We start from the raw sequence: 71,438 nt of genomic DNA on the forward strand, positions 1-71,438 counted from the left end.
AAGAGAGTGTGTGAGTGACTGTGTGACACATAGAGAGTGAATGTGGTACAGTGTGAGACATAGAGTGTGTGAGAGACAGTGTGTTAGAGTGAGAGAGAGAAAGACATTTTGAGAGAGTGTGTGAGAGACAGACTGTGTGTGTGTGACAGAGATACCTCCCCCCCCTCCCTCTCTGTGGTGTCAGGCCCCCCTCTCTCTCTGGTGTCTGAGCATTACTGTGCAGGACGCTGAACTCTGACTGTGCTTCAAGGAACTGACCAATCCTATTTAATAGAATGCACCTCCAACATTCTGAAGCCGAGAAACCTCGTGTGGTTGGTCACTTCTGCTTGTGACGAACCCGGAAGTACGTGATGTCAATTCAGGAGATGGATACAGAGAGCTGGAGTGCCTCAGCCATGCAGTCAGCTTCAGAATGTTGGAGGTGCCTTTTATTATACAGGATATGTAACTCACCCACTTCTTATTTTACATGTGAAAAAGCATATATGTAGAATATTTTTGGAGGACACTAAGGTCCTTTATTTTAGAAGTTTTTCCATGTGTAAATAGCAGCTTTTTCACATGTAAAAGCCATGATGCTCGTGTTTACATTGCCAGGAGACATAGTAAGGATGAGGAGAGGGATTGGTTAGGGTGGGCCTAAAATATCAATGGTAATTCTCCACCTTACAAGCAGAATTGACATACATGAAAGAAAATCTAGTTGTCAGCATGTAAATTCCTGCTTTAGGGGGCAGGTGTTGATGCCAACATCCAGCCCCCCTCCCAATCAACCTCCCAAGCAGAGATGCCCCACCCATGATCATCCCTGCCTTCTCTGAACCTCTCCAGTAGCAACAAATCTAAAACATCCAGTTCCCCCAGATACCACCAGAAAGAAGTTCGCTGGCCACAACTAACTACTCCCCCCAAGGCTTCCCAGCAGACTCCCACCCCTGATCCTCATCCCCAGCTTTACCTAGGGTTCCTGGTATCTAGCGGGTTACATTTTTTCAATCCAAGATTGATCCTGATCTTGCTCCTGCTAGACACCAGAGACCCTGCTAATGGCAATTGGGGGAGGGGGGTTCAATGCTGTGACATTGTTTTGGGCAGTTTTACAAGCTTTGTTGTTAACAAAATTGGACTACTGCAATGCAGTGATATATTGGTTTGCCTACGTGTTCTATTCGTGCTATGCAGCTACTCCAAAATTCTGCAGCTTAATTGCAGGCTGCGTTTATCATGAGCATGTTACCCTTCACCATTGGAGCCGACTCTGTGGGTGCTGTGGGTGCTTGAGCACCCCAAATATTGAGAAAATTCTTTGTATGTGTCCAGGGAGGGGTTATTTTCATTGGGCTTAGCACCCCCAATAATTTTGAAAAGTTGGCTCCTATGCCCTTCACGTAGGAAAAATTGCATTGGCTGCCCATTTTTAGCTGGATTAAGTTTAAGATATTAGTTCTTATGCTGGGTTTTTTAGGCTTTACTATCTTTATTATTAGAAAATGTATTATGTGCTTACATTACAGAAGATGCTCTGAGCAAATCAGAAGAAAATCTACTTTATAATCAGGTACCACTGAATTATAGTACTGGGGGGAAAAAAACAACCTCCTGAAGGGTGAATTGTATCCTACAATTTGTACTCAAAACATGATTAGATACTAATCCGAACCATTATAACCCTAGAAAATAAATAACTCAGAAATAAAGGCTATATCGATTAACAAAGATTTTTTAGCATCTAGGCTCAATTTCCGCCAGTTGGACAGGCAGTAACTCAAAAGAAGGCATGGCAGTATCTAATCCCCTGAGGAAGCCGAACGGTGAAACTGGTCCATGTTTGGATGGTGATTCTACTGACCCACGCTGCCATACAATGCTAAGTTCAACTTCTAGTCTTATGTATTTGTCACAATGTTTTTCATAGCTGAAGATTTTTTGCACCAATAATTACTTTCCATAAAAAATTGGTTTGGTTGGGGTTTTTTTATGACCAATGATAGAAGCTGTGAATTGTGATTGATGTTGGAATTTGATATTACAACAGCATTTTGAGGTTATCACAGGCATCGGAGGGCTTTTCCCCCACCATTCCTTTATGGTGCTAGTCTACAGAGTCTACAGAAAATTCATTTCTCACTCTAGCCTTTGAACTGAGTTTTAACAAAGATTCAACAATAAGTATCCTTGACTGAAAAAAATATGTGAACCCTTCACTCAATAAATGCTGGCACCGCCTTGAGCACCAATAACTTTATGTTTGAAATATCTTTGTTAATCGCTGATGATGACAATAGTTTTAAGTCATTACAAATGCCAATCTAGAAAAATAGCAAACTACTGGCAAGTCATAAAACAATGACGTGAACAACTTTAACACTGAACATTTGGAATAGCTTGATCAGAAAGTTTATTTGGAGATGAAAGCGAGCCTGTACTTCTCTCTGTCAGTTGCAGTTTGCCCACCGGGAGGGAGGACTGGGCCTTCCTGATTTCAAGACTTATAAAGTTGCCTGCCAGAGGGTGGTGGTAAATGGAATCCGCTCAGAGGAAAGGAAGGTGAGCAGTGGAGTTCCTCAGAGGTCGGTGCTGGGGCCTATTCTGTTTAATATCTTTGTGGGAGATATTGCTGAAGGGTTGGAAGGAAAGGTGTGCCTTTTTGCGGATGACACGAAAATAGCCAATAGAGTGGATACTGTTAATATGTGTTCTAGCTTGAGACCTATCCACTGGAATGGTGGTAGGCCAAGCTACACAGCTTGGAACAGCTGAAAAGTACTAACTAGGACCAATAACCTACTGATGGCCTTATAGCAGAGAGCTTGCAAAAGCAGAGCTGCTTGGTGAGTCTTAATGAAACCTGGTACAACTTTCAAATTAAGTGTAACACTTAAGATGAGGAAATTAGAGATAAAAATGGTAAAAGTTTGGTTCTTAAGATGGAGAATGTGTTTGAGAAAATGGCTTCTGGTATCATAAGATATAAAAACACATGATCTCTGTCATAAGATCAGAAAAGAGGAAGTGAAAGTGTAAAAGTTGAAATTATTAAGCAATCTTTGGGAGGAGGGGCAGGTGGGCACCTGACCGGAGGTCATGACTCACAGATTAAGTAATATTAGAGAAAAAAAAATCCCTCTCCATAGACTTGTATTGGGACCAAAGACTATAAAAGAGATGAGAATTAGACAGATCTTTGGAACTTTCCCCAACGCTTCTCGGACGGCAGAGCTCTGTGCAGTTGAACCTGAAATTTGTCTGATGATTGTACCGAATTGAAGATTTGATTTTGGTAAGAATAAAAAAACCTTATTTCTGTGAACTATCTCTGTCTTTATTTCTATTTATTCTATACCTGTCATTTGTTCTACAAAATAATCCAAACACAAGTAAGGCGCACTCACTGAACCAAATTGGGTTGATTTTTAATAGTATATATGTGGGAACATAAATGGCCCAAGATACACTTAGATCCTAATAGTCAGAAAGCTGTGGTCATGGGAATTAGATTTGAACTGCGCCTTCTGATGCCTCCCCAACAGCGATACCCATGGGGAAAGGTGTCACTGGAATTCAGGGAGGCGGTCCGCAAGATCGTAGTAGAACAAACCCTCTGTACACCTCCGTGTGGAAGGATCCCACGGGGGTCTATAGAGGGGTAATTAAAACAATACCCTGGAGGGAGTAGAAACGATGAGAAGGGATCTCCAAACGTTAGAAGAATGGTCGAGGGTCTGGCAGTTAAAATTTAATAGTAAACACTTCCAGGGTATAAATAATCCTTCGGGTTTTCTTCTCAACTTAGTGTACACTAACAAAAACCCCTATAACATAACATAAAAAATATATATCACAGTGCAGTGTGTTTTTTTTCACACACTGCACTGTGATATATATTTTTATGTTATGTTATAGGGGTTTTTGTTAGTGTACACTAAGTTAAAATTTAATGCCAAGAAGTGTAGAGTGAAGCACTTGGGGTGCGGAAACCCAAAAGAGAGATACCGGAGAGGGGAGAGATTAGTAAGCTCGACTCAGGAGAGAGACCTTGGGGTGCTGGTGTCGGAGGATCTGTAGGTGAAGAAACAATGCAGCAAGGCGACGGACGTGGCCAGAAGGATGCTAGGTTGCGTAGAGAGGGGCTTAACTAGCAGAAGAAAGGAGGTGTTGATGCCCCTCTACAAGTTGTTGGTGAGGCCCCACTTGGAGTATTGTGTTCAATTTTGGAGGCCGTATCTTGCTAAAGATGTAAAAAGACTGGAAGTGGTGCAAAGAAAAGCTACGAAAATGGTATGGGATTTGCGTTGCAAACCGTACGAGGAGAGACTTGCTGACCTGAACATGTATACCTTGGCGGAAAGGAGAAACAGGGGTGATATGATACAGACGTTCAAATATTTGAAAGGCATTAATCCGCAAATGAACCTTTTCCGGAGACGGGAAGGCGGTAGAACTAGAGGACATGAATTGAGGTTGAAGGGGGGCAGACTCAGGACTAATGTCAGGAAGTATTTTTTCATGGAGAGGGTGGTGGATATGTGGAATGCCCTCCCGCGGGAGGTGGTAGAGATGAAAACGGTAATGGAATTCAAACATGCGTGGGATAAACACAAAGGAATCCTGTTTAGAAGGAATGGTTCCGTGGAATCTTAGCGGAGATTGGGTGGCAACGCCGGTAATTAGAAACAAAACGGGAGCTGGGCAGACTTCTACGGTCTAAGCCCTGATCATGACTGAATAGATAGGGATGGGCTGCAGTGTAAATTTTAAGGGGCTTCGATGTTAGCTGCAGAACTTAGTACAAGAACAGTACTGGGCAGACTTCTATGGTCTGTGCCCTGAGAAAGGCAAGGACAAATCAAACTCAGGTATACATATAAAGTATCACATACCATGTAAAATGAGTTTATCTTGTTGGGCAGACTGGATGGACCGTACAGGTCTTTATCTGTCGTCATTTACTATGTTACAAACATGGTTTAATGGGACAGAGTCAGCATGGGTTCAGCCAAGGGAAGTCTTGCCTCACCAATTTGCTTCATTTCTTTGAAGGTGTAAATAAACATGTGGATAAAGGTGATTTTCAGAAAGCTTTTGACAAAGTTCCTTATAAGAGACTCCTTAGAAAATTAAAAAGTCATGGGATAGGAGGCAATGTCCTTCTGTGGATTAGGAATTGGTTATTAGACAGAAAACAGAGAATTGGGTTAAATGGCCATTTTGCTCAATGGAGGAAGGTGAATAGTGGAGTGCTGCAGGGATCTGTACTGGGACTGGTGGTATTTAACATGTTTATAAATGATCTGGAATACGGAATGAGGAGCGAGGTGATTAAATCTGAAGAAGACACAAAACTATTCAAGGTTGTCAAAACACAGGAAGACCTTAGAAAACTGGAAGGCTGGGTATCCAAATGGCAGATGAAATTTAATGTGGACAAATGCAAAGTGATGCACATTGGGAAGAATAATCTGGATCATAGTTACCTGATGCTAGAGTCCACCTTAGGAGTCAGCACTCAAAAAAAGATATAGGTGTCATTGTAGAGAAAAACCTGAAATCTTCTGTCCAGTGTGCAGCAGTTGCCAAAAAAGCAAACAGGATGCTAGGAATTATTAGGAAAGGGATGCAAAATAAGACCAAAAATATTTATAATGCCTCTGTTTTGCTTCATGATGCGATCTCACTTTGATTATTGCATTCAATTCTGATCCCCATTTCTCAAAAAAGATATAGAGGAATTAGAAAAGGTTCAAAGAAAAGAGACCAAAATGATAAAGGGAGTGGAACTCCTCTGGTATGAGGAAAGGCTAAAGAGATTAGGGCTCTTCAGCTTGGAAAAGAGATACCTGAGGTCTATAAAATCCTGAGTGGTGTAGAACAGGTAGAAGTGAATCGATTTTTCACTGTTTCAAAAAGTACAAAGACCAGGGGACACTCAATTAAATTACATGGAAATACTTTTAAAACAAGTAGGAGAAAATAGGTTAAAAAAAAAAAAAGGTTTGGACACGTTCAGGGAGGAAAAGTCCAGAGTCTGTTGTTGAGATGGACATAGGGGAAGTTACTGCTTGCCCCAGGATTGGTAGTATGAAATGTTGCTACTAATTGGGTTTCTGCCAAGTACTGGTGGCCTGGATTGGCCACTGTTGGAAGCAGGATACTGGGCTAGATGGACCATTGGTTTGACCCAGTATGGCTCTTCTTATGTTCTTATGACTATATTCTAATCCCACTTTCATTAACTCATAATCTATTAAGGACTGATATCAACCCCTCGATCTTCACAGTCCACTCGATGGTGGACATCCATTTATGTTGGGGAAACTCCATGCTGGATAGATGGTGGTGTATGAATCTGGCTCTCTATCACGACATGGATTTTCAAACTTTTGTTCGGAATGCTTGGGCTGACTACAAATTCCATAATAATACTGCGGATGTCAATGCAGGCACCTTCTGGGAAGCGATCAAGACACTTCTTAGGGGGTAGATTATGGCATGCACTATTTTCACTAGGTAAAAAAGACATGCGGAATACTTTGGTTGAATAAAGAGCTGCAACAGCAGCGTAAAAAACGTATCTCCCATATGTCACCATCAGAGTATACTAAATTGCTAGAGATCAAATAGTCGCAAAACACTTTACTTACCAAGTCAGCAATGACAAATACAGGTAATTATAAATTTCAGCTCCATAAGTGAGGGAACAAAATGAGAAGTTGCTTGCCCATCTGTTGAAACCAAGACACTCTAACTCATATATTTCTAGCATCAAAGACCAAAAGGACCAACGACTTTTATGCTCCAGGTCCATACTGTGTATAGAGCAGGGAAGTTTTTTTCTGCCCTTTGAATTTACCACAGATCACACCAGATCAATTAGATTACCTTAACCAGGATGTTGGAGGGGACAAAATATTTGCAGTTATTAAAAATCTCAAACTGGCGAAGGCCCCAGGACCAGATGATCTGGGAGCAGAATAAAATTTTACAAGATCAAGTAAGCAGCCATCTGGATTGTATGGGGATGGCAGCAGTCCATCATTGAAGTTTTGGGCAGAATTAAAATCATGCTTATGTTGTAGTCCTCCCCAAGCCTGGAAGAGATATGGAGGCCCTGGGCTCCTACAGGCCCATTTCCTTAGTGAATCAAGATCAGAAAATATTAATCACAGTCCTGGTAAATTGACTAAACCATATTATTCCAGATCTTATCCATGAGGATCAGGTGGAATTTGTGCTGGGTAGATACTCAACAAATCTGCTTAAGGTACTAGCTACTCTACAGGCAAGACATTCTGATCCTTAAAACACTGTCCTAACTAATATAGATGCCGAAAGGGCTTTTGAGAAGATAACTTGGAACTATTACCTCAATATGGGATTAGGGGGACCTTTGTAGAGTGAGTTAGGACCATATATAGTCCACCGGTGGTGCAAATTCTACTGAATTGACAGAGGTCCTCTTCCTTTGTGCTGAACCAGGACATCAGGCAGGGCACCCCTTGTCCACGCTTCTATTTATACTATCTTTAGAGCCTTTAGCCATAAAAATCAGATCTGCATCAAATATCTGAAGGGTCCTGGTGGAAGGACAGGAATTTTGTGGGTGGAGAATAGCCCTCCTAGCTATCAGGAGTGCCAACATCAAATGTTTGAGCTGGGAATATATGAATTTAGGGATGCATGGGAGAGAGCTTGATGCATGGTTCTCCATAGATATCACTAGTCCCTTTGCTATGTGGCACCCATAGTACTTTAGAAGAGTTCTGGTTTCTGATGCAATGCTATGTGTGAAAATTAGTATGCAAGAGTGACTGTGTGGGAGCATTTTGAGTAAATGGAGTATATTTGGAATGATGTCTGAATGAGTGAAGGGTGGGTACTTCAAACTTAAAACAGCAGGATGTGGTGGATTCACAGAGGGCATGACTTACTGGCCATGTGTAATGCCCTGTCTTGTTTTGTCTATGTTGGTGTAGGACGATGATATTGTTAATGGGCATGTTTAGCTAATCTCTGATAAAGACTTTATTAGCATGGTTTACTACCTACTCTTATACGAATATGTTAACTATGGTTTATGCAATATGTTACATTTGTCAATCTGTGCTATATTCCTACTTCAATAAAGATATATAAAAAAAGATAGAGACAAATACAAAAAATGAGCAAAATCAAAATGACCTCTCGATGTTTGCAATTCATACTAATACCAACACTAAGATCATATACATCTTTAAACCATTAAACCAGTGATACATGATGCTTGTCACCCAGTGACCATTTCAACTGAACCACATGCTAATAGAAAATAGCTCACCTCAGTCACACAGGCAAAACACAGAATATGTGGCCACAAGTTACAAAGAAAAATATGTAAGTAAAAATTAATTGTTCTTTGTTCTGCTGTCCATTCCAGCCTCAGCCCTGTCCTCTTCCCTCCAGACAGCAGGGGAGGGGCTGGATTACATAGTAACATAACATAGTAAGTGACGGCAGAAAAAGACCTGTACGGTCCATCTAGTCTGCCCAACAAGATAAACTCATATGTGCTATTTGTATACCTGACCTTGATTTGTATCTGCCATTTTCAAGAGAAATAATACATGATTTTGGATTATTTGAGCAAGTGCCCCTGGCTTCTGGGAAAGAATCTTTTATCAAAAGATTATATAGTTTCAAGTGAAAGAATTTGCCATTGATGTGAGAATAAAGCTTTGTGGTTTTTTTTCTCTTGCTTCACACAAATATTGCTTGACTGCCTTCTACATCTGTGATTCTGGGCTTAAAATGACATCTTTCAGATATTTGTAAAAATGTATGTAAAAATTAGAAGAGATGGATCTGTTCTATAAACCATCAAGGTATGGGAATGAAGACGCAAGAGGATTGAGGATTAGGAAGCAGCCTGGTGATTCTCTGCTTTGTCTTCTCTGTGCTCACCTCCTCTTCCTGGCAGCAGAAGGGGGGGGGGGGGGGAGAACTGTTTTCTGCTGCCTGAAATTGGGGAATTGGCTAGTTGAAAGGCAGAGCCCCATACTATACATTGATAAAAGCAGCCCTGCTGATAATGGCTCCCCCCACCCCCTCAGTTGAGCATTGGTAGAATGGTGGTATTCAAAATATTGTGTGTAGATAAAAATTAAATGCATCAAATTTTATAGAGCAAATGGCATAGAAAAATTATAAATTCAGATCAAAATGTGCGTACATAAGCAGAATGTTAAATCCTTCATTCTTAACCTTAATTTTGTCCTACTCTTTATGTGAGTGTCAAAGTAGGAGAATCCATTTCTCATGCTTGGGCATGCAGGCTATAAAAACGTCATTATATTTGTCAAAATCTAAGGTTTCTGATGAGACTGTTTTCAGGAATTTGGAGCCTATAGATATCAGAGCTATTATAGGAAAAAGAAACACACCTCCCGAACTCTAGGCTGCGATTGGCTGCACATCAGATCTACCTCTTCAATTAAACCTTGTGCTTCTGAGAAAGGCATACCATCCCTTGGCATTCTCCTTCCTAGGGTGTTGCTGTTTTCCACTTGGATTTTAATGTTCACAAAAAAACCTGAAGGCGATTAGCTTCTTGCGTCTTCATTCCCATACCTTGATGATTTATAGAACAGATCCATCTCTTCTAATTTTGACATAAATTTTTACAAATCCAATAATGAATCCAAGAAAATATCAGATATGAACCAAACTATCAAAAAGTTTAAAATACAGCAAAAAAAAAAGGAGGGGAGAATGGGACTTGATATACCGCCTTTCTGTGTTTCTTGCAACTACCTTCAAAGCAGTTTACATAGTATATACAAGTACTTATTTGTAGCTGGGGAAATAGAAGGCCAGATGCACTAAACTTAACGCAAGCCCTTAACGAGCCATTAACGAGCAAGTAGTAAACCCTGGCTTGCACTAAATACTTTTTTCCGACGACGGTAGCAGCTAACGAAAACGGAATGCAGATGAGCAAATTGTGTAGAAACCCCTATTGTGATGAGATGCACTAACCTTTTCCGATTGCCTTAATGCTGGAAAACGGTGGAAAATCTAACGAGAGGTCTGTACCTCTCGTTGGGGCTGCGCGGGATTGGAAAACTTCATAAAATGTTTTTTTTTAAATCGGGGGGGGGGGGGGGGGGCAAAAAGGGCCAAGTGCTCATCATGGACGGCCATTAGGGGAGTGCTCCACCCGAAAAACAGCCCAAGTGCTGAAATCAAACTGCTCCGATGCTGCAGGCTCTTTTTTGGACCCCGGAATAATAATAAATGGACATTTTTTTAAAGCGCTTTATTAAAAAATATCAAACAGGCAATGATGCTGCAGGCTCTTTTTTGGACATCATTCAACCCTAGAATAATAAAAACGTCCTTTTTGGCTGTGCTTCACTCAGCTGAGAGACCTGGAAGTAAGGGAGGGACATCCAAGTACATAGAGAGTTGTGGCTGAGTGGTTAGAGCACCAGTCTTGTAATCCAGAGGTGGTGGGTTCAAATCCCACTAATAATTTTGTTAAAAAAATAAAGGATGAGCACTTGGATTTTTTTTCCACTTTTTTAAGTTGTATGAAGTCTTTATTGAACATTTATCAAAACAGCATAACAAAATACAGCACTCCAGAACAAGTAAGTAATAGCATAACTGATCAGCTCCAGGTCTCTCTCAGCCAATCCCAGCACGTTTAGCTGTTATCAGTATCAGCTAAACGCGCTGGGATTGGCTGACAGAGACCTGGAGGGAGGGACGTCCAAAAAGTTTTGATTTGTGTCCTCTCACGTCCCGATTTTCTGGGCTGGAAAGCCCCTCCATATCGTCAGGTTAGTTTTTATTCTCTTGCCTCTGAACTGTACATTAGCTTGTAGCCTGTAAAAAGAACGTCTTTTTAGAGGGAGTTTTTTTATAGTGAAGGGCGTCCATAAAGGACGTCCATGGCATGCGCAGAGCAGCCAGCATAACGCTTGGCTGCTCTGTGCATGCTCAACCGGCCGATTGGCCGACTGTTTAACGATGGAATAGAGAATGCAAGTGAGCTACAACGAGCAGCTCATTTGCATTCCTATTCCTTGATGCATGCCCGTTCCTTACCGATTCGCTAAGGGAATCGGGAAGGGAAGGGCTCTAATGATTGATTAGTGCATCTATTAGACTAACTTAATACATTTTTGATTAGCTTTCAAAGGTAGCCCTTCTTCATCATATCAGAAATAAGCAAATGTTGAGAAATAACAATATATATAAGTGAAACATCAAAGCATTCCAATGATAGTCTCAAAGGAAGAGGGTGGGGTAGGTAAGGTGAGAAACATGGGAGCTGCGTGGATGAGAGACAGGGAAATATGGACAGTGATAAGAGGGTGATAAAGCAATTGAATGTTATGGTTTATAATGAGCTAGAAAACCCAGATCTTTGTTAAGTCCTGTCTGGTGGGTGTCAAAATATTTATTCATTCGACAGAGATTAAAGAAAACTAAAATCCGGCAAAAGAAAAATAAATAAATAAATAAAGGATGGGTTTGTAAGGCCCAAGAAAAAGAGCCACAAGAGAAGCAGAAAAAAATACCAAAACTCGCTAGCAGCTCTCAAAAAGACCAGGCGAGTGAGGAGAGTACAAAAAAAATACACTTTCTCACTCGGAAAAAAGAGAACTGAGGAATCCGCGTTTCCACAATGGGTGGGAAGGCACTCATGCATGCGAGGTGGAGCGCGGCTCGAGCTCTACAAACCTCTCTATTTTGTACTATGGCAAAAGCCGGACCAGGTGACACGGATCGGCATCACCCACTTCAGAGAATATAGAAGCCTGTTTGTCCTCGGAGAATAGCAGATAAATGCAGACGGACAGATGTGGTTTTGAGGTCAGAGTCTGAGAGGTAGAGGAGGTAGATGAGAAGGTGTTGAACAGGGCACGAAATGGGGTTCTAGTTTTGGGGAATGTGTCCAATGGGAGAACTATGTCCTGTTAGACTGGTATGATCTTCTGGTGGAGGGCCATTTGACAGCCAGGAGAACTGATCTTACTAGATGAGAAACTGGGATGTGGTCAAGGATGCTCTGTTCAATCTCTATGCAGTTGGGGAGAGGCTGGGCAGGTTGGGGTGGAGGATCCCGTCCATGCTGCTGTGTGAGAAGGGATGGATGGTTCCCTAGAGGAATCAGTGGCGTGATCAGCAGGTGCAGAAGGAGGGGAAACTAGACCTGCTGGGGCCAGCATGAAGCAATCAGGATAATTTGGGCGGAGTCCCGGGTGACCTTCTGAAGGACCCTGGAAATGAGTGGGAATGGTGGAAAGGCATAGAAAAGCTGATCCATCCAAGGATGCGATGGCATGGTTCCTTGGCCATAGGAAGTAGAAGTGGAATCATTTGGCATTGTCTTGTGAGTTACAGCGGTTGACGTGGGGGTTGCCTCAGGTACAAAACAGCTGATTGACCACTGTCCAGCTGAGGGACCACTCATGAGGATCCAGTTTGTGACTGAGGGAGTCCGCTGTCAGGTTGGATTGTCCTGGTATGTAGATGGCTTGAAAGTTGGCATGATGTGCTAGGGCAGAGATGGAGGGATCCGGATCTGCCCTGCTTGTTGATGTAGAATATGATGACCTGGTTGTCCATCTGAATGAGAATCTATTTCTGATACAGCCAGGTCTGAAGGTCCATAAGGAATAAAAGACAGCTCGCAACTCCAGATGAGTGATGTGGAATTGGGTCTTTCTTGGGGACCAGAGGCCTTGATTCTGTAGGTGGCCAAGATGGGCTCCCCAGCCTTTGGTGGAAACATCGATAGTGATTGTGAGGTAAGGCTGTGGGGCTTTGGACAGTTTTCCTGAATGATGGATGAGTGGCACCACTATAAAAGAGACGTCTTGATGGAGAGCAGAAGTGAAATGAGGCTGGATAGTGGCTGAGTGCGCTGGTTCCATTGTAGCTTGAGGTGCCACTGCAACGGTCACATGTGCAGCCAATCATGCAGAACTAAGAAGACAGTGGTGGCCATGTGACCAGTAGCCAGATAATCTGGTGTGTGGACATGTGTGGTGATAAGCAGAAGCAGTCACACAGTGCCCCTATGGCATGTCACCTGCCAGAAGAAAGTAGGCGCATGCCATGGATGTGTCTAGAAGAGCTTGAAGGTGAGAGATCGAGTTGGCAGTAGGGATGACGTCATAATTTATGATGGTTGGGATGGATGGGGATATGGGTGGAAGCATCCTTGAGGTCAAGAGCAGGCAGCCAGTTACCATGGTTGAGAAACAGCAGGATGGTGGCAAGCAAAATCATCCTCAACTTCTCCCACTTGAGGCAGGTGTTGAGCAGGTGAAGGTCGAGAATGGGTCGAAGCCCTTTGGTCTTCTTGGGAATGAGGAAGAAGTTGGAGTAGAATCTCGTCCCACATTGTGGTTCTGAAACTTCTTCCACAGCATTGTTCTGAAAGAGGAGGTTTGGCTCTGCAGCCAGGACCAGAATGCAATGATGAGGAGTTTTTGAGGGATGAGGTGGATAGAAGACCAGAGGGCTAGGAGTGGAGACGATACGCCACTTCATGTTGCTTCTCTGCCATTTCTGTTACACTAGGAGAGACCATGACAGTATTGACACTATACACTACTACTTATCATTTCTAAAGTGCTACTAGACGTATGCATAACTGTATAGAGTGAACTAGAAGTCCAGTGGGGTAGGAAAAAAATTGCACAGCCAAAGAGAAAAATATCACCCATACTGATACCTAGTCGGATCATACAATGGATGTGAAGCAATATGTGTGTGAGGTAGTTTTTTTTTTCTGACACTGTTCTGCATACAGCAACCCCAGGGGCACATTCCTCTTTACAGTTGGGAGACTTAGTACAGTTTATCAATGCTGGGTTACAATTCCTAAGAGTTTCACTTTAAATAAAATATTGAGGTTGGCATGTTAATCTACTTCAATGCGTGGAAATAAGAATTGAGAAAAAACATATTAAATGCTACCTTTCTATTGGACTATCAATGCAGACTAGCTCTCCGGAGTGGTACACTGTATGTGCCTGGAATTAAATGCCATGACCCTTCATCACCCCCCTGGAATCTCAGTCACTGCAAGGCTCTACAGCAGGTGGCTTTAATTTTGATGTTTTCTCCAGAGCAGGTGGAGCATTGACTGGCCCTCATGCGATAACCCTTCTCTACTGCAATTCAATACTGCCAGGCAGGACGTGGTTCAGACGAGCCCCCAGCTCTGACTGATTGAGAAACACTGAGGGGTGGGTGAAAAAGGGAACACTGTGTGTAGGTAAAAATCTGGATTGTCCACTGTTGGGAACAGGATACTGGGCTTGATGGACCTTCGGTCTATCCCAGTATGACAACATTCTGTGCCAACTTCCAGGAATGCAGCACATGTGCAGAATCCTCAGTCTAGATTTCCACAGGCTTTTCTCCAGCAGGACACGCAGTTCTTACTGTAGGGGAAATGACGTGAAGGTACAGAATCGTAGGGAAACCTTGATTCTCATGATTTGGAAACCAGTGGTATAACATGAAGGTATCTTTTAACTAATTGCATGTCAGGGAGGTGGTGTGACAGCTGCTGCAAAGGAAGTCACGTCACCACATTACCCTCCTTCAACAAAGGAGCAACCTCATCAGTCTCTGCATGTTCCCTTGTTACAAGCATATTTCTGAGGCCTCTTGAATAAAGTGCTGTGGTTGCCATGTTAATCCATTGAATGTACAGAAATAAGGGCCCCTTTTACAAAGGCACTCTAGCGTTTTTAGCATGCGCTGAACACTAGAGACACCCATATATTCCTATGGGCATCTCTAGCGTTTAGCACACGCTAATTTATTTATTTATTTGTAGCATTTGTATCCCACATTTTCCCACCTATTTGCAGGCTCAATGTGGCTTACATTTTCCATAATGGTGATCACCAATTCTGGAAGAGAAATACATATTTAAGGTGAAAGAGACAGAGAGGATTAGGTATACAGTTATAGAAAGTGCATTTTCATAATCAGAAAGTAAAAGGTGTTGGATTAACTTCCATCGTGATAAATTTGGACAATCAGGAATGTTAAACTTCAATCTTGTTGATTAATATAGTCAATCGGGAAGTACAGAATTATGTTTAGTGAAGGTTGGGTATAAAATTTTGACTAACTGGTATTTAGGGATGGATTATTGCAGTATGCTTTGTTGAATAGGTTAGTTTTCAATAGAAATCAAACAAAATAAAACATGGAAAAGAAAATAAGATGATACCTTTTTTATTGGACATAACTTAATACATTTCTTGATTAACTCTCGAAGGTTGCCCTTCTTCATCAGATTTATGTCGTGTGTTGTTTTTATTGATTTATCGTTTATTTTCTATACCGTTTCTTAATTGCATACACAAACCAGAATGGTTTACATTTCTTTAAAAATACACAAGGTAGTTTGTTCCATATTTGCGTACTTATATAGGAGAAACTGGATACATATGTTAATTTTTTTTTTTTTTACATTTGTACCCCACGCTTTCCCACTCATGGCAGGCTCAATGCGGTTTACATGGGGCAATGGAGGGTTAAGTGACTTGCCCAGAGTCACAAGGAGCTGCCTGTGCCTGAAGTGGGAATTGAACTCTGTTCCTCAGTTCCCCAGGACCAAAGTCCACCACCCTAACCACTAGGCCACTAATTTATATTTCACTCCTTTGCAGTTGGGGTAGTGAAGGTTCAGGAACGTGGGTGATGATTTAGTAATGATTAGCCCGCGCTAAAAACACTAGCACGCCTTTGTGAAAGACCTCCTAAAAGTTAAAAAAAAAAGAAGAATATTATACTAATACATTTCTTGATTAGCTTTCAGCATCAATACTGTCCTCCTTTCAGGTCAAGACAATCAGTCACACTATGTACAGCAGGAATGGGGTGGGGAAGGACTGTGGTCAAACAGCTGCCTCACTATAAAGAGTCCATTAACTGCTGCAGGAGAAAGAGGATGAGTCCTGGCATGGAGCTGCTGAATTCTGAGGGCAATGAGGAACAGGGAAGGTAGGAATTGTGAGCAGAATAAAGTGAGATGGTGGAGTGGCAAGAAGGGAACACAGTAGTGCAAGAGAAGAAAGAGAGAGAGAGAGAAAACATATTTTATGGTTTACTAACTACTAATAACAGTCAGAAATACCCAGAATACCTGAATGTAACTCACCTTCAGCTACTACTGAAGCAAAATCCAAATAAATAAATAATCAATAATTAACATGGCATAAAAACACTACTTTGTGATGTATTGGGCCAGATTTTATATATGGCGCCTAAAAAAAAATCCACACGGAACTAACTGTATTCTATATACAATTTAGACACAGTATATAAACGCTTAGTCAATAACGTAGCGCCTAAATCTATGCACGTTCATTTACGACAATAAAAACATGATGTAAATCCATGTATGTAGATTTAGGCGCACTGACCCGTATTCTGTAATTATGTGCATAAATTTTGGAACACCCATGAAACACCCATAAACACGCCCCTTTTAAGCTACATGCGTTTATTTTGAACTGCGCGCTTTGCAATTTAGACGCAGTTCTTTATAGAATATGGCTAGCAATTTCCGCGCATAGATTGTAATTATTGCCAATTAATGCTCGGCTGCTTTTCAGGTGCTGTGGAGGACTTGCAGCTCATCTGCATATCCTTACAGCCTTCTCCGGGATGACTCCCAGGTCCACTCCGATCCATTCAGGGCCTCCGCTCTAGGTGCCGCGCACCGGGGCATTTTCTCTTTACATTTATTTTTCTCCCACTTACTACTTATGGCTCCAGTACACTTTTTCTTCTTGGTACTGTCCCTTCCTAATCTGTTTCTCCATCTGAAACCACTGTACACTGCAGGAACACATTGCCCACCCTCTGTATTCATCTCACCATCTCTTTTTTTCCTCTTCCTTTTTCTCAGCTCTCAACCTTCAACGTTTCCTTCCTTCCATTCATCCATTTCCTTTCTGAGTACATCCTGCCTTTGTCGCTGTTATATCTCTCCTACTCTTCTCTGTACTCTCTTGCTCCTTCTCCTGCTCTCCTGTAACAAACTTTCCTACATCCATGACCTCTTTATCTCTCGTACTCTCCATCTGCTTGCCCTAACTGAAACTTGGCTTTATCCTGAAGACTCTGCTTCAGTCGCAGCCCTATGCCATGGAGGTTATCTTTTCTCACATGCTCCTCGCCCGGTTGGCCGCGGAGGTGGTGTCAGGATACTACTTTCACCCTCTTGTAGATTTCAACCTCTTCTTCCACCTCAGTCTCACTGTTTTTCTTCCTTCGAAGTCCACTCCATCCGTCTATTTGCTCCTCTGCCTCTCCGAGTAGCACTCATTTATCGACCCCCTGATAAGTCCCTTTCTTCCTTTCTCACTGACTTTGATGCCTGGCTTTCCTTCTTTCTTGAACCTTCATCTCCTTCCCTCATTCTTGAGGATTTTAACATTCATGCTAATGATCCCTCTGACTCTTATGCTTCTCAGTTTCTTGCTTTAACATCCTCTTTCAATCTTCAACTGTGCTCCACTGCCCCCACTCACCAGAATGGCCACTGTCTTGATCTTATCCTCTTTTCAAACTGCTCACTCTCCAGTTTCTGTGCCTCAACTCTTCCCCTCTCTGACCATCATCTGATAACTTTCACACTTAAACATCCTCCTCCCCAGTCCTGTCCAATCTTAACCAACACATTTAGGAATCTTCAGGCTATTGACCCTTCTACTCTGTCCTCCAGTGCTTCAAATCTTTTCTCTACCACTATGTTATCCAAGTCTGTCAATGAGGCTGTCTCTTCCTATAATACTATTCTCTCCTCTGCTCTGGATACTTTCGCTCCTCCCATTCCCCGGTCTGTAAAACGTACCAAACCCCAGCCTTGGCTGACCTCTGGAATCCGCTACCTAAGTTCCTGTGCCTGCTCTGCCGAACGCCTTTGGCTGAAATCCCGTGCCCATGCTGACTTCATACATTTCAAATTCTTGCTGACCTCCTTACAGTCTGCTCTTTTACTTGCCAAACAGGACTATTACATCCAGTTGACAAATTCTCTTGGCTCAAACCCTCAACGTCTCTTTGCCACACTGAACTCTCTCCTCAAAGTGCCTTCACCTCCAATTCCCCCTTCACTTTCTCCCCAGACTCTGGCTGAATACTTTCATGATAAGGTTCACAAGATTAAACTTGAATTCTCAACCAGGTCACCTCCACCTCGCCTTCCCTTAGTCCATTCTCTCAACCCTCCAACCCCTGCCTCCTTTTCTTCCTTTTCTGAAATCACTGAAGAGGAAACTACACATCTTATTTCCTCCTCGAAACTAACTACCTGTTCCTCTGATCCTATTCCCACCCATCTACTTAACACTATCTCTCCTACTGTCATCCCTTTTACCTGTCATATCCTCAATCTTTCACTTTCCACTGCAACTGTTCCTGATGCCTTCAAACATGCTGTAGTCACACCACTCCTTAAAAAACCTTCACTGGACCCTACCTGTCCCTCCAACTTTCGCCCCATCTCCCTCCTCCCTTTCCTATCCAAGATACTTGAACATGCTGTTCACTGCCGTTGCCTTGACTTTCTTTCATCTCAAGCTATTCTTGATCCACTTCAATGTGGCTTTCGCCCCCTTCATTCAACTGAAACAGCGCTTGCTAAAGTCTCCAATGATCTGTTCCTGGCCAGATCCAAAGGTCTCTTTTCTATCCTCATCCTTCTCGATCTGCTGCTTTTGACACTGTTGATCACAGCCTACTTCTTGATACGCTGTCCTCACTTGGATTTCAGGGCTCTGTTCTTTCCTGGTTTTCTTCTTATCTCTCCCAGCGTACCTTTAGTGTATACTCTAGTGGATCCTCCTCTACTTCTATCCCACTGTCAGTTGGTGTACCTCAGGGATCTGTCCTGGGACCTCTTTTTTTTTTTTTTTGTTACATTTGTACCCCGCGCTTTCCCACTCATGGCAGGCTCAATGCGGCAGGCAATGGAGGGTTAAGTGACTTGCCCAGAGTCACAAGGAGCTGCCTGTGCTGGGAATCGAACTCAGTTCCTCAGTTCCCCAGGACCAAAGTCCACCACCCTAACCACTAGGCCACTTTTCTCCATCTATACTTCTTCCCTTGGTACTCTGATCTCACCCCATGGTTTTCAGTATCATCTTTACGCTGATGACTCCCAGATCTACCTCTCCACACCAGAAATCTCAGCCGAAATCCAGGCCAAAGTATCAGCCTGCCTGTCTGACATTGCTGCCTGGATGTCTCAGCGCCATCTGAAACTAAACATGACCAAGACTGAGCTTCTTATCTTTCCCCCTAAACCAACCTCTCCTCTTCCCCCATTCTCTATTTCTGTGGATAACACTCTCTTCCTTCCTGTCTCATCAGCTCGTAACCTTGGGGTCATCTTCGACTTCTCCCTCTCCTTCTCTGCACATATTCAGCAGACTGATAAAACCTGTAATTTCTCTCTCTATAATATCACCAAAATTCGCCCTTTCCTTTCTGAGCACACTACCAGAACCCTCATCCACACTCATCACCTCTTGCTTAGACTATTGCAACTTGCTTCTCACAGGTCTCCCCCACTTAGCCATCTCTCTCCTCTTCAATCTGTTCAAAATTCTGCTGCACGACTAATATTCCGCCAGTGTCGTTATGCTCATATTAGCCCTCTCCTCAAGTCACTTCACTGGCTTCCTATCCGTTTCCGCATACAGTTCGAACTCCTCTTATTGACTTATACGTGCATTCACTCTGCAGCTCCTCAGTACCTCTCCACTCTCATCTCTCCCTACATTCCTCACCAGGAACTCTGTTCACTGGGTAAATCTCTCTTATCTGTACCCTTCTCCTCCACCGCTAACTCCAGACTCCGTTCCTTTTATCTTGCTGCACCATATGCCTGGAATAGATTTCCTGAGCCGGTACGTCAAGCTCCATCTCTGGCCGCCTTCAAATCTAAGCTAAAAGCCCACCTTTTTGATGCTGCTTTTAACTCCTAACCCTTATTCACTTCTTCAGAACCCTTATTTTATCATCCTCACTTTAATATTCCCTTATCTCTTGTTTGTCCTGTTTGTCTGTCCTAATTAGATTGTAAGCTCTGTCAAGCAGGGACTGTCTCTTCATGTTCAAGTGTACAGCGCTGCGTACATCTAGTAGCGCTATAGAAATGATAAGTAGTAGTAGTATGATAAAGGAAAAGAAACAGGAGCATTAAAATCAAACAAGGAAAAACAATGCACAGTAACTAAATGTGTCTGCTGTGTTCCAAAATATGATATATAAACTGCTCCCATAGTAGTTCTGGCTGTGTGATTTGCATTTGGGTTGTTTTTTTAAATGTTATATGGGTATAGGATAGGTCATGCATTTGATATTCTGCCTTTCTATGGTACAACTAAAGCAGTTTACATGTCATATACAGGTACTTCTGTGTCCCTAGTGGGCTCACAATCTTTAAGTTTTTTTGAACATGGGACAATGGAGGGTTCAGGGCCGATGAGAGAAAAAGCCGGGCCTGGGGCAAAAAATATTAAGGGGCTTGCCCAGTGGTGTGCTGGAGCGGGCTCTCACAGGCTCGCGAGAGCCGTTTGTTAAATTTTTAAGAATTTTGGGAGCCGGTTGTTAAAGTAGGCCTCCCCATGGCTACTTTAACAACTGACTCCCAAAATGTGGGCTTGGGCCCCCTCCTGAATTCTCTTTTACTTTGCTGGCAGTGATGCTGGCCCCACCAGTTAAGTAAATAGACTGCTGCTGCTCCCTGCTCCTTGTTTCTGACTCTGAGCATCAGGCTGGGACTTTTCATGCAAGCACAAGAAGGTTCCATCATGCTGCTCAGAGCCAGAAACAAGCAGCAGAGAATGGTGGCAGTCCATTTATTGGCTGGTGGGGCTCGGCAAAGTTATGCCTAGCGTGCCCGCACAAGGGAGGGGAGAGAGAGGCATGTATTCCCCCCTGCCCCCAAATTTTAGGGCCGGCTATGCCCGGAGAGAGAGCCCGTTGTTAAAAATTTACCAGCACACCCCTGGGCTTGCCCCTTCACCTCTGCCCTGCTCATCTCCCTTCCCTTCAGCACCCCCCCCCCCTCCGGGACCTGGCAGAGGGAAGGTCCTGGAGCAGGCTCCATTGTCAGCGGCTCCATAAGTTAGAGACCACAGCGGGAGGAGGGGAGGAAGAGACAAAGATGCCAGACCCACTGGAGCATTGCATTTTTTTTAACCACAGGAGCAAGGCAGTAAAAAGTTTTACTCCCACACCCACAGTAAATGCGCCAAAGTTTTGTGTGTTACTGTGGGTCCTGGTGCCGGGCCCCCCTTGGAGACTGGGCCGAAGGGAATCTTTCACCCCGCCGCCCCTCTCGGTGGCCCTGAGAGAGTTAAGTGACTTGCCCAGGGTCACAAGGAGCCACAATGGAAAATGAACCCCTGTTCCCCTGGTTCTCAGCCCACTGCACTACATATAATGGCAGGCTTACAGATTTCTTGGATAAGTTTTTGCAAAGTCTTAAGATTTCCTTTTAGGTGACAGGTTGAAGACAAACTACTTTTAAAGCGTCCTCTCTTCAAATTGCCGTCATCAATCACTTTTCCCTCAGTCTAATTCAGCATAATATTAGGGTGTTGATTCTGGTTAACTCAGTTTGTGAAATTGTTTCTCAGTACTCAATTACAGCTTAGCTCGTAAACAACAGGGTCTCCCTGTCCCGGAGAGCATACACTGGCATATGGAGAAATCCAACAGAGCCTATTTCCTAGGTTTCAAATGATTCTTCTATGGCATTAGTTCATCTGCATCAGCTACATCAGATCCTGCCTTTTTCTGCTCCTCAGTCTCAATTTCCTTCCAGTTTATAAAGGTTAAAACAACTGTAGGAATAAATTGAAACTAATCAATCTGTGAATCACTGGAATTTTCAGTAGACGGTCAAGATGAGTTACATTCAGGTATTTTCCTGAACTTGATGTACCGTGTTTCCCCGAAAATAAGACACTGTCTTATATTTATTTTTTCTACCCAAAACGTGCTAGGTCTTATTTTCGGGGAGATGTCTTATTTTCTGGGAAACATCGGTCGCCCCCCCCCCACCCGAGGTCGCCTGGCCCCCCCCCTCCTTCGCTCCCGGAACTAACCTGAAGCTCCTTTCACCCCTCGCAAGTTCAGATTCGGAGCATCAAGCAACAGTAGGGCAGACCTCTCCTTCCTTCCGTGCCCCGCCCTCGCCTGACATTATGTTACGTCAGGCGAGGGCGGGACATGGAAGGAAGGAGAGGTCTGCCATGCTGTTGCTCCAATCCGAACTTGCGAAGGTGAAAGGAGCTTCAGGTTAGTTCCGGGAGCGATGGAGGGGGGGCCCGGCGACCTCGGGTGGGGGGGCGCGACCTCGGGTGGCTCTCGGCGGCCCTGCTTAAAAAAAAAGTTTGGTAGGTCTTACTTTTGGGGGGGATGTCTTATATTTTAAATTTGCAGGAAAACCTCAGTAGGTCTTATTTTCGGGGTAGGTCCCATTTTTGGGGAAACACGGTAGAAGCAGACTGACAGTGGTCTGGACCCCTAACCACATATCAAAAGTGATTAAACTAAATGGAGGCTAGGGGAAAGGGGGCCCTGTAAGCCTGTCATTACATGTAGTACTGTGGGCTGAGAACTAGGGAAACCGGGTTCAATTCCCATTGTGGTTCCTTGTGACCCTGGGCAACTCACTTAACCAACCGTCCATTGGAGTGGAGGAGTAGCCCAGTGGTTAGTGCAGAGGACTTTGATCCTGAGAAAGTGGGTTTGAGTCCCACTGCAGCTCCTTGTGACTCTGGGCAAGTCACTTAACCCTCCAGTACAAATAAGTAACTGTATATACTATCCAGCTTATTTTCGAAAGAGATCGCCAGCCATCTTCCAACACAAACTGGGAGATAGCAGGCGATCTCCTGATCCTGGCCAAATCGGTATAATCGAAAGCCAATTTTTGCCGGTGCCAACTGCTTTTCGTGGCAGAGCCGGCCAAAGTTAAAGGGGGTGTGTCGGTAGGTTAGCGAAAGCGGAACAGGGGCGGGGAGAGGCGTGGTTATGAGATGGCCAGCTTCACCCCATAATGGAAAAAAGATGGCTGGCTCAGACGAGCATTTCACCGGCTGCACTTGGTCCATTGATTTTTAGGTCCAAGTCACAAAAAAGTGCCCCAATTGACCAGATGACCACTGGAGGGAATCGGGGATCACCTCCCTTGACTCCCCCAGTGGTCACTAACCCCCTCCCACCCTCAAAAAAACAATTCTAAAATCTTTTTTTGCCAGCCTCAAATGTCATACTCAGGTACATCGCAGCAGTATACAGGTCCCTGGAGCAGTTTAAGTGGGTGCAGTGCAGGCGGACCCAGGCCCATCCCCCCCACCATGGTGGTAAATGGGAGCCCTCCAACCCCCCCCCCAAAAAAAAAACCCACTGTACCCACATGTAGGTGCCCCCTTCACCCATAAGGGCTATGGTAAAGGTGTAGAGTTGTGGGGAGTGGGTTTTGTGGGGGCTCAGCACCCAAGGTAAGGGAGCTATGCACTTGGGAGCTATTTTAATTTTTTTTTTTTTTTAGAAGTGCCCCCTAGGGTGCCCGGTTTGTGTCCTGGCATGTCAGGGGGACCAGGGCACTACAAATGCTGGCTCCTCCCATGACCGAATACCTTGCATTTGGCCGGGTTTGAGATCGCCAGCACTAGTTTCCATTATCGGCAGAAATCAATGCCGCCCATCTCTATAGCCGGCCCCGACCGTATTATCGAAACGAAAGATGGCCGGCCATCTCGTTTCGAAAATACGGTTGGCTCCTCCCCTTCATGGCGCTGTCCTTGGAGATGGTTGGCCATGGAGATGGCTGTTCAATTATGCCCCTCCATGTAAACCACTTTGACCATAGTTGCAAAAACCATAGGAAGGCAGTACAAGTCCCATTTTCCTTTCCCTATTTGAGATTCTCCATGGAATGTTGCTACTCTCTGAGATTCTTTTGAGATTCTACTATTTGAGATTCTACACAGGATGTTGCTAGTGGAGGAATAGCCTAGTGGTTAGTGCAGTGGTCTTTGATCCTGGGGAACTTCATTCCATTCCCACTGCAGCTCCTTATGACTCTGGACAAGTTACTTAAGGGAAAAGGAAATGGGACTTGATATACCGCCTTTCTGAGGTTTTTGCAACTACATTCAAAGTGATTTACATATATTCAGGTACTTATTTTTTGTACCAGGGGCAATGGCGGGTTAAGTGACTTGCCCAGAGTCACAAGGAGCTGCAGTGGGAATCGAAGAAATTTAACAGGAGAATAAGGGATTAAGAGGTTGTACATGTAAGTGGACAGAGGAACAGCACTTAGGCACATAAGGGCACTACACGCTATGGTATAAGGTAGTGCTTAACTGCAAGGAGTTTACGTGTAGGTGGAAGCATGTACATGCCTCCAATTCACACGCATGACTTAATAGAATACAGTGGAACACAGGCACACCCATTCACACCAGCCACTGACATGGTAAAAATGACAGGGGTGTAGCCAGTCCTCCACTTTTGGGGGGGCCTAGGGGTGAACTGAGGGACAACATATTTCCTCCTCCCCCCCCCCCCCCCACGCATTAAAAATATTACCTTTGCTGGTAGGGATGCAGAAACCCCACCAGCCAAAGAATTTCACTGCTTGAACCACTCCCCTCCTTGTGCTGCTGCAGTAAAGAGAAAGTCGGCTGCCTGCCTCCAGCTGCCGATGCCAGGTAGACGTGAATCACTTGTTTACTCTTTCCAATAATACTAGGACTAGGGGGCACGCAACGAAGCTACAAAGTAGTAAATTTAAAATAAATCTGAGAAAATATTTCTTTATTCAATGTGTAATTAAGCTCTGGAATTCATTGCCAGAGAATGTGATAAAAGCAGTTATCTTAGCAGGGTTTTAAAAAAAGGTTTGTATATGTTCCTTAAAGAAAATTCCATAATCCATTATTAAGATGGACTTGGGAAAATCCACGGTTTATTTCTAGGATAAGCAGCATAAAATGTATTGTACTGTTTTGGGATTTTTGCCAGGTACTTGTGACCTGGATTGGCCACTGCTGGAAACAGGATACTATTTATTTATTTATTGCATTTGTATCCCACATTTTCCCACCTATTTGCGGGCTCAGTGTGGCTTACAATACTTTGTGAAGGATGGAAATACAGTGTTACAGTACGATTATGGGTTACATTGTGAGGAGTTATAGGAAGACATAGTCAAGTCAAAATTCGTTAGGGCATGGAAACCATGTGAGGTTATAGTGGGGAAAAGATAAGGCGATAGATCAGATTCAAAAGAACATAGGATATAACATTTTATCTGTGGGTGGAGTATGACGTGTGGTGACAATACGGGTAAGAGAAGTTCAGAAGGGAGTGTATTGATGCATTTCTATTAGTATGTATGGACTTCATGTGTTTTGATCCTTGCAATAAATTTTCTCGAAGAGATGAGTCTTCAATTGTTTGCGGAAGTCGGTTAATTCGTAGGTCATTTTCCGGTTGCGTGGTAGTGTATTCCAGAACTGTGTGCTCATATAGGAGAAGGTTGATGCATGCAGTACTTTGTATTTTATGCCTTTGCAATTAGGGAAGTGGAGATTGAGGAAAGTTCTGGATGATCTTTTAGCGTTTCTGGGTGGCAGGTCTATTAAGTCAGACATATATACAGGAGCTTCACCGTGGATGATTTTGTGAACCTTAAAGGTGATACGTTCCTTGAGTGGGAGCCAGTGTAGTTTCTCACGCAAGGGTTTTGCGCTTTCGTATTTTGGTTTTCCGAAAATGAGTCTGGCTGCTGTATTCTGGGCTGTTTGAAGTTTCCTCAGTATTTGTTCTTTGCAGCCTGCATATAGTGAGTTGCAATAGTCTAGGTGGCTGAGTACGAGTGATTGCACTAGGCTGCGGAATACGGACCTTGGGAAGAATGGTTTTATTCTTTTCAGACCTTTGGTCTGTCCCAGTATGGCAATTCTTATGTTGTTATGTTAAGTATTTCCTGACATTGCTCCTAAGTCTCCCACTCTGCAACTTCAACTCATGACCTCTAGTTCTACTGCTTCCCCACCTCTGAAAAAGATTATTGTATATTAATACCTGTCAAGTATTTAAATGTCTGTATCATATCTCCTCTATCCCTCCTTTCCTCTAGGGTATACATATTAAGGCCTTCCAGTCTCTTCTTATACATCTTTTGGCACAATCCCCATATCATTTTTGTTGCCTTCCTCTGAACTGTCTCAAGTTTTTTTTGTTTGTTTTTTTTTATGTTTGAAAATATTTATTGAAGCTCAGATATACAAATTAGCGGCATCATTTCCGCGAACATCGATAGCATTACAACAAGAGCATAATAATATTCAAATGACAATAAAGCAACACCTGTCTCCCCTAATCCCCAACCCACCACCCTCCCATCAAATCATCCCCCCCTTACAGATCCTTACAGAATAGGCAGAGAAGAATCAGGGCAAGCAGTCCACTTCACATAAGGGTCCCAGATGCGAAAATAAGCCAACAATTGTCCACTACGCAAAGCTGTTAGTTTGGACATTAAATGAATGTGGCCCAATTTCCGCAGAATCACAGTACGTCCCAGCAAAGTAGGTTGCTTCCAGGCCGCAGCGAGCACCAGCTTACTCGCTACAAACACATAGGTAAAACTGCCTCAAGTTTTTTGATGTCTGTAGCGAGATACTGCTTCCAAAATTGAACACAATACTCCGAAATGGGACCTCACCAGGGACTTGTACAGAGCCATTAACACCTCCTTTCTTCTGCTGGTTATGCCTTTCTCTATGTAGGCTAGCATTCTGCTGGCTACAGCCACCATCTTGTCACATTGTTTCGCTGCCTTAAGATCCTCCGACACTATCATCCTAAGGTGTATAGAATTCTTCTGTATGGGAGTGAAATCTGAATTCTATACACCTATACACTATGCGTTATAGTGACAGTTCTACTGGGCATTATGTCCTGCGTCGTCGTCCCCCCCCAAGGTACAGTGCCCCCCCCTGGTGCATCACCTCAAAACACCCCCCCCCCAGGTGCATTTGTCTTACCTTCTGGGGTGCTGGGATCAGTCGCTTGGCTGTTGGCTCCGCCGGTTGCCTGCTCCCTCTGCCCTGGAACAGGAAGTAACATCAGAGGGAGCAGGGAACCGACAGAGTCAACAGCCACACGGCTGCTCCCTGCACCCCCCCTCCCCACAGCATGCACACAGGGTAAACCGCCCCCACCGCCCCATCCTCAGTAAGCCGCGGCTGCATTGTCTTTTATAGCTACTTTAAATGGGGGTGTGGGCTATCAAGATATGTTAGTTTGTCTTGTCCCCCTGCCCCTCCTCCATTGCTTCCGTTCCCAGATGCAACTGGCCAACTGGCCTCCCAATCCCCACCCTGAATTACAGAGCATCTGGCCCCAGGAGGTATCAGTGCTACTGCTCCAGAATTGTACACAATATTCTAAATAAGGTCTCACCAGAGTCTTATACAGGGGCATCATCACCTCCTTTTTCCTACTGGCCATTCCTGTCCCTATGCACCCATACATCCCTCTAGCTTTCGCCATCGCCTTTTCTACCTTAAGGTGGCCAAATAGGTAGAAAAGGGGATGGTGACAGCTAGAAGGATACCACACCTTCAAAAAGATAAACAGAATGGAGTCGGTCCAGAGGGCAGCTACTAAAACGGTCAGTGGTCTTCGTCATAAAGCATGTGGGGACAGACTTAAAGATCTCAATACGTATACTTTGAAAGAAAGGCGGGAGAGGAAATATGATAGAGACATTTAAATACCTATGTGGCATAAATGCACAGGAGGTGAGTCTCTTTCAATTGAAAGGAAGCTCTGGAATGAGGGGGCATAGGATGAAGGTGAAAGGGGACAGACTCAGAAGTAACCTGAGTAAATTCTTCTTCATGGAAAGGGTGGTGAATTCGTGGAACGGCCTCCCAGTGGAAGTGGTGAAGACGAAAACAGTATCTGAATTCAAGAGAGCTTGAGACATGTAATAGGATCTGATAGGGAGAGAAAATGGCATGGATGGGCAGACGGGTTAGACCATATGGTCTTTATCTGCCTACATTTTTCTTGTTTCTATGTTTAACCCCCTGCCCTCAAATTAAAAAACAAAAAGCAAGCATAGAAGGGAGCAGAAAAGGCGGGAATGGGTTCCATTCCTATCTGTCAGCACTTGATGTGCCTGACACAGAAATATGCAAGAAGAAATCCTCTTTATTAATGAAAGTCGAAGTGGGCCTTTATAGATGAATTTGTTAGCAGAGAAGAAACATAATATGTAAGGATGTAATTCATGTCAGTGTTGTCATTGAATCCAGTCTTGGCTAAATGTGTCTGGAGTGGATGGTACATGTGGGACAGAGGGCATCCCAGGGCTTCCAGCTGTGATTAATTGCACTGGTGACGGCCTCATTACTCAGTGACTGACCTTTCACACACCTTCCATATCAGTTGTCAAAACATTCTGTGCCACTTCAAGGAACACATCAACAGATAAATGCATTTAAAATATCTGTTCAAGTATGTTGAAGTCTGTTTCCTCTCATGTAAGCAACCCATGACTACTTTCAGGTAGGGCTGCAACTGCCAGTTCTCCCCCCCCCTTTTTTTTTTGGGGGGGGGGGGTTACATTTGTACCCTGCGCTTTCCCACTCATGGCAGGCTCAATGCGGCTTAGGAGGAATGCTCCATAGTTTGCAATTATTTTTCAGTCATCTTTTTAATATCTCCCTTCTTGGGGTGCACATCATGGGGAGTTTCAAGTCTCTCTCTCTCTTTCTGTCTCCCACTCCCACCCTTTCTCCTTCTCTCCTTCATCTCTTTCTGTTTCTTTCTCCCTTTCTCTGTCTCTTCCACACCCCACCCCATCCCTTCTCTCTCTTTCTCCCTCCTCTCCCACTCCCCCGTCTATCTGACTCTCAGCCATGTGTAGGGTGTAGGGTGCAGGGAGGCCGGTACCCCTCACGTCAGCACTTAGGGGTCAGATGACCCTTCTGTCTTCCAGCTTAGTGGATCATTGCCTGACCGGTACATTGTTCTGGGGAGAACCCTGTGGGTCACAGGGACTGCTCCTGACTGCTGCACGGATTAAGTTCCACTCTGACAAGGGTATAAATAAAGTTTGGCAAGGCACTCTGTCAGCAGCCAAGAGGGAGAAGCGTTTGGAGCAGTCTAGTGTCTGAGGTGACGCACCTTCTACAATAACATTGCAGAGGATTGAAAGTGAGGAAGGATAGCACTGGCCATTCTGTATCTGCAGGTAATGGTAAAAGATGCATAGGGACTGCTATAGATCCTTCAAAAGGCCAACAGATGTTCTCAGTCCTGGACATGAAGTGCTTCTGCAGAGAGCATTGCTTTCTATATCTGAGATTGCTTGTGCTTTGTTCAGTTAGCCATGTTTTGAGAACTAAGCATAATATCTGAATATTAAACTAATGATATATCTAAGTGATTTACTGCCAGTGCTTGCTTAGAGTGGAGGAGTAGCCTAATGGTTAGAGCAGAGGACTAAGAACTAGGGGTGGCAGGGTTCAATACCCAATGTGGATCCTTGTGACCCTGGGCAAGTCACTTAACTCTTAGATTGTGAGCCTACTAGGGAGAGAGAAAGTACCGATACATAAACTGCTTTGGTTATACCACAGAAAGTTGGTATGTCAGGAGCTAATAAACATAGATGTGTCTAGAACTGTTAATTATCGAATGTAAAATTTGGAAAACTTTCCTGTGCTGTTTTGGCATGCTTTCTCTTTCATCTCTTTGGCACTTCCTGCTGCTCAAGTTTCTGCTGAATTTGTATTTCAATGTCAGAGTCTGTGATCACAGGAGCTTGTTCGTAGCCTAGTCTGCATTTCAGGATATCCACAAAAAACACTTGTATCTCAAGGTTTTTCATTGTGAATATCCTGAAAAGTCAACTGGCTATGGGGAATCTTAAAATGGGGAGTCTGTTGTCTACTAGATTGTAAGCTCTTTGAGCAGGGACTGTCTTTCTTCTATGTTTGTGCAGCGCTGCGTACGCTTTGTAGCGCTATAGAAATGCTAAATAGTAGTAGTAGTAGTAGTTTGTAGTGCTATAGAAATGCTAAATAGTAGTAGTAGTAGTAATCCAACATTGGTGTCCCTGAGGAAGAGTTTTGAATCAGGGATTCCTGTTGGGCATTTGGAACATTCAGTGCAATAGCGATCTACTGAATCAAGATAAGTTCGCTCCTGTTTGCTCCTTATTCCGGTGCTTTTGTTAAGTGTATGAATATTTACATGGACTGAATTAAGCCTGTATTGAGATAGGCTTCTTTCTTTTGGATTAGAGTCCTTTTTGTATATGGATGCCTATTGAACATTCTTTTGTTGTCGTCTGCACTATTTCATATACAGAAGTTAAGCTAAAGATAAAATAAAAAACATCTGGATTTATTAATAAATTAAGGGGTACATTCTCAGAGAGTATCCATGACGTATAGCGCTTTTAAGTGAGCCGCTTTGCCGCTAGTCTCACTGAAATTGTAGGTACAGCCTATGATACTGAACTCTCTTTTGTACCCCTTCTTGGTAAAGTATTAACATTAGCGAATCTTCTTCAAGCACCTGATATACCATATATATATTTTATTTTTGGGATTGACTTTTGTCAGTCAGTATATATATATATATATATATATATATATATATTTATTTATTTTTTTTTTTTTTTTGTCTCTCCCTTGGGATTTTATATCGTGTCAGTGATTTATTACGGGGGTCTCTAGGGCAGGCTTACGAAGTTGTGCCGAAACTATGAATGCACACAGGAGGCAACTAGTAATCACAGCTGAAACTGCAGGGGGGAGTAGGATCAGGATCTGAGCGCCCCAAGGAGCCATTTTACAAAGCGGTGGTAAGCCCAACGCGGGTTGCTGCGTGCCAATATGGCGCTTCCAGCAGCCCAACACAGGCATCGGCAAAAGTTCCAGCCCTAGCGTGTGCCATTTCCCGTGCTAATGAAAATAGGGCACTATTTTCTAACGTGGCAGTTACACTAAACGGTTATCGCTGAGTTAGCACGGGAGCCCTTACTGCCACCCCAGTGAGTGGGGGGTAAGTGCTCCTCCTCGTATGACCACACGGTAACAACAATCTTTCTGCGTGGCCATGGCTATTTCCAGCCTTTTTTACCCACTGCAGTAAAAAGGGCCACAGAGCGCGGCAAAAATGGCCCCCCGCCACCTGCGCAAGGGCCCTATTTACCGCAGCTTAGTAAAAGGACCACCCCCAAATGAGCTGCTGTGTGTGTTTAGTCAGAATGGTGGCTGCTAAGCCTGTTTGTTTGGACATGGCTGAACTGTGCGACAGACACTCCTTAAAAGTGAAGGTCATCAGCTCTGGAATCAAGTAACCAAAGTGTCAGCAAAGTAAAAGAGAACAAACAAGAGTCTGCCTTTCTTAGTAACCACCCTGGATCACTTGATGTCAGACAAGGTAATGCACTATTAATGGGACGTCAGGGCAAGTTGCTGTCTTTGCTACAGCTGTGTGTGTTCCTGTAAGGCCTGGGCACTCTCAGATGTGTTTTGAGTGTACTTGGCAATAGCAATGCTGCGTAGTCTTAGCCGACCATGCCTGGCTCTGAATGAGACATTTATAGTCCATTTTCCTGGTAGACTAGCAAGTTAGATCAGATTCACCAGTTCTGATGCAGAGTTTCCTAGAACCACGTCCCAGTCTTTCATGGGCAGATGATCAAAAGCCCTGCGCTGTTCCAAACAGCGCCCTAAAAATAGCGCTGGCCCCCTACCTTTTGTTGGAGGAGGGACGCAGCCTGCCTGCCTCCCTCCTCTTCCAGTCAGTCGACGCCCAAAATGGCGGCGCCCAGCCCTGCCAATTGCATCCTGGGATGTGCTGGGCGGGGCTAGAGACCATGTAAGGGAATCGCTCCCTTACATGGTCTGTAGCCCCGCCCAGTGCATCCCAGGATACAGTGGGCGGTGCTGGGCGCCGCCATTTTGGGCGTCGACTGACTGGAAGAGGAGGGAGGCAGGCAGGCTGCGTCCCTCCTCCAACAAAAGGTAGGGGGGCCAGGAGGGGGGCCGGGAGGGGAGCCGGCACGACACCACAGCACACCAGGGAATCTAAGGACAACGCTGGGGGGAGGATTTGGGGTGGGCTGGAGGTCCACCGGACCTCCAGTCCCCCCCCCCCCCCCCCGTCGATGGATCACAGTTGGAAAAGATCCTTTGGTCGGAGGCGGCCAATCAACGATTTCTGGGGGTTTCGGGGGCTGGAGACCCACCGGATCTCCAGCCCTCCGTGAACATGGGGGGGGATCGTCGGGGGGACCGGAGGTCCTCCGGACCTCCAGCCCCCCGTTCGCGTTTGCCTTGGGGGGGGGAAGGGGGGCCTGCATGCTGGACAGGGCTCACCATTCCTCCCCAATGATCAGCAAAATCTAACGCCAGCTCGGAGCTGGCGTTGATTTTGCTGCAGCCAGCGACCCAATCTTTGGCGCGCTGGTCGCTGATCATTGGGGATGAATGCGTTTAAGCGCCAATTAGCATGCATTTGCAAGCTAATTGCGCTAGAAGCCCTGTTTAGCATGCATTTGCATGCTACTTGCGCTGAGAGCCCTCGAGTGCGCTGTTTCAGGCGTTCGAGGGCTCTGATCATGGGTCGGCTGCAAACTCTGGCGCTAGTATGGCGTTAACAGCCTCTAGCGCCAGAGTTTGCTTTTGATCATGAGGGCCTCAGTGTCTAGGTGCCGTGTGTAATGTTAGATGGGAGGCTGCGTCTGCTGTGCTGTGTCCTTAAGAATGGAAGACAAGCCATGTTGAGTCAAAGCAAGATCAATCGACCCACTTTCCTGTCTCTGGCAGTGGCCAGTCTGGTTCACAAGTACCTGACAAATGCCAAAAAATAGATCCATTCTTTTCTATTCTCCAAGATCCTCCCCTCCTCCCTCCCTTTTACCTCTAAGTGGAGCACAGAAGCAATGCGGCATAGGATTGAGTTGCATTTCTGGAAATGTACTGTTTGTTTGTTGCCCACTGGATTCTTTGGATTTGCAGGTTGTGGTGGTTTTGTTTGGCACAACCCAAAGTTGACATTGGATAGCAATTTGAGGAAGGAACAGCTGTGGCCTTAAAGGTTCACACACACAGTGTCATTTCGGGATAGCCTTCATGTTGGGATCAAATAAAGGTACCACAGCTAGTGAAGGATTGACTTTTCTCTAAGACCAAATGACTAGTAAAACTTTGAGGTTACCATATTTTAATGAAATTTACTAAATTGGGAGGGGGGTGTTGTTTTGGATTTAGCTCACACTGGTACAGTAGCTATTCTCCTGTCCCCAAAGGGTTCACATTCTAAGGGTCCCATTTACTAACATTTGATATAACACAGACCCCATTATTCACTAATTAAAGGGCAGTTCTATAAGCTTCATGCCCCTTATGTGAGTAAATGTATAGAACACTAGGACTTACACACATAATTTATACTTTCTTGCAAAAGTGCTAGCAGAATGCCAACGAGCTATTCTACAAGGACACGTGAAATAGGAAGTGCCACCTAAGTACATAAGTGTTGCCATACTGGGACAGATCGAAGGTCCATCAAGCCCTAGCATCCTGTTTCCAACTGTGGCCAATCCAGGTCACAAGTACCTGGCAAGATCCCATAGAGCTGGAGGGGATCCCTGCGGGAACCATGGGATTCCCACTAACCCCGTTCCCGTGCATCTCTACAGCGGCATCCACAGTATTCTATAATACTGCATGCAATTTTCTGGAACACCCCTGACCCACCCATTCCCCTCCTGTGGGAACACCCCCTTTGCAGTTGCACATGAATACACTTAGGCACTATCCTATAACCGGGCGCATAAGTGTATTCCTGCACCAGTCTGCCGTTTCAGCATCTTGCATCTGTTGGAACATGTTTCTGTGCTGAAACCTGGACACAGAACTAGCGTCTAGCTTTGGGCACCATTTCTAGAATTTCCCAGTAAGTGTCTAACTTGTTAATGGAAATGAGGTTCCAGGTTTGTACCTGGATGGCGATGTAACTTGCCCGAGGTCACAAGGGGCATCTGTGGGGTTTGAGCCCTGGCTTCCCTAGTTCTAAAAGTCCACTGCTCTAATTGCTAGGCTACTCCTCCATTTCTATGTAACTAAACCTACCATCACTCATGTCTACAATACACTCTCTCTACTCTGAAAAGCATAGGAAATGTGGTAAATCTTTTCTATCATTAACAGTGATCCTCAGCATAGGTTTGAAACATAGAACATTACTATCCAATCTGCCCATCCAAACCATCTACTACTACTACTATTTAGCATTTCTATAGCGCTACAAGGCATACGCAGCGCTGCACAAACATAGAAGAAAGACAGTCCCTGCTCAAAAAGCTTACAATCTAATAGACAAAAAATAAATAAAGTAGCAAATCAAATCAATTAATGTGAACGGGAAGGAAGAGAGGAGGGTAGGTGGAGGCGAGTGGTTACGAGTCAAAAGCAATGTTAAAGAGGTGGGCTTTCAGTCTAGATTTAAAGGTGGCCAAGGATGGGGCAAGACGTAGGGGCTCAGGAAGTTTATTCCAGGCGTAGGGTGCAGCGAGACAGAAGGCGCGAAGTCTGGAGTTGGCAGTAGTTGGCAGTATCACTCCCTTATAGAGCCCATGTACTTGTCCCAAGCTTTCTTGAATTCAGTTACAGTTTTCATCTCCACCACTTCCACTGGGAGTCCCCGTTCACCTTCATCCTGTGCCCCGTCATTCCAGAGCTTCCTTTCAATTGACTCACCTCCTATGCATTCATGCCATAGACGTATTTAAAACATCTCTATCATATCTCCCCTCTCCTGCTTTTCATCCAAAGTATACATTGTTGGCTCCACCGATTCCCTGCTCCCTCTGCTCTGGAACAGGAAGTAACATCAGAGGGAGCAGGGAACCGGCAGAGCAAACAGCCGCACAGCTGCTCCCTGTACCCCTCCTGCAGAGTGCACCCGGGATGGACCGCCCCCACCCGCGGTACGCTCCAGACTTGCCATTCCTCTCTCTATGCACCCAAGCATCCTTCTGGTTTTTGCTGTCCTGTTTTCTACCTGTTTGGCCATCTTAGGATCAACACATACAATCACACCCAAGTCCCATTCCTCTGTCATGCACAGTACTTCACCCCCTAAACTGTACTGTTTAAGAAGAGGGCTTCAAGTTTCTGATGACCAATTAATCCTGACATCCATGGAGCAACCTACCAGAGATGCTGCAGTTCTGTGTACCTTGAAGCGCTTTCCTGGGAAGAATAACATTCACAGCCTTTTGATTTTTTATTGCAGGTTTGTCTGATTATGTTCCAACTAAGGACTGTTGTGTTACATGCTCTGAAAATGTACAAAAACAGAGTTATGAACAAATATTTTCTAGAGCGAGACAAAAGCTTTTGAATCTGCTCAAAATCAGGTAACTTTCTCAAATATAAATTTTTTTAAATCATTTAAATTTATCTTTTTTATTTTCTACAGAGCTTACATCTGTACCTTCTCTGGACTCAACCCAAGCCAGGAGTACTATTTGCACCACTTCTCATGCTTAGACAGAAATAAGTTTATGAAATTTAAATCTCTAGAAAGCTTTCCATTATCAGGGCTGGTCCAACCATTAGGTAAGACTAGGTGGTCACCTAGGGCAGCAGGTTCTAAGGGGCTGCAATCTAAACAAAACAGTAAGGAGCCGATGCACAGAGGTCAACGTTAAATATGGAAACCGCCGGAGAACTTACCCAGTCGCAAACAGCGACCGATGCACAAAGCTCATGCACATGAGCTGCACAGAAATTTAATGGCGACCTTTGTGCATTGGCCCCTGGAAGTGCCTAGCACATGCACAGAACAGTTGTTTCCAGGACACCGGGGGTGAGGGGAGGGGAAGGAGAGGGGGGAGAGTGCCCCTGCGCTCACAAACAAAAAAACAAAACTTCGGAGCTCCTGTGGCAGTGGGGGGACCTGTGTAGCCAGTTTGGACGGCAGCAGGGGCTCGGGTGCGTGAAGCTGAATCTGAACAAAGGTCAGCAGAGCACCGGAAGGAGGGGAGAAGTGAACTGGACGGGGGTCAGCCCCAGAGTTGCCAGCGTGGATGAAGAGGGCTCCTCTCTGACAGCTCTTGACCTGGCATAAAATCTAGCATGTTAAGAGCTTGTTGTAATACATTTGCATGGGATTCTCAGTAGCTGCTACAGCTCACAGTTAAAGCTACTCAAAACCCCTTTGTGCATTAGATACTACATAACCTTTGCTTTTGACAGGCTCCAACCAGTCTAAAGCAAATGTTGCAACCACGGTAAGGTTTGCACATCAGCCTCTCTGTCCTGACAGCCACAGAAACTCAGAGAACCATCAGAACCACTGTTCCTTCTAAGCTGTGTGGGAGTCCTCGAACTGCCTTGCTTCCAGTGGGGGTGATGCTTCAAGATTGTATATATAAATACTGTAATATTGTAAATGTAAAAAGCTTGGCTCAGCTCTTCTCCCAAGCTTTTAATACTTAGGTTGACTGACTATACACTCATTCTGCACCTGGACAAGCTTGCAACACACACTGTAACCAGAAGGGGAGCCAGGTTGAAGGCGCGGGGAGAGCGAAAGCGGCGCGAGAGCGGACTTCCGTCGGCACATGTTTTCAATGCAACACATTGAGAAAACAATAGGCGCCAGCAGAAGTCCGTTTGGTGGAGCGGCTGCTCCCCTGGTGCCCCCCCCCCCTAGCTACGCCACTGACTGTAACTTAGATCACTTCCTTATATCTTGTTTAGCTGTACAAAAAACTTGCCTTGAGTTTTGCCACCCATTTATTTATTTCAACTGTACCACCCATCTTGGTCCTTCAGCAGTGTATTTTTTTATAGCGAAAAAGGTGCCGGTACTCAATGCCAGGCCACCCTTCAGGGGTGGGGTGATCACTGAGGGAACCACCCCACAATAGCCAGGCCCCCTGCAACAAGTCACAGAATCTGAGCCTGACCTCTTTCATTAAAACTTGGGGACCATGGGTCAATTTTAGCAGGCAATGGAAGAGGTGTCAGTACTCCGTACCCCCTGTTGGGCTACCACGGGAGCCCTTACCGCCTCCTAAATAGGATACACAGCAAGTGTTCAACTTACCACATGGCCATTTCTTTCCTTTAAAAAACCCTTTTATCTGGTGGCAGTACAAGAGGGCCTTGGCATGCGCCAAACCTGTGAGCTGATGCCATCACAAGGCCCCATGTACCGCCACTTGGTAAAAGGGGTCCTTAGCAGGGACTTTAACTCCTCTCTTTACATTTCACAAGCTAAGAGTCTGTTGAGAACAAACATGTTTTGCAAAAAACTAAGGAGGAAATGGGAAGGGACAACATCCTTCTGAGGACTCTTTTCAAAGCCATTTGCTTGGACTGAAACATGCCCTTCCTTAGTATAGCTACAAATGCGTGTGGGTTTCCATAAAGCCCGTTTTGTGTTACAGGAAAAAGACGAGCTCTCATGGGTATGTTTAGATCAAGGGAGGAAAACAGAATTTGCAAATATGATTTCTCAAAATCTGCACCCTATCTTGCCCCTACTTAGGCAGCCACACAAATAAGCAGTGCAAAGTATGTCACCATTTTTGCACCTACTTTATGGTGGCTAATTTTCAAAGACAAACAATGTGGGAAGTACCTGTTTGAGAATTAGCATAAGGTAGTTTGCAATCAGTTGGGCTATTTGAAAATCCCCCCTCCCCATGTCCACTGCTCCTTACAGAGAAAATGACATTTTACCTTAAGGTGGCAGCTCAGAGAGGACTAAAAGATTAACACTGAGGTTTTCTTTCTCGCTTTCACTAGAAAGTCTACTGCTTGTCTGCCATAACTTGAACAGGACTTCTGCTTCCCTGGACTGTGGCTGAACATATCAGCGTGGAAAAATGGTGGGACTGAGGCCCACTGATGTTCCTCCAACTGCCGCTGTGAAATTCGTAGGGGCTGGGGCAGCAGCTTGCATAGCTGATCTGTTCACCTTCCCGCTGGATACTGCTAAAGTCCGACTGCAGGTGAGGATGTCAAGTAATATCAAATCTCATCTGAGGAACCTATGGTAATCACACTGTCTTCACCTCTCACCTCTGTGCAAGCTCAGCTGCCATACACAAAAGACACCAATAAGAGGCAGAAGTGTTTCTACTTCAGAGGTGGCTACAGGGAATGTTTCTGAAGCATTAGAGTGGAAGAGTAGCCTAGTGGTTAGAACATTGGATTGACAACCAGGGAAGCCTGGTTCAAATCCTGCTGCTGCTCCTTGTGATCTTGGGCAAATCACCTAACCCTTTATTGTCTCAGATACAAACCTAGTTGGCAAGCCCTCTGGGAACAGGGGAATACTAAATGTACCTCAATATAATTCACCATGAGCTAAATCCAAATAAATAAAGTGCTTTTGTGTTGCATTAGAGCAGGGGTTCACAACCCAGTCCTCAGGACACAACTAGCTAGTCAGGTTTTCAGCTAGTCAATATGCATCAAATAGATTTGCATAGAATGGATGTAGTAGATGCTAATTTACCTCACGCATATTCAATGTTGTTATGACCCGGTAGTAGTGAGCCCCTGTGCCCCGACTGAGCACGGCAGAGATGGAGTGACACTGCACTCGGCAGCCAGACAACCCCTAGCTTCACCTAGGAAGCGACCACTGTTCACCGGGAGTTGAGCTCCCAGCTGCAGGTGGCCACCAGGACTTCTGGAACTGGCGGGGTCGCACAGCCGCTGACCAGGCTGGCAGGGAACAGACACAGTCCAGAACCAGTACTCCGACAGGCAAAGAATAGTCAAAACAGTCCAGGGTCAAGGCAGGCAGCAAACAAGCGTGATCCGAGAAAACTAGCCAAGGTCCGACACACAGGAAAACAGGAACAGAAGAAAGTCGGCGAACAGCACTCTGACAGCAACTCCTCAGAACAATTGAGGCCGAAGCAACGAAGGACTGGAGGCAGGGCTTTAAATAGTGTAGGAATCAGTCTCAAGCATGTGCAGCTGATCCAAGATGGCTGTCCCCATCAGCAGAGAAGCACAACGCCCAAAAACGGGCTTCCTTCCTGCAGCTGGCCAACCCCAAGATGGCCGCCATAAGCTGAGATGCCCATCCCAAGATGGCTGACCTATCCTGGAGAAACACCACCAAGATAGCCGGCTATCTCTGCCGGACCGCGCTTCGCCGGCGACTCAGCCGCGCAGGCCTGGAACCAGGTGAGGAACGTAACAAATGTGGATAGCTTAAAAACCTCACTGGCTAGGTATGTCCCAAGGATTGAAAGTTGAGAACCCTTGCATTAGATGACAGATGTTACTACAATAGACATTTTTGGAAGTTTGTCAGATTTATCTGGAACTTTCTTTCTGCTTCTTTTGGTTCTTCTCTGTCTTAGGGGGCCACTGTCCACAGCTCCCCTTGGGATGTGGTGGCATGGACTCTGAGACTGGCATAAGGGATACTTTGATAGATTGCTTTAAAAAAGGTTTGAACAACTTCCTGAAGGAAAAGTCCACAGTCTACTATTGAGACAGACATGGGGGAAGTCACTGCTTGCCCTGAGATTGGTAGCAAGGAATGTTGCTACTATTTGGGTTTCTGCCAGGTATTTGTGGCCTGAATTGGCTACTGTTGGAAACAGGATACTGGGCTAGATGGACCATTGGTCTGACCCAGTATGGCTATTCTTATGCACTATTTCCCCTCTTCCCTTGTGAGCTTTGCCTCTGTAGTAGCCCTGGCCTGCCGGGGCAGCATAAGCTGACTTGCTGATTAAACTTTTTACATTTAGGGAAGTGATAAAAGTATAAAAAGCCTGCAAGTCTGTTTGACCATAGTTTAGAAGAAACGATTTAATTTCCTTCAACTTGAGAATAAAACAACATTATTCTTTAAAAATAACGTATATATAATCTTCTGCAGGAAGCATTAAGGGACTTTTGACCAACCATCAACTCTACCAAGGCCTTTTTATGGACATTTATTCTTGAGATGTGGATTATTTTCCTTTCTAGAAGTTGTCGGAAATTCAATCTCTGTGCAAAGGAAATACTAGCGCAACACTATCAGGCTGCCCTTGAGGAGGTTTGTCCTTCTTTGTCCAAAGCTGAATTCTGACCCTTGGTTCAATACCTCTTTAAAGAGCATTTCATCCTTGTTCACTTTTCAGTCTGAGGTTAAAATACCTGTTTAAAATAGATTATTCTGAAATCTCTGTTGATGAAAGAAATGGTTAGATGAGATTTGAGGTGAATGAGAGGTAGATGACCCCCGTCAAGTGCATGACTTGGTTAGGTGGATGAAATCTGAGGATAATTAAATGGCTGAGTGAGGCTCGCAGCTTAGTGCTTAATGAATTACATCTGTAGCTTCCTATAGACTGATGTTACATTTCTATTCTCAATTAGGGGTGGGTGGGTGGGTGGGGGTACTGGAAGAGGATAGGGATGAGGATAGGATTAGACTAATGGAGGATAAATATAGTCTGGAGTGGAGGAGTGGCCTAGTGGTTAGGGTGGTGGACTTTGGTCCTGGGGAACTGAGTTTGATTCCCACTTCAGGCACAGGCAGCTCCTTGTGACTCTGGGCAAGTCTCTTAACCCTCCATTGCCCCATGTAAGCCGCATTGAGCCTGCCATGAGTGGGAAAGCGCAGGGTACAAATGTAACAAAAATAAAATAGATACTATTGGAGATTCTACATGGAATGTTGCTACTATTGGAGATTCTACATGGAATGTTGCTATTCCACTAGCAACATTCCATGTAGAAGGCTGCGCAGGCTTCTGTTTCTGTGAGTCTGACATCCTGGACGTCAGACTCACAGAAGCAGAAGCCTGCACGGCCACATTGGTGATCTGCAAGGGCCGACTTCTACATGGAATGTTGCTACTATTGGAGATTCTACATGGAATGTTCCTATTCCACTAGCAACATTCCATGTAGAAGGCTGCGCAGGCTTCTGTTTCTGTGAGTCTGACGTCCTGCACATACGTGCAGGACGTCAGACTCACAGAAGCAGAAGCCTGCGCGGCCACATTGGTGTGACTCTGGGCAAGTCACTTAACCCTCCATTGCCCCATGTAAGCCGCATTGAGCCTGCCATGAGTGGGAAAGCACGGGGTACAAATGTAACAACAAAAAAAAAAAGTAAATCGTAGAGAAGGGAAGGGTATTACTGATTAGCGGGAGGCAATAAGAACACAGATATTTTACATTTAGGTGTTCATTTTGGGAGGGGAAGGACAGATAAGTTTGCTCTATGGGAAGGGAGAGAGTGGGGAATAGAAGTGGGTTGAAAGCCTTGTTGGGGTAGAGGGCGGGAATTTGATTTTTGTACTTTGCTGAAATTTCAATAAAAATATTTAAATCTAAGTGGCTGAGTGAGAAGAATTTATAAAGAGGAGGAAAATTTGAGGTTCATGGAGTACCTTCTGTGAGGTGAATAGGTAGGGGCTCTGATGTGAATGGTGTGGTTATGAGGGTGATTATTGTTGGATTATTTGTAGTAAATAATTAGCAGATTTTAGTACACACAGCTTCAGCTTTAGAAATGTTAATTTCTTTCTTCATCTCTCTCTCATTCACCCCTGAATAATTCACTGCTGAGTCACTTTAAAGTTGAAGTAACAAAACATCTGTTTACTCACAGTTTGTAGTTAGATTATAATCAGACAGGCTTATATATACATATTACTATACATTTGTATTATCAGCTCCTTCCATGTGCTTAGATGGTAATGGATGCTCACACCACCATAGATCCTCTCAGGTTAGGAGAGATCATGAGCTCCATGTGCTCCATGTGCTTCATGTGCTGCATCTACCCCCACAGGAAGTTGCATAGCTGTGTGACCTCTCTAAGTAATTCACATCAGAGGTCACAGAGTAATCACAGAGAAATAATAGGTGACAGGCAATGCATGTAAAAATACAATACATTCCAACAAACCCCTTCTCATGCATAACTGTCATGCAATTATTTATTCATACAAAGTCCAAGCTTTATACGCAGATTCACAAAATGTTCTCTGGGTAACGGTTTGGTCATGATGTCAGCTGTCATCTCACTGGTGTGACAATAGTGTAGACTGATGACCCCTTCTTTCGCCAACTCTCGCACGTTGTGGTATTTCGTTGCGATGTGCTTGGTGCGTGACTGAACCTTGTCATTCTGTGACAGTCGGATGCAGCTCTGATTATCTTCCATTATCTGGATTGGTCTCTTTTCAGCTATACCAAAATCCAGCAAAAGTTTTTCAATCCACATCAGTTCTCTGCACGCTTCCGATACGGCCACGTATTCAGCTTCTGTAGAAGACAAACTCACAATACTTTGTTTATGACTGGCCCATGAAATTTGTACATTTCCATACATAAACACATATCCACTTGTGGATTTATAATCAGAATGATCCCCTGCCCAATCTGAATCACAGTAACATATTAGTTTTGGATTACTATTGGCTGAAATCTTTAATTTACAATCAATGGTACCCTTTAAATACCTTACCATCCTTTTAACTGCAGTCCAATCTGATTTGGTAGGTGAGCTGACCCTTCTGCTCAAAATTCCTACTGCATTTGCTATATCAGCCCTGTATGTGGTAGCTAGATATAAAAGCTTACCTATGGCTGATCTATATTGGATGTTATCTGGTAAAGGTTCTCTTACTGTTTCATCCTTCAGAAAATCAGTGATCATGGGAGTGCTTACAACTTGGGCATCTTGCATACCTAAACTTTCAATAAGCTCATTTATTTTCTGCTTCTGGCTTAGAAGATAAGAACCATCATTTTGTTTCTCAATTTCTATACCAAGATAGTATGACACATTACCAAGTTCTTTTATCTCAACATTGAGGTTTAAACATTTTACAATGTCCTTGTACTCTTGTTCACTTTTGCTTGCAATGAGCAGATCATCAACAAAAGCTAAAATGTATGCATATTGTCCATTTGTGCACCTAGTGTACAAGCATTTATCTGCTTCACCTTGCTTAAATCCTAAATTTGTCAATATTTCATGCAATTTTTCATTCCAACATTTTGCACTTTGCTTTAATCCATAAAGACCTTTGTTTAATTTACACACTAGCTGTCTTTGTTTTGTATTTATGAAACCTGTTGGCTGTTCCATGTACAAGTCTTCAGTTATATCTCCGTGAAGAAATGCTGTTTTCACATCAATGTGGTTGACTTGCATGCCTTTTGAGACTGCAATGCTCAGAAGTGTTCTGATTGTCGTGTGTTTCACTACAGGTGCAAACACTTCATCAAAATCTTCTCCATATTTTTGAAGATATCCCTTTGCCACTAATCTGGCTTTATACCTTTCCACTTTTCCTTGTGCATTCCTTTTTAACTTGAATACCCATTTGCATCCTATAGCTTTCTTGCCAGGAGGTAATTTTGTAAGAATCCAAGTATTATTTTTATCCAATGCATCAATTTCTTCTTGTGCAGCTTTATGCCATTCAGCAGCTTCTTCTGCTGGCATTTTCTCAATCTCATCCCATGTTAAGGGCTCTTGAGCTTCTGCTGACTTTGTTAGGTAAGACAGTCTTGGGGGTGGAACACCTTTGTTTTCCCTGGATGAGCGTCTGACAACAGGTTGGTCTGACCTTTCCGCATCCTCTAAATCTGAGAGTTCTTCTCCAATTGATTCCCCTTCTCCAACTGTACTGTCTTCTTCAATGATCCTTTCTGTGTCTGCTTCCTCTGCCTGTTCCTCGTTAGATACAGATGAGTTGCTTTCAGACATCTGCCTTGGTATGGCATTTATATACACTGGCATGTCTATTATGGTTCTAGTTTCATATTCTGGATGATAAGGCTCATCTGGGATAATCCAGCCTTTATCAACCCTTTTGTTTTCATCAAAATATGTAACATGTCTTATGCCAACAATGCCAGTTTTCAGATTCAAAATTCTATATCCTTTGTGTCCTGGAGTATAGCCAACTAAAATGCCCCTTTCTGTTGTGGAATCCAGCTTATGCCTTCTTTGCTTTGGTACATGAGCATATGCTGTACTTCCAAATGTTCTTATGTGTGACAGGTTTGGCTTCCTACCATGCCATGTCTCATGTGGTGTGCGCTCAGCGCCTTTAGTTGGCATTCTATTTTGTAGGTACACTGCTGTGAGAATGGCTTCCCCCCATAGTCTTTTAGGGAGATTGCTATCTGACAGCATACATCTGGTCATTTCCACAATTGACCTAAATTTTCTCTCTGCAACAGAATTTTGCTCTGGTGTATAAGCTACTGTTGTGATATGTTGAATGCCTTCTTGTTCTAGAAATGTGCGCATGCTTTGTGAAGTGAACTCACCACCATTGTCGGTCTGAAGAACCTTTGGTTTTCTTTCAAATTTATTGCTCACCATGGCTACGTATTTCTTCAGCATGTCTGTGACTTGACTTTTCTCTTTCAGCAAATAGGCCACACAGTATCTAGAGAAATCATCCAAGAATATTAGCACAAATCTGTTATTTCCCAATGATGGGATATTAAACGGTCCACATAAGTCACTGTGTATTAAGTCCAGCACTTTATTACTCCTATTTCCTGTGTATGCAGGAAATGAGGGTCTCACACCTTTTTGAGTAACACAGTCTATGCATTTCTCAATTTTGCCAGCATCTGCACTTATCTGAATGCCGGTGGCCAGTTGCTTACTGTAAAGATCCTGGATCACCTTAGAATCACGATGTCCCAGGCGGCGGTGCCAGATTTCCAGACTACATTTACCATCATTCTTCCTTACTTGCGCCATATGTGAGGCTTCACCTGAAATGTTCAGCTTATAAACATCATTATGCATAAAAGCTTCAGCATACACTTCATCATTTTTAGAGATTGTGCACTTACTGTTTTCAAAATGAATCACAAATCCCTTCTTATCTAATGTAGATACACTAAGCATATTGCAAACTGCTTGGGGAATATACAAGACATCACTTACAGGAATTTCTTTAACTTCATTAGACACTTTGCATTTTAAGAATCCAATACCTTTTGCTTGGATCTTAGCAGTCCCTGCGTTTGCAGTTTTAAGAATACCTTCCTCTGGACACATTTCCTGAAAGAAATCTTTACAATTGGTTAAATGGCATGTGCTCCCCGAATCCAAAATCCAAGTACTTTCATTTGAAATCTTTACAATTGGTTAAATGGCATGTGCTCCCCGAATCCAAAATCCAAGTACTTTCATTTGAATTATTATTTACCATAGTCAAAGATTTTTCTGCCATTAGAAAGCCCTTGTGTTTATCTTTGTCCTTCATACATTTCCTGGTTTGAAAATTCTTTAGTTCCATTGGCTTAGGTGAGCTAGAGGGAGTGTTTTGTGTTTCCTTACACCATTTAGATACATGTCCCTCCTTTCCACATGAGTAGCAAATCAGCTTGCCCTTGGGTGGAGTTTTCCCATAGCTCCGCCTTCCTCTGTTCTTTGCCAAGAAATTTGTTTCATTTCTCTCTGACTTGCTTTGAGAACACATCTCCTCAGAATCATTTATTATGCATTCCTGCCTTAGTTTTGATGTTGCCTGTTCAAAAGATTGCCCTTCAATGGCCTCATTTACAGACCTAAAAACATCAAACTTCTTTGATAGTGAGGTAAAAAGAAATGCTCTTTTCAATGCATCACACATGGGAATTCCAGAAAGTTCTAGCTTTTGAAATGAAGACATAAGATGCATAATGTGATCATTACATTTACTTTTATCCCTTAATTTGGTTTCATTCAACTCTGCCAGCCAAATTGGTTGCTGCTTTGCATATGTAGTTGCATACATAGTTCTCAGTTTATATAAAATGTCCTTTGGTGTATCTTTTCCCTCCACTAATATGGCTTGTTTCTCTGAGAGAGCTTCCAAAAGCATGCACTTCACATAATAGTTTGCATTGTCCCATTCAGCCATATTTTCATCTGTTCTGTCTTGATCTAAGCATATATTTAATCTTTTTGCTCGAAGGAGACATATGAATCTTAGTTCCCACTGCCGATAATTAAACTCAGTTAATCTAGGCACCTTGAGAGAATAGAACAATGGTGAATTTCTTCCCTCAGCCATTTTCTTAGCCTTCTGTCTGCTGTGTGGGGGGAGAGAGAGAGACAGACTGAATCTTTCCTTTAAAACTTAAGAGAAAAATGTGGCCTTTTTTTCTGCCTGGTAATATTTCTCTTCTTTTTCAATTCCTGAGCCCTGGGCCCATAACCCTTTTGTTGGATTATTTGTAGTAAATAATTAGCAGATTTTAGTACACACAGCTTCAGCTTTAGAAATGTTAATTTCTTTCTTCATCTCTCTCTCATTCACCCCTGAATAATTCACTGCTGAGTCACTTTAAAGTTGAAGTAACAAAACATCTGTTTACTCACAGTTTGTAGTTAGATTATAATCAGACAGGCTTATATATACATATTACTATACATTTGTATTATCAGCTCCTTCCATGTGCTTAGATGGTAATGGATGCTCACACCACCATAGATCCTCTCAGGTTAGGAGAGATCATGAGCTCCATGTGCTCCATGTGCTTCATGTGCTGCATCTACCCCCACAGGAAGTTGCATAGCTGTGTGACCTCTCTAAGTAATTCACATCAGAGGTCACAGAGTAATCACAGAGAAATAATAGGTGACAGGCAATGCATGTAAAAATACAATACATTCCAACAATTATCTTTCTATCTGTGTGTTACGGAGCGTTTACCTGTGATGCCTCTACTTCTGATAAATTTCTGACAGATCCAAGGAGAATCCAAGTCTGGAAAGAATGTGAAGGCCATCCAATACAAGGGCGTCTTTGGCACCATCACCACCATAGTGAAAACGGAAGGGGCCATCAGTCTGTACAATGGGCTGGTGGCTGGTCTCCAGCGTCAGATGAGCTTTGCTTCAGTCCGTATAGGGTTATATGACTCAGTGAAACAATTCTACTGCAGTTATTCAGAAAGTGAGTAAATGAGCAATGCAGACCCATCTGTTTCAATTGTCCACCTCTATTTCTTGTACTACTTCCCTTTGGGTATCAAAGTGATTTACAATAAAATCAGCAAGACATGCAAAGTATACAATAAAAGTAGGCAATATCGAAATTGCCATTTTCAGTATTTACAATTAATGAGAATCTCATCACCAAGATAATACATATGCAGACACTTGAAAATAAAAGTACTAAGTGAAATCCATATCTAATTTAGTTTTTGAGACCAATTGCACATTTATACGTTTTCTGTACCCAACTGTTGATGGCTACAATGATGGTTGATGGTTTGAAAACTTTCAGAGAGGTAACCATGTTATTTGGAGTAGAAAAATGACAGAGGCAGATGGCATCTTACTACTACTACTACTACTATTTAACATTTCTAAAGTGCTACTAGGGTTAGGCAGCGCTATACAATTTAACATAGAAGGACAGTCCCTGCTCAAAGAGCTTACAATCTAATGGACAAATGTACAGTCAGTCAAGTAGGGGCAGTCAAATTGGGGCAGTCTAGATTTCTTGATTTCTTCTAGACTATAAGTTCTCAACACATAATACACATACCCCAGGGGGTATAAGACACCCAGTGCTCAACTTCTGCCTTCCCTTCTCTGCCGCCACATGCTCACCAGAAGAGCCACTGTCTTCTATTTTTATACTATTCTGATCTAGTGCTTATATCTCACTTATATCTACTCAGGAATCAAAGCGGGTAACAAAACAGATACCAAGGCAGTTAATCTGCCATAAGAAAAGAACATATATCGAAAATAACATTCACTAATTAAGATCATAGATTTTAATAAAAAGAAAGGTCTTTAAGTCCTTGTGAAATTGAAAATAAATACATAAGAAATCTAATTTGCAAAGGTCCATATTCCAAACCTTACTGGACAGATTACAAAAAGAGCTTATATGAAATCGTTTCAGTTTAATATTCTTAACTGATGGAAATCGCAGTTTAATTATAGAACTAAAACGAGAACTTAATCTCAAAGAGGAGAACGTTAATAATTCAGTAAGAGATAATGGACAATTCCTTGAAATAATTTTATATATCCAGCATGTTACCTTGAACTGCACCCTAGCTTCCACAGGCAACCATTAGTTTACACAATAAAGGAGAAGCCTGACCAAACTTTCTACACCTATAAATTAATGTTGCCGCTGTGTTCTGAAGAAGTTGGAGTTTATATAAAAATGTATGATGTAATCCAGCTTAAAGACAGTACAATAATCAAGTTGGGTCAAAATTAATGCCTGTATTAAGACCCGAAAATCCTCCTGAAAAATAAAGACCTCACTGTTCTTAATTGACGTAAGTTATAAAAAAAAACCTTCCTACTCAAGTTATTAACCTGATTTTCCATAGTTAGCTCAGAATCCAGAATAAACCCTAAAACCCTTGAAGAAAGATCAAAAGGGAGTTCCTCATCTGATTTTAATTTCATAGTTTTAGGAATATCTGAAACCGAGGTACCAAAATATAACAATTTAGTTTTGGTGGTGTTTAAATGTCATGTCTGCAACTGTGTCCTTCCCCTCCCTCCCTTCCGCCCACCCATTTGCTTACCTGCTGCCTCCCCAACTCTATGGCTGCAAGCAAACCAAAACAAGGCATGGGCCCATAATCTTGTGAGCTCTGTTGGCAGCTCAGGCCAGACCTGCCCCTCCAAAACAGGAAGTTACATCATAAGAGAGAGGACCGGCCTGAGCTGACAGAGGCATGCACAAGGTTATGGCCCTGCGTCTTGTTTTCATTTGCTTGCAGCATCTGAGTCGAGGAGACAACAGGTGAGCGAATGGGTGGGTTGCATGGAGAGGAAGAATACAATTTATATTTCTTGGTGCCATACACACACAGAGGAGACGCTGAATGGGAAACACTGTTCTAGGCTAACAAATTTATTGAGGTTTTGAGGACATCATGAAGTAGACTCATGTCTTTGGAAGCTCATGCCTCAATAAATTGGTTAGTCTAGGACAGGCTTGTCCAACCTACTGCCAATGGGCCAAAACCCGGCCCACCATGTGCTTTTTTCTGGCCCTCGGAAGCATAGCAATTCTTGTGATGCTTACAGTGGGATTCTGCTTCCCCACCGTGACTCAGATCTCTGCAAACATGAGTCCCGCATTGCTGGAAGTTTGAGTTGATCTCACAGTTTTAAGTCTCACAAGAATTGAAACCGCGAGACCAACCCAAACTTCCGGCTCTGCGTGGCTCAAGCTTGCAGAGAGCCAAGAGAAAGCAGCATTCACAGTCTCTCTCAGCCAACGCTCAATAGTGAGACCTGATGGCCAGAATTGCGGTCCACTCCAGAGGGAGCAATGGTTTGTGGCTCCTGACTGAGGATGATTGTTACAGTAGGAAGCGGTGGGAGGCGGGGCTGGTGGTTGGGAGGCGGGGCTAGTGCTGGGCAGACTTCTACGGTCTGTGCCGTGAAAATGGCAGATACAAATTAAGGTCAGCTATACACAAAAAGTAGCAGACTGGATGGACCGTGCAGGTCTTTTTCTGCCATCACCTACTATGTTACTATGAATGGGAATCCCAGATAGCTGCAAACGGACATAACTCCATCAACAAGAAGAATTCTGGCTCTGAGTGAGCAGATAACCAGAGAAGCATGAAAACTGCTGTACCAGAAAGACATATTCAGCTGAGGAAAATGTTCTAGAAAAAGTAATGATACAAGCAACGGCAGCAGAACATCATTTTGGTTGCAAGAGGCAAATCAACCAATCTCCATCCCAGGGGCATAGCTGCTATGGGGCCATGGGGGCCAGGGCCCCCGTAGATTTGGCCCTGGACCCCCCTGCCAACGACCCTCTCAACCCCCCCTCCCGCCGCCAACCCGCCGTCAACCTGCCGTCGCTGTCTAGTACCTTTGCTGGCGGAGGACCCCAACCCCTGCCAGCCGAAGTCTTCTTGCTTCGTTTGGATTCTGAGTCTGTCTGACGTCAGACAGACTCAGAAACCAAACGAAGCAAGAAGACTTCAGCTGGCGGGGGTTGGGGTCCCCCACCAGCAAAGGTAGGCGATGTCACAGCGACGGCGGGTGGGGGTCTTCGGCTGGCGGGCCACAGTTGTTGGAGGTGGTTCTGGCGGTGGCAGGGGGTGTCGGCAATGGCGGGCGGCGGCGGCGGCAGGGGGGGGGGGTTCGGTGGCGGCGCCGGGGGGGGGGGGCTAAAATGTGCCCCCTCACCTCAGCTCTGGACCCCCCTTACGGCGAAGTCCAGATACGCCCCTGCTCCATCCCTAACCCAAAGCTCTCTAGTTGCTGATGCTGTGTAAGGCAAAATATTGGTGGGGTCATGGCTCCTCTGGCCCACCTCATTCCACTGTCTTTGGATACAGGGAATACATTTAGGTTTTGCCAAGTTGCAAAGTCCTTATGTATAAATAACTTCTTCACATTTTCTGCCCATAAAGCAGGTCCGAGGTGGTCTTTTGCCGAGCCTTAGAAGTGTAAGAAACTGACACCATTCTTTCTTGTGTTTCTCTTCCAGATTCTGGTGTCGGTTGTCGGCTACTAGCTGGCTGCACCACCGGGGCAGTGGCTGTTACGTTTGCCCAGCCCACTGATGTGGTGAAGGTGCGATTTCAAGCACATGTGAAGGTGATCCATGGGGACCGGCGGTACAACGGCACCATGGATGCTTATAAAACAATTGCTAAGGAGGAAGGCATGCGAGGCCTGTGGAAAGGTACTGGTTTCTTAAAAACATATGAATAGCCACACTGGGTGAGACCAATGGTCAATCCAACCCAGCATCCCGCTTCCAGCAGTGGCCAATGCAGGTCACAAGTACCTGGCAGAAACCCAATTAGTAGCAACATTCCATGTTACCAATCCCAGGGCAAGCACTGGCTTCCCCCATGTCTCTCAATAGCAAAATATGGACTTTTCCTCCAGGAACTTGTCCAAACCTTTTTTAAAGCCAGATACGCTAACCGCCATTACCACATCCTCTAGCAATGAGTTCCAGAGCTTAACTATTCTTTGAGTAAAAATAATATTTCCTCCTATTTGTTTTAAAAGTATTTGCATGTAATTTCATTGAGTGTCTCCTGGTCTTTGGACTTTTTGAACAGTGAAAAAATTGATTTATCACCACCCACTCCACATCACTCAGGAATTTGCAGACCTCAATCATATCCCCCCTCAGCCGTCTCTCTTCTAAGCTGAAGAGCCATAACCTACTGTGTATAAGGGAAAACAGTGGCACAGGTATTAGCAACTGCGCCCACCAGATAATATAGGGAGTCATGCACTAATACTTAGGGGAGAATTTGATAATAGGAAACATGGTAGGAACCTATGCTAAAGAGGACTGGAGGTGTCTGCTTTCCTTTATGGAATACTAGTGTAACATAGTAACATAGTAGATGACGGCAGAAAAAGACCTGCATGGTCCATCCAGTCTGCCCAACAAGGTAAACTCATATGTGCTACTTTTTGGGTATACCCTACCTTGATTTGTACCTGTCCTCTTCAGGGCACAGACCATATAAGTCTGCCCAGCACTATCCCCGCCTCCCAACCACCAGCCCCGCCTCCCACCACCAGCTCTGGCACAGACCGTATAAGTCTGCCCAGCACTATCCCCGCCTCCCACCACCAGCTCTGGCACATACCGTATAAGTCTGCCCAGCACTATCCCCGCCTCCCAACCACCAGTCCCGCCTCCCACCACCGGCTCTGGCACAGACCGTATAAGTCTGCCCAGCACTATCCCCGCCTCCCACCACCGGCTGTGGCACAGACCGTATAAGTCTGGCCAGCACTATCCCCGCCTCCCAACCACCAGCCCCGCCTCCCACCACCGGTTCTGCCACCCAATCTCGGCTAAGCTCCTGATATAATGCGCCTAATATTTAGGAATGAACACTTATGCCAGCCATAGAGCTGATGTACACGCCACAGATATGTATATAACGTATTCTCTAAGTTATGTGCATAAGTACATAAGTACATAAGTAGTGCCATACTGGGAAAGACCAAAGGTCCATCTAGCCCAGCATCCTGTCACCGACAGTGGCCAATCCAGGTCAAGGGCACCTGGCACGCTCCCCAAACGTAAAAACATTCCAGACAAGTTATACCTAAAAATGCGGAATTTTTCCAAGTCCATTTAATAGCGGTCTATGGACTTGTCCTTTAGGAATCTATCTAACCCCTTTTTAAACTCCGTCAAGCTAACCGCCCGTACCACGTTCTCCGGCAACGAATTCCAGAGTCTAATTACACGTTGGGTGAAGAAAAATTTTCTCCGATTCGTTTTAAATTTACCACACTGTAGCTTCAACTCATGCCCTCTAGTCCTAGTATTTTTGGATAGCGTGAACAGTCGCTTCACATCCACCCGATCCATTCCACTCATTATTTTATACTGTGCCTCTGTGTGCACCCTTCTTGCAAATTAAAATCTAATAAAAGGACTACTATGAAGCAGGATCAAAAATATACACATTTAACAGCACTGAAATTAAAATACCAGAAATATAATACAATGTTAGCATAATACTACTAAATCATCTAATAAGCACACATTAGAACATTCAAATAACATAGATATGATGACTGGATGGACCGTGCAGGTCTTTTTCTGCCGTCATCTACTATGATGCTAATGTTACTTCCACTAGAGTGTTTTAAGACTGATTGTATTAATTATCACAACTTTGATTACATGCCATAATGTTCTTTGTAAAATGATGTTTTAAATGCTGTTCTAATATTGTCTGTACTCCGCCTAGAACTTGAGTGTTAAGTGGATTAAATTAAATTAAAATTAATGCTCATATCTACAAGAGCACAGAACTGTTCTATTACCAGCCGTGGAGGGGATTTTTTGAAAGGATGGCTACGTCAGAATGTCCCAAATGGATGTCCATCTCACTTGGATTTTCGAACAGGAAATACATTGAGATTTCCTGTTCAAAAATATGTAACATGGATGTCCATGTGCTGCAGAGATCCAGCATAAACAGCCATTTTACAAACTGGAATGTCCAGATTATGAATGGGGAAAAACTAGGGACATGGACGTCTGTATGGCAGCATTCTTAGAAAATGGCCACACAGACAACCATGCAGAGCAGAAGGGCAGCCCAGTGGTTACAGCAGTGGCGTAGCTACAGGGGGGCCACAGGGGCCTTGCCCCCCCCCAAATTGGCTCTGGGGCCCTTGGATTGGCTGGTGCGGATCCCCAACCAACGCCAGCTAAAGCGTTTGTCCCGCGCTTGTCTCACATTGCCTGGCGCCCTGTACTGTTTTCAGTTGCTGTAAAACGAGCGTGCACAGCGACTGAAAACAGGAAAAGGCACCCGGCAATGTGAGACCAGCGCGGGACAAATTCTTTAGCTGGTGGGGGTTGGGGACCCCCGCCAGCCAAGGTACCTTCGCAGTGGCAGTGGGGGGGGAGCGGTGGCGGGGAGCAGAAGCGGCAAGAGGATGGTGGCGGCCACAGGCAGGGGCGGAAGTGGCAGCGGGAGGGCGGCAGCGGAGAGGAGGGCCAAAATGTGCCCCCCCCACCTTGGGCTCTGGCCAGGGCCGCCAAGAGGGGGGGCAGGGGGGACAAAATTCCAGATTTTGGGCCCTCCCTAAACATGCATCCTTGCTATTTGGATGTACGGCGGTGTCGGACATCCAAATCCTGCCTTTGCAAAATTGGGATTTTGAAGTTTCAAGCACATGGACATCCATTTCAGCATTTTGGGACGTCCATATGCGTCGAAAATAAGCGACATAGTCAGACATCAGAATTATTCTCTGCTTACAAATCATTCTTTTCCCCATCACAGGAACTTTACCAAATATCACCCGCAATGCCATTGTAAACTGCGCAGAACTGGTTACGTATGACCTTATCAAAGAAGCGCTACTGAAGCATACCCTGCTGACAGGTAAGTCCTCTTATGCCCTGCAGATGGACTGACAAGGCTCCAAGGAGAAAAGCCGGTGACGAAGGAGTTTAAAGACCAAAGAGCTATTCAGATCCGCAGAGCTAACCAATCATGGACACCAGCCTAGACTACATCATTTTAGACCAGAGCCTAAGGAACGTTAGGGGGTCATCTAATCCATCTTCTGGTTTTAGGCAGGATCCACACTGCTTAAATCAACCCCAGGTGGAGCTTTGCCTAATTTGTTCTAAAATATACTTCCACCACCATCCAGGATAACTTACTCCAGTGCTGGACTGCCCTAAGTTAACAGAGGCATAGCCTAAAGAGTAGAGCAGGAGGCTGAGAACCAGGGTTCAAATTCTGCTTCTTCCACTGATGCTGCTTGAGGAAGCCACTTCACCATCTATTGCCTTAGGTACAAAATTAGATGAAAAACCCTCTGGGCCAGGGAAATGCACACTGCACCTGATGTTTAACTTGCCTGGAGCTAGGTTTTGAAATCTACAATCCAGATACAAATTGTTTCCTAATTTCTAACTTTAATCTCCCCTCTCTGCAGTCTAACTCATTATTACTTATCATTTCCTTAGTGAACACAAACAGCTGATTGGAATTCTCACTATAACCACTTCCCCTATTCCCCTTGTTATGTATTTGAAGAGTCTTCTCTTCTGCAGGATAAATTAAACCCTGCTCACAAGGGCTGCAGAGTGCCTTTCTGTACGGGGGGGGGGGGGGGGGGGGGCATGCTCTGTCCCAACTCCACCCCCAGCTGCCTGTCCCCTTCTCCCTCGCCCAGCATTAGATCTTTCTTCAATTCCTTTCCCCAGTTCCTATGCCCCCTTCTTCCAGCACTGGCATCAGCACTTTTTTTCTACCCCCACCATCTACCAGTGAAAGCCCCCTTTTATCATCCCCAGCCTCGCATGAGCCCCCAGCCCCTTCTCCCAGACTCAGCCCCTACATCAGACCCATCTCCAAGCCCCAGTTCCCTTCTCCCCTCTAGCATTCCAAGGGCGGTGTGGTAGGGGTGGTCTGCCCCAGGTGCAGGCAGCACGGGGGGGGGGGGGGGGCATAGAGCAGTCGTGCAGCTGTCAGCTTGGCTGGTTCCCTAACCCCTCTGACATTACTTCCTGTTCCGGGGCAGGAGACCAGCAGAGCCAACAGCCACTTGACTGATCCGTGTACCCCCAGGTGGTGAGGATCAAGGTTAGGATGATGTGCTTCAGAGAAAGGAGAGGTGGATGATGCACCGGTGGGGCGTAGTGACAACCTGCCCCGGGTGGCAGCCAACCTAGGTATGCCACTGCTTCTCCCACCTGTCTCACATATTAGTCCCTAGCCCCTGCATCAGACCCATCTCCTAGTTCCAGCTCCCTTTTCCCACCTACACCCTGGTCTCCCCCAGCCCCACTTTCCCATTCCCAGAATCAGACTTGTCTCCCTGCCTTATTCTCAGCACCAGCCCTTTTCTTTTACCTGCCAGGAGCTTTAAATCAACTGTAGAGTGATGGGAGCAGTAGCTGCTCTCCAAATTTTAACAATCACAGGGCGCTGGTGGCCAGAGCCAGTAGGACAAGCAGAGCAGCAGCAGCAGTGGAAAGACTAGGTCTCTGCAGGTAAGAGAAGAAGGCAGCTTGTGGGAAAAGGTTGATGGAGCCAGGACCCATGTGGCACGTCCCGGTTCTGACACCTATGGGGCTTATTTTTGAAACAGAAAAATGTCCAAAAAATGGCACAAAGAGGCAGATGGATGGGGGTTTTTTTTTTCAAAAAAAAATCCAAATTGTTATTTTTGAGACTCATTCTTCAGACATTTTTTCTATGCAGTTTGTCTAAATTTCAAGGGGGCACATTGGAGGCGTGTTTTGGGAAGGACTAGGGCGGGCTTATGATTTATATGTTTTTCTGCGATAATGGAACATTGTAAAAATGTCCAAGGCAAAAAATAGGATGTTTTTGATTAGACCTGTTTCAATAACAACTAAGTGCCAAAAAGGTGCCCAAACTGACCACATGACCATGGAGAGATAAAAGCATGATCCTCTCCCCCCCCCCTCCACAATCCCCCAGTGGGCACTGACCCCTCCCACCGCCCCTAAGAGGTGAAAGAGACAGTACATACCAGGCTTGAAGGTTTTCACTTATATACACTGTCAGCTAGCACATTTGCTTATTTACGATCTGACGAAGAAGGGCAACCTTCGAAAGCTAATCAAGAAATGTATTAAGTTATGTCCAATAAAAAAGGTATCATCTTATTTTCTTTTCCATGTTTTATTTTGTTTGATTTCTATTGATAACCTTAAGAGTGGACTAACACGGCTACCACACTCCTCTACTCTTAGAGCAGCAAATAGATCCCTAGAATAGCCTAGTGGTCGCTGCAGTAGACTGTAGAGAAGGGGACCTGGCCCCATACCCCTCTCTAACTGCTACATTTGCGGTGGAAAGTATGAACACCTCAAAAACTACAAAATACCTAGGGAGCCCATGTATAGGTGGCATACTTGTAGCTAGAAAGGCTATTGAAGTGGTGTACAGTATATTTTTTGCTATTCCTGGAGGGCTCACCATCCTATATAATAATTCTCACCTCCAACAGGATGTGCTTGGGACCGTGCCTACCGGAAGTGGTCTGCTAGGCAGGCACGCACTGACCTCAGTGACATCAGTGACAGACAATTTGGCAAAGCAAAACAATCTGAGTGCTGGCCATTAGGACACAGGGTAGATAGGAGAGTTTTAAAAGACTGAAGGAAAGGAAAGTGTTAAACTGGAGAAGGGGGGGGGGGGAGTTGTGAATGACTGAAAGACATGCAAATTTGGGACAGGAAAACAATCTCAATGCTGGCCATTAGCACACAGGGTACATAGGAGAGTTTTAAAAGACTGAAGGAACCAAAAGTGTTCAGGGGGGGGGGGGAAGTTCTGAATGAATGAAAGAAATGAAAATTTACGAGAGCAACACAATCTGAATGCCGGGCATTTGTACACAGGGTACATAGGACACTTTTTTTTTTTTTTAAATGAAGGACGTGAAAGTATTACATCTTGGGGGAGGGGTGAGGAGGAAAGCGGTGGGGTATCCGGATACTGGGCGTTAGGGCCACGGGGTTACATAGACTTTTGAAAGCCTTAAGGAACCCAAAGTGTGGGAAGGAGGAGGAAAAGGAGGGGAGGGAACGCGGTGAGGGGCGTTAGGAACAGGGGAGGGGGCCCTGTCACACACTCTCATTCTCACACACACACTGTCACACAGACAGTCTCACTCTGTCACACACCCGCACATTCACTCTGGCTCTCTCTCTCAAACATACACACTCCCAGGAAAACCTTGCTAGCGCCCATTTCATTCGTTCCAGAAACGGGCCTTTTTTACTAGTAAAATATAAGAGGGTTATGATGCAGGGGCGTAGCTACGTGAGGCCCCAACCCCCGCCAGCCAAAGTCCTCTTCTCCGGCGCAGCCACGTTGCTGATCTGCAAGGGCAGGCTTCTGTTTCTGTGAGTCTGACGTCCTGCAGGACGTCAGACTTACAGAAACAGAAGCCTGCCCTTGCAGATCAGCAACACGACCGTGCAGGCTTCTGTTTCTGAGTCTGACATCCGTCAGACTCACAGAAACAGAAACCTGCCCTTACAGATCAGCAAGTCGGCCACGCTGGAGAAGAGGACTTCAGCTGCCCGATGGCGGCGGCAGTGGGGGAGGGTTGGCGGTGGGGGGAAGGGGAGGTTGAAAGGGTTGGCGCCGGGGGGGGGTCAAAGGTGGTGGTGGTAGTGGTGGGGGGTAAAAAAATGGCAGGGGGGGTCGGCGACAGCAGGTTCAAAAATGGCAGGGGGGGGGGTCGGTGGCACCGGGGGGGGGGGCTAAAAGGTGCCCCTTCACCTCGGGCTCTGGACCTCCCTCCCGCCAAAGTCTGGCGACGCGCCTGTTATGATGTGATGTGTACCTGGGACCTTTTATGTTAAATTCTCTGCAGTGCCCCCTAGGCTGCCCCTCTGCACTAGTAAGACTGCTGGCCCCCAGCCATCCCAAAGGCTTGCTTTTGTGCATTTTTTTTCCCTTGGACGTTTTTGTTTGAAAATGGCCCTTAAAGAAAGATGCACTGAGCACAAAACTGTCTAAAATAGGGTGATTTTTGAACCAAAAAAGTAGATGTTTTTCTTGTTCGAAAATGACCATGTTTGGCACTGGATTTTTGGACTTTTTTGCAATATGCCCAAAATTAGATTTGGACATCATATCGAAATGCCCGTCTATGTACCTTCACAGGTGATATTATCTGGATTCATCCTCTAAGGCAAAATAAAGGTTTGATATTTTACCCTACCCTCAGAATTATGTCAATGATCTTCTGAATTTAAGTCTTATTCTGGGTACTTACAAGTTCGCTAATCTTTAACAGAAGATCTGATGATTGTATGTTTCAGATAATTTGCCCTGCCATTTCCTTGCGGCGTTTGGTGCTGGATTCTGTGCCACTATTGTTGCTTCCCCTGTTGATGTAGTGAAAACAAGGTACATGAACTCTGTCCCTGGCCAATACAGCAGTGCTTTGAACTGTGCACTCACCATGGGAATAAATGAAGGGACCACAGCTTTCTATAAAGGGTAAGTTCTCAAACAATGCTGGGATATGTGATTACATCTATGCAAATATAATCCAAAGGGAGAAAGCTGGCTTTCCTGCACTTGTGGATGACAGTAGCAGAATAATTACCCCAACTAACTAGAAAACAATTAAGATTTCATGGTAGACCGCCAGTTGCAATCTAGTTGACACCATTTTGTGTAGAACCCATTGAATTCATTATGTCATCCAGATAACTGGTCCTTAAATATAATGTCCTATAAAGACAAGTTGAAGGAGCCAGGTTCATGTAGCAGAAAGGTGATGCAACAGCCTGGGGGGGGGGGGGAGCGTTACACTTGGTGTACAGTGTGGGGTAGGGACAAAACTCTAAGCTCTTGACCCCTGGAACCATGTAGGGTGATGGCAGGACTCCATCTTGTGTGGGATACTGCCCTCTTCCAGAAGAGGTGTTGTGAGAGGACTTCCAGAGAAGGAGAGAACTACACTGGTAAGAATTTGCTGGGAAATTGCTTTCAAATTTGGGGAAAGGTAGACATAGTTAAATAGGTAACCTCGGGGACTTTATTTTAAGTTACTCTGCTCACTTAGCAAACGATTTTAAGGAATAGTTTTTCTTAGCATATAAAATCTCTGTTGCAGTTCCTTAGGCTAGCATTTAAGAATCAGTATAAAGTAAAGCTAATAGGCAAAGGAAACCTGTTTAGACTTTAATTCCTGCCTACCCCTGGCCTGATCTCTGATTTACAGGCCTTTGAACCAATTTAGAGGCTACAAATGTAATTAGGCCATCTCCATCAGCCAGGCGCTTTTAGAAACACAGCCTACTTAGATCCATAGAGGGAAAGCTACTATAATATTAAAAATAATATAACTAACTATTAGCATAGCCTAGCCCTAGCACATAACTAGCAATCTTAGGGGACTTTAGTTTACATATTCCCACTCCATTAGCAACTTAATTAAGAAATCACCAATAATAAGATGCAGGCAGCAGTCTAGCAGCAAGATGGGGAGGGGGGCTATTCAGAGTTTTGCACTGAGTGTCACGTTTGATTATCTTCCATTTGGTTAGACGTTGTATATGTGTACTCAGTGCAAAAAGCTCCTAGCACTCAGGGAATGGGTCCAATCTTTGGTGGCTAGAGCAGGAGACCTGGAGGAGCTTAGACAGACAGAGAGGTTTATAGAGGAGGCCTACAGGGATGTAGTAGAGAAGTCTCACCTCTAGTCTGGCAACCTCTGGAGAAGAAGGGTCTCCTGAAGGGACAGAGCATCACCGTGGAGAGGCAGGATATGATTCTGTAGCCAGGACCTGCCCTCCAGGGGATGCAATATCCTCTTGCACTGAAGACGTGTCTCTAGGAGCTTCTTCCCAACTGTAAAAGTTGGAGGCAGGAGGACTGCCTCCTTCTTCCTGCCTCTGGCTCACGCAGAACAAAATGGTGGTGCCCAGCCTGTTCCTGGAGCATCCTGGGATGTGCTGGGAGGGGTCTGAGCACCATATAATGGGTGATTTCAATTACCCCAATATTGACTGGGTAAATGTAACATTATATACAAAACTATCTCCTACATATTCATTGTGGATATGCTGAAAAGCTGACAGGACGGGTGTGTCCTGAGGATTGGATTGAGAACCACAGGTCTTCCCAGATTCTAGTAAATTGCCACATGGTTTCAGGGATTCCTTGTCACACTTTTCCTTTCCTTTTTTCTTTATACCTTTCCTTCATTCTCCTAGTTGTAAGCTCATTGTATAGAATCCTCCGGTTTATGCAGTCTTTCTTTGTCCTTTCCCAGCTTCATGCCTGCGTTCCTGCGCTTGGGTTCCTGGAATATCGTGATGTTTGTGACATATGAGCAGCTGAAGAGGGCCATGATGATGGTGAGGGATTCTTGGGAGTCTCCCTTCTAGCAGTGCCAAACCTTTGTGGTACCACTGAAAATCCTGAGGACTTCAAAAGGACACATAGGAGACAGTGGTAATGGAAGAAGGCCAGACAACCTGACTATAGTATCTCCAAGCCAGACTACATATAGTTTGGTCACATTATTAAATTGGACTAGACCATTATTCAATTGACTTGGAGAAAATCCACTGCATATTTCTGGGATAAGCAGCATAAAATGTATTGAACTTTTTCGGGATCTTGCCAGGTACTTGTGACCTGGATTGGCCACTGTTGGAAACAGGATGTTGGACTTGATGGACCTTTGGTCTGTCCCAGTATGGCATGTACTTATGGTGTTTGAACTCTGACCTGCACCTGTCTAAATCCCAGAAGAGTCTCTGACATTTGGAAGGAAGGACTTCCTGTTTTGTTTTTTTAATATGGACTGGCTTCAGAACAATGATTTTCAAACAACTTGTTGCAGGTCAGCAAGGTGAAAAAGTAAATTATATTAATTATTTAAAGACATTTTGGAGGAAGGGGAAGGATGCTTAAAGCTTATACACAAAGCATAAGAAATTCCACTGAAGCAGTCAGCACACTCGAGGAGTAGGAATGTCCTGTGGACAGCAGAGAAAGCCCCATAAAAGCTAGCTCTGAGTAGTATGGTGTTGGTCTCTCTGATGAGGAATGAAACATCAGGTAATACACGATCTGGTGTGCAGGGGAAGGAAAGATAGGACATTAAGCACTCTTATCTACCGCGTGAACCGATACTCTCACATTACCCCTCTCCTCAAGTCGCTTCACTGGCTCCCAATCCGCTACCGTATACAGTTCAAGCTTCTCCTATTGACCTTCAAGTGCACTCAATCTGCAGCCCCCCATTACCTCTCTTCCCTCCTCTCCCCTTATGTTCCCACCCATAACCTCCACTCTCAGGACAAATCACTCCTATTTGCACCCTTCACCACCACCGCTAACTCCAGACTCTGCCCCTTCTGCCTCGCATCACCTTATGCCTGGAACAGACTTCCCGAGCCCATGCGCCCTCCCTGCCCATTTTCAAGTCCTTACTCAAGGCCCACCTCTTCTCCCTTGCTTTTGGCGCCTAACCACCTTCCCATTCCTGATACCTACACTGACTACATAGTTTTTACCTACATAGTTTTTACCTTTAGATTGTAAGCTCTCTTGAGCAGGGATTGTCCTTCCCCATGTTAAACTTGTACAGCGCTGCGTAACCCTGGCAGCGCTATAGAAATGCTAAGTAGTAGTAGTAGTAGCAAACAGCAGGATCCACAAGAGACCACAAAGGAGTTAACTCTTCAAAGTGACTGGGGATGTTAAATTCAATGCTGACTACCCTCACGGGACACTGAAGGAGACTGCTCAATATTGGGGGTGCTCAAGAATTCACTGCACCCACTTACGTGGATGTGAAACATGTAAAGATCCATCAGGAAATCACAAGCCTCTGTCAGAAGAGTAGGTTAATGACAGATGCGCTGAGAGACCCAGAGCCCTGGACCAGAACGAAATAGCACCTGCCTCCACTACATTGTGATGAGTTGCTTTGTTGAGGGTGTTGTTTTTATAGATTATCGTCATTGTCCATCTTTTTGATGTACTGAGGTTAATATATCTATCTTGCATGGCCTTCGCTAATGTAGTATACCCTCAACTTTTTCAGCTAGGGACTCACTTAGAAATGCTGACAAACTCACTTCTGTGGGGGCCTTGGGGGAGGGGCAAGGACAGTGTAAAAGATATATATTTTATAGACACCCGTCCCCCTCACCACCCCTGTGCCAGGCAAGTTTTCTATGTCTGATAAAGATGGAGTTTGTGTTTTGGACAAAATATTACTATGGGGGTTTTTTTTTTTTTAATTCTCAATGCTGTTAAGTCACATTTCTGCAAAGACAACCCCAGTGTAAGCCGTTAAGTAAACCCAAAATTTGCTGTTAGGGTTACCAAGAACCTGTATCATCTGGAAAGGCTGAGTCTATCTTGGTGTTACCCCTACTGCATCTCTTGAATACGTAACCCTGCTTTCCTTAGGAAAGTGGAATTCCTGCATCTTAGAGGTAATGGGATAAAACCAGGACCAGCTCAGTTTTTGCAGATAACATTAACTCAGTTGTGAAGTTGTATGTCTACAGCTTCATCCTTTAGGGTAGTTTCCTATCCCCCACAGAGTCTGTGGCACAGCTATACCTGCCTGAGACACTGCCAGGAAAGCATTCCCTCGACCTCAGAAGGAAGCCTGTACTGTTATTTGCTATATCTCTCTTCAAATTGACAAAAAGAAAGACATTTCAATATGCATCTCCGGTGGCAAAACATCAAGTTGTAAATATAAGAGCTCTCAGTTTATTGGATAAAATGCTTGTTTATACCATGGGTTACTGCAGAGTAATGCTACATAGGGTCCTAGACCAGTTCTTTCCAGATCTGCTTCCACTATCCAGTTCTTTGCAATGTGTGATGATGTCACTCCCTAATTCTCAACACACTGATGATTTGTTATGCTATGTTATGAGGGACTTATCTTCCGCCAACTCTCTAATATAACCTTCAAGGCGAGTTACATTCAATTTAAAATATGTCACAGCTCTGGATAAAATCTCTCTGAACTCCACAATCCAGGGCCGGCTCTTTAATTCACCTTAAAACTGGACAGTGGCTGTTCAGCTCTTTTATAATTTTGAGACCTACCAGTAGAACCATAGTATTCTGTGTATAGTGAACCCACAGCTAAGATTTCAGTTTGCACAGGCAGGCCATTGGAAATCTGATCCAGCAGCTCATTATGTCTATATAGACTAATCCAGTGCTTCCCAAACCTGGCTAGTCAGGTTTTCAGGATACCCACAATGAATATTCGTGAGAGAGATTTACATACACTCCCTCCACTGCATGCAAATCTCTCATGAATATTCATTGTGCATATACTGAAAACCTGACTGGCTGGGGTGCCTCCAGGTTTGGGAACCACTGGACTAATCTATTGCGAAGTGCTTTATAAACACAATGAATTAAAAGGTGTAACCTCACACACTAAATAGGTTAATAGGAGGGAGAGGGAAGGTATCTGACTAGGGCCCAGATGCATTACACATTGGTAATTCCCGTTCCCTACCGATTCCATAGCGAATCGGTAGGGAACGGAAATGCATCAACGATAGGGAATGCAAATGAGCTACTCGTTGTAGCTCACTTGCATTCTCTAGTTCTTCGGTACCTCAGTCGGATAATCGGGACGTCCCTTTAGATTAGGCTCCTCTTCCTGATCTCTTCAGCCAATCAAAGCGGGCTTAGCTGGCTGTTGTCAGCGAAACGCGCTCTGATTGGCTGAAGAGACCAGGAAGAGGAGCCTAATCTAAAGGGACGTCCTGATTCTCCGGCAACCAGGAAAATAGAAAAATTTCGCTGTGGAGGGGTAAGTGGCGCGGCGAAGACTAAATAGAAGGGGAAAAAAAAACACGAGCGCCGGCAGAGCAAAAAACTGCGAAAAAAAAAGACGTCTCTCACAAGCGCAGGGAGAGTACGTCCTTAAAGGACGCCCCTCACATGTGCTCCCTGGTTTTTTTTTTTTTTACCTTTTTTGGGGGCCCTTTTCCTTTCCGATTCCCTCACAGGAGCCCTAACAAGAGGTCAGACATCTCGTTAGGGTTCCTACGGTAAGGGAATCGGAAAAACGGTAGTGCATCTGATTATAATGGGCTGCAACGGTACTGCAGCTCATTATAATAGCTTTTCAATCATTTGCATTCCGTTTTCATTGCCTGCTACCGTGGCAGGGAAAATGCCCTTAGTGCATGCCCGGGGTGAACTACTTGCGTTTTAAACTGGCTGGAACCAGTTTAAAACGCAAGTTGTGGGCTCTTTAGGTTTTGTGCATCTGGGCCTAGGACTGGAGAAATCATTTTGTTCCCGCTCACCTGCAGCCTCCTGAACTTTGGACCGTCTGCTGCTTTCGGTATCCTGTGGTTTGGAAGTATATCTTGTCCCACATTTTAAAGAGTCGATTCATTGTCATCAAGGGCTATTTATTTTTAATAAAGTGATTCCACAACATCTCTTCTTATATCCTAATTTTTCATTTAAATGTACGCACACACTCCTGTGAAAACACACAGATGCAGCACTCAGACCAGCAACACTCCACCTTTGTGATTGTGATAAATCTGAAAGCATTATGACAGCTTCCTTTAATCTTAAAGTATGTGCTCTCCATTTCTTTCTGTGTTGTATTTAAAACAGTTGGATCAATATTTAAAGATACTTGTACGTTTAGCAGCTGCATGTAGATTTAACAGTGCTGTTCTTATTGTAATAATATGTCTGTGTCTGATTTTATTATGTATAGTGAATTGGAAACCGCTTAGGTTATAGGAAGTCTATACATTTTTTTAAATAAATATGAATCTCCTTTCTATGGATTTTCAGCCAAAATGATAAAGGGGATGGAACTCCTCTCGTGTCAGGAAAAGCAAAAAACGTTAGGGCTCTTCAGCTTGGAAAACAGACAGATGAGGGGAGATATGATTGAGGTCTACAAAATCCTGAGTGGTGTAGAACGAGTAGAAGTAAATCGATTTTTTACTCGTTCCAAAAGTACAAAGACTAGGGGACACTCGAGGAAGTTACATGGAAATACTTTTAAAACAAATAGGAGGAAATATTTTTTCACTCAACGTATTTTTTTTTTTTAGCTTTCATGCAAACCACTTACCTTGTAATACCAAATAATAAATAATATTTCAAGACTGTTCAAATGTATTTATTAATGCATTTAATGCGAGACTGACAAGCTGTGCAAGACCAGAACATCTGCATCCACAGCCCCACAGGTGGTCGCATCAGACTCCAGTGAAAGGGAATGAGTTTCCCAGTTCCATGAGGGAAAGGGAAAGGTGATGGGACTTGATATACTGCCTTTCTGTGGTTACCATCAAAGCAGTTTATATATTATACACAGGTACTTATATTGCACCTGGGGCAATAGAGGGTTGCCCAGAGTCAGAAGGAACTGCAGTGGGAATCAAACCCAGTTTACCAAAAGTCCACTGCACTAATCACTAAGCTACTCGATCCATAACCACTCTTGGCTCTGCCAATACCAAACCCCCATGACTGGATCATTGTGAGATGGAAGTTCAAAACAGTTGGTAAAGTAGCCAGATGTGTGTCTATTTGTGTCATATCTGAACAAAACAAATCTTCTGCTTCCCATATCCCCTTTAATTCTACAGCAAGCATTCTCCAGAATAGCCCCCACACTCTGGAATGCACTCCCTGAAAGGTTCTGCTTAACACAAGACTATCTCTACTTCAGGAAGCAGGTGAAAGCTTGGTTCTCCTAGGACAAGCAGGATGCGTCAGCCACATATAGGTGATTTTCATCTGACAGCGCATTGGACGGAAATGCTCTCTAATAGCTCAGAAAGATTTTTTTTTAATCCCTCTGAGCATGTGCAATAGGTGTCCCTACTGGGCGAGTCCCCTCACTCCCACTTCCTGCCTCAGTAGCAACCAGGCCTTTAATGGCAGCAGTAACTAAGAGGGATCTTTTACTAAAGCTTAGCTCGAGTTATCTGCAGCAGAGCCCATTTTATTCCTGCAGATAACTCGAGCTAAGCTTTAGTAAAAGACCCCCTAAATTGCTAGTCTCTCACACACACAAGGAGTGGCACCGGCTGTACATAAAATAGCAGGATATCCATTCCTACCCTAGCTGAGATAATATTTAAACACCTTTCTGACTTCATGTGCAACTTTCTTTAAATTAGTCCCCATATTTTCTAACTCCTCTTACTTTCTTACATATCTATATATGTTCATCTTTGCTTATACACTATTAAAATGTTTTATTACATATTTTGTGTTGACATTGTAAGTAGTCTACTATGCCATACTTTGTATTGTTATGAGTATTTTTACTGCTGTAATTGTCTATTGCTTACGTTTGACTTATTCTTGCTGTACACCACCTTGAGTGAATTCCTTCAAAAAGGTGGTAAATAAATTCTAATAATAATAACTGTGAAATGGAGTCGGGGGTTTTCCTGGTTAGTGGCCCCCTCCTTACTCTGACACTGTACAAAGGCATTAGTTGGAATCAGGTTGCTTTGCACAGAGCTCTGTGTTTTGTGTCTCCTAGTGTATATATCATCTGAAAGGCATCTCTGTCCTTTTTTCTGGGCACACTTCTAGGTCAGAATCACTCCATAGCCCCCTGTTAGCTGCAGGCTTGCTTCAACTTTTGAAACTAGCACAGTCCACAATAGTCTTGTGGTTTATTTATTTAGATTTTGCTCACACCTTTTTCAGTAGTAGCTCAAGGTGAGTTACATTCAGGTACTCTGGATATTTCTCTGTCGCAGGAGGGCTCACAATCTAACAGGCAGATGATCAAAAGGCCCATGCCTGTTCCAAACAGCGCTCTAAAATAGCGCTGGAACAGCGTGGGCGCTATTAGACCTATGATCAGAGATAATGCATGCAAATTTAAGCAGCACAATTATCTCTGATTATGGGGTAGAAGTGCAGGAGAATTGTGCCTGAGCATGCGCTCAGCACAATTCTCCCACACTTGTTTGACAGGTCTGGGCTGGAGACCAATGAAAAGAGAAGGATGTCCATCTTTAAATCGGAAGATGGACATCCTCAACTGCTCTGTTGCAGGGACGGCCAAATTTCAAGGGGGTGTCGGAGGTATAGCAATGGGGCAGTTGAGGACGTCCAAAATTTGGACGTTTCTGTGACGGGGCAGTTGAGGACGTCCACATTTTGGACGTTTCGGCAATGGGCAGTTAAGGACGTCCAAAATTGGATGTTTCTATGAGAAAGACGTCTTTCTCATAGAAACATCCAATTTTGGACGTCCTTAACTGCCCATTGCCGAAACGTCCAAAATGTGGACGTCCTCAACTGCCCCGTCACAGAAACGTCTAAATTTTGAACGTCCTCAACTGCCCTCGCTGGCAGGTTTGCTGTAGGTGGGAATGGGGGCCTGCCAGCATGCAAATGGCATGCTGGACAGGGCTCACCATTCCTCCCCAATGATCTGCAAACCCTAACGCTAGCTCGGAGCTGGCGTAGGGTTTGTCACAGCCAGCGACCCAATCTTTGGCACGCTGGACGCTGATCATTGGGGATTAATGCGTTAAGCGCTGATTAGCATACATTTGCAGGCTACTTGTGCTAAGAGCCCTTGAGCACGTTGTTTCACACGCTCGAGGGCTCTGATCATGGGGTGATAGCAAACGCCGGCGCTAGTATGGCACTAACAGCCTCTAGCACCGGCGTTTGCTTATGATCATTAGTGCATAAGTTTGTACCTGAGGCAATGGAGGGTTAAGTGACTTGCCCAAGATCACAAGGAGCAGCAGCGGGGTTTGAAAGAGATCTGTGCTTTTATTGTGTCATCTCCTTGGTGGGGTGAAACAGATGCACATTTCAGGGAACTCCAGCTGGGACAATCTTTCTTCCACATATAGGACCCTATTTACTAAGGTGCGTTAACATTTTTAGCATTCCTATGGGTGTCTCCAGCATTAGCCCGTGCTAAAAACACTAGCATTCCTATAGCGCAGCTTAGTAAACAGGGCCCATATTCTTCCTAAACAGTAAACTTGGTTTCACGCAGTTTAGTGGAAGCATGTGAAGCGCCTGCCAGAGTGCTGAGACACCTCACTATGAATATTTGTGGCTGCTTTTGCACACAGGTTGCATTACTGTCAGCCTTACTAATGTTATTCAGAGAATAAGACGTTATTTAATGTACATATTTCTTCACCATTTAGGAATAACAGTAAAACCTTATATTCCCAGGAAATATGACTAATAATAAAAGCCAACTTGACCAACCTGTAAAAACTTATAGAATATTCAAGATAACGTTAGCTTTTTTTCAATTCACCTTTTGTTCCAGTTAAAAGAAAATTTGGTATATTTCTGTTTAACTTCACTGGCAGAAGTGGGTTTGACAAGTAAAGCAAATAAGAAATTGGGAACATTTGCCTACACTCAAGTCCAGAAATAAACTGGTCTTTGTTATGATAACCAATGGTAATTGAAACAGCTTTTCATGCACAGATCAGTACATACATTATAATGTAACACACAGGTGCCCAGCTGGAGGGCTGAACAGCTTTTCTGACTGAACTTCAAACCAGCAGCCAGGAACTATTAACAGGGTGTAAATAGATGATCTTGTTCTATCTCTCTGCATATGGCTGTTGGACTTATCAAAAAGAAGTTTAAGACTTTACCAGCTTTTTTCACCCCCTTTGCAGCTAATTTCCTGCTGCATAATGCTGTTAAGTATGTGTTAAGGTCTTTCTTTGTAGACAGAAGCTTAATTTAATTTTGCATAGCAGTCAGATAGAGTGCTATTAGAAATGCACTTTTGTTTCAGGAGCTGCTGCTCTGTTTTTTGTTTTTTATATAGCATCTTCCATTCCTGCAGCTTTCTCCAATTTCAGTGACTGCTCCCTGTCATCAAGTGAATCCACCCACCTCTCATTCTCTTCTAGAGATAAACTCACACCACTTTTAGAAGCCTCTTCCTACCTCTTAACTAATCCCATTTATAACCCATCCAGAGTAGATCTTCCTAATTATCACTTCCCTTTTTTAACTGAAAACTTTTACTTTTTTTTTTTTTAAATCGGTATGTTTTGTCTATCTTGACCTAGATTGTAAACTCTCAAGAGCAAGCACTGTCTTATTACGTGTCTGTAAAATGCTGCCTACGCCTGGTAGTGCTATACAAATAACAATAATTTATTTATTTGTTACATTTGTACCCTGCGCTTTCCCACTCATGGCAGGCTCAATGCGGCTTACATGGGGCAATGGAGGGTTAAGTGACTTGCCCAGAGTCACAAGGAGCTGCCTGTGCCTGAAGTGGGAATTGAACTCAGTTCCTCAGGACCAAAGTCTACCACCCTAACCACTAGGCCACTCCACTATTGTACCAAAACGTATGGGGGAGGTGAGAGGGAACAGTTCCCACCTCCCCACACTTTCAGCCCAGAGCAGTCAGCATTGTTTTAAATGGTGCTTGTTGCAGGCTCTTTATACACACATATTCAATGGAGTACTAAAAAGCCCCTTGATTCTGGGCTTGCTTTTCTAACTGATAAATAAGATATGTCATATAGCTAGGAGCAGAACCATGGACAATTAGAAAAACCAAAGAGCACAACTTCAATTCAGTACATGCCTAGAACGTCATAAGTCTTGCCTTAAAATCAAACCATAAAGAAGAGTGGGAAATTCCAAAAGCAAAAAAAAATAGGTATTTGGCTAAGGTAAGTTTGGAAGTTGTTTGTCATATGTGGTAGTGCAAAGTACTGGCAGTGTGTTCAAACATTTTCGCCTCCATAATCCCCCCTGCCCCCCCCCCCCCCATGTGAAACTTTATTAGTCACCTTATTTTCTAACTCCTCTTACTCTCTTACCTATATGTTCCAACTTTGCTTATACCCTACGCTGTCTATTAAAATGTTATATTACGTATTGTGTTGACATTGTAAGTAGCATACTATGCAATACTTTGTATTGTTGTTTGAATATTTTTACTGCTATAATTGTCTATTGCTTAAATGTTTTATTCTTATTGTACATGGCGCCTTGAGTGAATTCTTTCAAAAATGTGGTAGAGTGAATAAATAAAATATTCTGTGCCGGGCTACATCTGGAAACCAGTGCTCGAAATTCGGGTAAAACGTGGCCACTAGCACTTATCTTTTTGCTGTCCGCTAACCAGGCAACCCCCGGATTTGCCCAGCCTCCAGTCATGGGCCGCCCCAGCATTGCCCAGATAGTTTTGAGGCGGTTTTACCTGGTGAGACTGCCAGGTCTGATATGGTGAATGTGATTTATCCAGGGAAGAGCCATTCCTACCTGGATAAATCCTGCAAAATATTGACCCCCCAATGTTATTGCTGCTCATGGAGGGAGATGGTGAGGCAGATATGCACAGAGAGCTATAGTGACTCATGTAATTCACAGGCAAGAACAGAAGGGTAGGGGTGGTAAAGGGTATTAGGTACCTAGGTGAACTTCAGCCATGCACCTCCCTCCCTTATTTCACTCTGAAGTCCTACGATTTGGATAATTAAACTTGGTAATCAGGATCATCTCAAAAGAATCCCTACTAGTGCAATCCTGTAAAAATGCATAATTGGACATCATGTATTAAAAATATTAAAAACTTTTAATTTGGGGTTTATGTGATGTTTCTCATTGTTTGTTTTTTATTTCCTCTGTTGCTTTGAAATTGCTTTGAAACACTGTGATTGACAGAATATATACAGTAAGACACCGATTATCCAGATGTCCAATTATCTGGACCCATTATCCGCCCAACAGTACAGTACCTTCCCAGCTGATCCTCACAGTCCGCTGCAGGAAATGATGTGAACAAGAGCGGGAATGCAGCAGAGAAAAGCCCTGTCCTTTTTTTTTCCGGCCCTTTTCTTTTCCTCCTGACTCATACGCAGCAGAAAAAAAGGTTACAGGGATGCAGCAGAGGAAATACTTTGCTCTTTAAGCTTGCAGGGACCTTGGACATGACAGAGAAAATTGCCTTTCACTTAAAATGGCAACAAAGCAAAAATGTCATGTTTTATCATTAAAAGACTACGTGATCTTACAAAACAAACAAAAATCAGCCTAGAAGCAATTAGGAATTACTTTCTTTTTTTGTGTACAGTAATATAGTAGATGATGGCAGAAAAAGACCTGCACGGTCCATCCAGTCTGCCCAACAAGATAAACTCGTATGTGCCACTTTTTGTGTATACCTTACCTTGATTTGTACCTGTCCTTTTCATGGCACAGACCGTATAAGTCTGCCCAGCACTATCCCGGCCCCCCAACCACCAGCCCCGCCTCCCACCACCGGCTCTGGCACAGACC

At 44.2% G+C, this 71,438-nt stretch overlaps 1 protein-coding gene across 1 annotated transcript; it reads left to right on the forward strand.

Annotated features, from left to right (window-relative positions):
* The first annotated feature begins 29,204 nt into the window (after positions 1-29,204).
* LOC115468364 (mitochondrial uncoupling protein 2-like) lies at positions 29,205-60,722 on the forward strand. Its single transcript, XM_030200011.1, has 8 exons — positions 29,205-29,329; positions 35,395-35,518; positions 37,920-38,125; positions 46,858-47,065; positions 50,609-50,806; positions 53,907-54,008; positions 58,445-58,625; positions 60,409-60,722. The coding sequence occupies exons 3-8, from the start codon at positions 38,000-38,002 to the stop codon at positions 60,521-60,523; spliced, it is 930 nt and encodes a 309-aa protein (XP_030055871.1). The 5' UTR covers positions 29,205-29,329; positions 35,395-35,518; positions 37,920-37,999; the 3' UTR covers positions 60,524-60,722.
* The last annotated feature ends 10,716 nt before the right edge of the window (positions 60,723-71,438 follow it).

This window comes from Microcaecilia unicolor, chromosome 4 (assembly GCF_901765095.1).
Source record: "Microcaecilia unicolor chromosome 4, aMicUni1.1, whole genome shotgun sequence".
NCBI classification, from domain to species: domain Eukaryota; kingdom Metazoa; phylum Chordata; class Amphibia; order Gymnophiona; family Siphonopidae; genus Microcaecilia; species Microcaecilia unicolor.

Bases quoted from the DNA above. Each gene is read 5' to 3' on its own strand.
- LOC115468364 (XM_030200011.1), top strand. From the start codon at position 38,000: ATGGTGGGACTGAGGCCCACTGATGTTCCTCCAACTGCCGCTGTGAAA. The intron at 47,066-50,608 runs GTGAGTAAATGA...TTTCTCTTCCAG, and splicing joins CTACTGCAGTTATTCAGAAA to ATTCTGGTGTCGGTTGTCGG. The intron at 58,626-60,408 runs GTAAGTTCTCAA...GTCCTTTCCCAG, and splicing joins ACCACAGCTTTCTATAAAGG to CTTCATGCCTGCGTTCCTGC.